This window comes from Bos indicus, chromosome 7 (genome assembly GCF_029378745.1).
Source record: "Bos indicus isolate NIAB-ARS_2022 breed Sahiwal x Tharparkar chromosome 7, NIAB-ARS_B.indTharparkar_mat_pri_1.0, whole genome shotgun sequence".
In the NCBI taxonomy this organism is placed as follows: domain Eukaryota; kingdom Metazoa; phylum Chordata; class Mammalia; order Artiodactyla; family Bovidae; genus Bos; species Bos indicus.
In genome coordinates this window covers 7,619,299-7,690,685 of record NC_091766.1, presented here as the reverse complement: position 1 = coordinate 7,690,685, position 71,387 = coordinate 7,619,299, and the positions used below count along the sequence as shown (strand labels likewise).

Sequence of the window (71,387 nt, the reverse complement as noted above, 5' to 3'; positions counted from 1 at the left end):
CCATCAGGGAAACCCCTCTAGTTGTACCCACATCATTGCAAATGACATCATTTCATTCCTATTCACGACTGAGTAGTATTCCATTGTACATATGTATCACATCTTTATCCATTCGATGGTCATTTAAATTGTTTCTATGTTTTGTATAAGCCTACATTTTTAAGTTCAGCTCTGGGTTTTGTGAAGAGATGTTTTAAAGCAGGAGTGGCCACAGTCTGTGGATTGATCATCTGTTTTTGTAAACAGTTGTTTTTTGTTTTCAAGGTGAAATTCACCTAACATAAAGCAAACCACTTAAAAGTGTACAATTCTGTGGCATTATTACATTTATAATTTTGTTCAGCCATCACCTGTATCTGATCTACCAAAATTTTCATCATCCCAATATAAAACCCTGTACCCAATAAACAGTTACTTTTTCATCATTTACCAGCCCCTGACAATTGCCAATCTTTTGGTCTCTGGATTTACCTATTATGTATATTTCATATCAATGTAATCATACAATATGTGATTTTTGTGTCTGGCTTTTTCTTTTCATGGAGCATAATGTTTTCAAATTTCATTTATGTTGTAGCCTGAATCAATGCATTTTATTATGAATCACTCTTTATATGGCTGAGTAACATTCCATTCTATGGATGTAGCACAATTTGTTTATGTAAAAGGAAGATTTCTTGGAATACATTTTCTCCCACTTGTTTCCACATTAGCCTATGACTATTTCCATGCTCTAACAGCAGAGTGGTGTCCCTGCAATGGGGACCGTTTGCTGTGCAAAGTTGAAAATGCTTACAATGTGCATCCTCCACCTCCAGCTTTATTGAGATATAATTGACATAAAACACTGTGTAAGTTTAAGGCATGCAACGTGATGATTTCATGCAGGTATATATTGCAAAATGATTACCATAACAAGGTTAGTTAACACGTCCAACACCTCACCTCACAGAGTTATCATTTTATGTGTAGGTGGTGAGAGTGTTTAAGATCTACTCTTTCAGCAGGTTTCAAGAATACAAAATTGGTGACTGTAGTCGCCGTGCTGTCCATTAGGTTCTCAGAAGTTATTTATCTTATAGCTAAAAGTCTGTACCCTTTGACCAACATCATCCCGTTTCCCCAACTTGCTGCCCTTGGCAACCACCATTCTACTCTCTGTTTCTATGAGTTCATTTTTTCTTTTGTAGATTCCACATATAAGCAAGACCAAACAGTATTTGTCTTTCTGTCTGACTTGTTTTACTTACCATAATGCCATCAACTTCCATTCATGCCGTTGCAAATGGCAGGACTTTCTTATATTTTATGCCTGAATTGTACATATCACAATTTATATAAATACAAATAAATATATAATATATATCACATTTGTGATATATATATATATATATATATATATATATATATATATATATAATATGCATACATGCTTAGTCTCTCAGTCATGTTTGACTCTTTGCAACTCTTTAGACTGTAGCCTGCCAGGCTCCTCTGCCCATGGGATTCTCCAGGCAAGAATACTGGAGCGGGTTGCCATTTCCTTCTCCAGGGAATCTTCTCAACCTAGGGATCAAACCCAAATCTCTTGTGTCTCCTGCATTGCAGGCAGATTCTTTACCCACTGAGCCATCAGGGAAGCCCTTGTATATTATAAGCATATTACATTTTCTTTATCCAATGAGGGGCACTTAGCTTGTTTCCCTGTTTTGGCTATCATGAAAAAAAATGCATCAATGAACATGGGGTGCAGAAACCTTTCTTGCCGGGAGCCGGTGAGGCATTCCACTCGTGACAAAGGTCATGAGGAAGGAGGCTCGGCATACGCAAAGGCGGGATCGAGCCTCAGGAGTCCGCCCGGATATTCTCGAGCATTTTCCCCCAAAAAACCAGAGTCTGCCTACTTTATTGCTTTGTGCTCTCACCTCTGACTTTACTGGGGCTGTCCCCTACCACCATCTCTCTCTCTCTGTCAAAGAGTTAACTTACAGCTCCAATTAATAAAGTTCCTGGGCAATTAGGAGTGTTTAAATCCAAACCCCTCAGATGGCTCTCTAACTCGCCTGACAAGTTTACCCGGACTCCTGCAGCTATGCATACGATTGTTTACAGTCTCCTAGCCTCCAGAGGCACAGGAAGCTTAAGATATTCAAATAGCTTAGAGCCTCTCAGAGAGTTAAAAACTGTCAGAATAAACTAGTAAAGGATTTCATTGATGAGTCAATGCTTGTTGCCAAGTTTTCACATCCCCTAAATTGTATCCTTGAATGTGTATTAATTAATAGTTGGTATATAGAAAAAAAAAGTAGTGGCCTTGGTGTTAGTAACTTTAGACCCTTAAGGTAATAAATTCTTTTCTTTGTTGTAAGCCCATTACACATCCGCCCTATAGGAATGCAATTTTATCTTTGGAAGATGGCGCCAAACCTTAAAATAATTACTCTTAGAGAAAATAAGTCTTTGTTGATAAGTTCTTGTCAAGAGTCATAAAATGTTAGTAGGCCTTCTGGCCAGAAGATGATGTAAATCACCTAAACCATTTGTATACGATAAATTTGCAGGAAAGTAACCTTGGTTTTTGATAAGAATCAAAGACTGCTGACTTTGCATCCCCTATTATCCTCTATGTGTAACTTAGGGTATAAAAGCCCCTGTTAAAAATAAAGCTACGGGCCTTGCTCACCAACGCTTGGTCTCCCCATGTCATTCTTCCCTTTAACTTCCAGCTGAGTCTCCATCTGGAGCGCGGAACCCACCACGCTTACTAATTATGCCTGGGCTTCTAAGACCCACTCGAGAAGGTGTCTAGGGTGGGGCACCTTCCGCTATTCGAGAGGGCGCCTGCGGCCTACGTAAGTGGTGCAAACTTCTTGTCTTGAAGTTTTATTGGTCTCCCGCGTAAACCAAGCTACTCAGCCTCTTTTCTCCACTGAATTTTCCTACTGAGCTATCCTCATTCTATTACTCTTTATATCTTTGATAAATAAATAAATAGTCACCGACGCCGTCTCCCCTTCGAATACCCTGGATCAGCCGGGGCTGGTCCTCGGCACTTTCTGGGGAGTAATTTCATTTCATTCAGCTTCATGTGGCCTTTAGATAAAATTTGCTGACTCCTGCTGAGCCAGCCCACCCAGATTCCTATTCTCACTCTGTTCCTTACTAACTAGAGAAAGACTTAGTCTCGAGCCCCCATTTTGCCCATCTCTGAAGTGGAAGAGTAGTATCAACCTCATAGGGTTATTGTGAGAGTTAAATGGGCTTCCCTGGTGGCTCAGAGAGTTAAATGAGGAGATCCACGAAAAATAGATTGAAGGACCATGCCTTCAAACTGTGGTGCTGGAAAAGACGCTTGAGAGTCCCCTGGACTGCAAGATCAATCAATCCTAAAGGAAATCAACCTGAATATTCATTGGCAGGACTGATGGTGAAGCTAAAGCTCCAATACTTTGGCCACCTGACCCGAAGAGCCAACTCATTGGAAAAGATCCTGATGCTGGAAAAGATTGAGGGCAGGAGGAGAAGGGGGCGACAGAGGACGAGATGGTTTGATGGCATCATCGACTCAATGGACATGAGTTTGAGCAAATCCCTGGAGACAGTGAAGGACAGGGACGCCTAGCGTGCGTCCCTAGTCCATGGGGTCACAAAGAATCTGACATAACTGAACGACTGAACAATAACTGTGCCAGGGTGTGGAAAGTATTCAATAAGTAGAGTCATTTCTGCCCATCTACCTGATTGTCCCGGCCTCCCCAGCAGAGGGCCAGCCCACAGGACAATCTATTATGGCCAGACTCCCACATCCTGGATGAGTCCAGACTCACAGTCATTTACTATTTCTGCATCTGGGGCCCTTATCAAGCCAGGTCTTCCCCACTGGCCCCCTCCCAGCACCTCTAGCAGCCAGCTAGGCCTTAGACAGTCTGAAACCACAGCCAAATTGTTACATCCAGGGCAGACTGCTCCAAGAATGGATCAGATCTATTTTGCAAAGGGGAAAACAACTTGTGATGTGTAAGAGTGACCTCACAGCTTCCAGCTGGTGTTATTCTACACTCTCCAGTGGGCAAAGGTTGACTTCAGTTGCTTTTCTCTGGGGGACTAGAGGTGAGATTTAATCTCTCAACACCTGGAATTAGAGAGGAGGGGGTTTTGCAACTGAGCACTCTGGATATTGCAGCAAAATCGTGAGCTCAACCCTCGTCGGTATGCTAGAGGTCAAGAGTGAGTGTGAGGTAAACGGGTCAGATGTTGGCACTTCCTGAGAAATGTTTCCCCAGCACCAATGAGCTCCTAATCACCCTGCTTTGAGGAAATGATACAGGGCAAAATAATTTTTAACCTTTTTTCCTAAACAGAACATTTCAAGCATATTCAAAAATGTGGAGAATTGGGCTTCCCTGGTGGCTCAGTGGTAAAGAATCTTCCTGCCACAACAGGAGACATGGGTTCAATCCCTGGTCTGGGAAGATCCCACATGTTGCAGAGCAACTAAGCCCATGCACCATAACTACGGAGCCTGTGCTTTAGAGCCCCGGAGCTGCAACTATGGAGCCTGCGTGCAGCAACTACTGTGACTCTCTCTTCCTAGAGCCTGTGCTGTGCAACAAGAGAAGCCACTGCAATGAGAAGCCCGTGCAGCAAACTGCAGAAAAAGCCTGTAAAGCAGTGAAGACTCAACACAGCCAAAATAAATAAATAAATAAATAAAATTGTAAAAAAAGTTGCAAATGAAACAACCGACAAAGGATTAATCTTCAAAATATATAAGCAACTCATACAGCTCCACATCAGGAAAACAAACCGCCTAGTCAAAAAATGGGCAGAAGACCTAAGCAGACATTTCTCCAAAGAAGATGTATAGATGGCTAATAAGCACCGGAAAGGAGAAGGCAATGGCACCCCACTCCAGTACTCTTGCCTGGAAAACCCCATGGACGGAGGAGCCTGGTGGGCTGCAGTCCATGGGGTTGCTAAGAGTCAGACACGACTGAGTGACTTCACTTTCACTTTTTACTTTCATGCATTGGAGAAGGAAATGGCAACCCACTGCAGTGTTCTTGCCTGGAGAATCCCAGGGACGGGGGAGCCTGGTGGGCTGCCATCTATGGGGTCGCACAGAGTCGGACACGACTGAAGCGACTTAGCAGCAGCAAGCACCGGAAAAGATGCTCAAAGTTGCTCATTATTAGACAAATGCAAATGTAACTACAATGAGGTATCACCTCACACCAGTCAGAATGGCCATCATCAAAAAATCTATGAACAGTAATTGCTGGAGAGGGTGTGGAGAAAAGAGAACACTTTTGCACTGTTGGTGTAAATGTAAATGGATACAGTCGCTATGGAGAACAGTATGGAGATTCCTTAAAAAACTAGGAATAAAACTACCATATGACCCAGCAATCCCACTGTTGGGCATATATGGTGAGGAAACCAAAATTGAAAAAGATACCTGTACCCCAGTGTTCCTTGAAGCACTATTTATGATAGCCAGGACATGGAAGCAGCCTAGATGTCCATTGACAGATGAATGGATAAAGAAGTTGTAGTAATATATAAAATGGAATATTACTCAGCTATAAAAAAGAATGCATCTGAGTCAGTTCTAATGAGGTGGATGAACCTCGAGCCTATTATATACTGAAGTAAGTCAGAAAGAAAAACAAATATAATTTACTAACGTATATATATATGGAATCTAGAAAGATGGAACTGATGAACCTATTTGCAGGGCAGCAATGGAGGTGCAGATATAATGAACAGACTTGTGGACACAGAGGGTGAGATGAACTGGGAGAGTAGCCCTGAAACGTATACATTACCGTATGTGACACAGATAGCCGGTGGGAGTTTGCTGTGTGACTCAGGGACTGAAACTTGGTGCTCTGTGACGACCTAGAAGGGCGGGATGGGGTGGGATGTGGGGGGGAGGTTCAAGAGGGAGGGGACAGCAGAGACCAATGCAATATTGTGAAGCAATTATCGTCCAATTAAAAATAAACACATTTTTAAAAAGTAGAGAGAATTGGATTGGCCAAAAAGTTCCTTCAGTTATTAAGTTAAACATAAAAAGCACATTTTTCATTTCTACCAAGAACTTTATTGAACAGTGTATTCACCGTTTCGTCCGCTACCTGCTGCCATTTTCCAGGCAACTTCATAATTCCATCTTCCCCAAAATTTTTTATATTTTTGAGCAAGGAACTGTTCGAGGTGTCTTTTACAGTCTTCCAGGGAAGTGAAATTTTTTTCACTAAGAGTATTTTAAAGACTAAAATGAATGCAAATCCAAAGGTGCAATGTCAGGTGAATATGGCAGATGAGCAGACCTTCCCAGTCAATCGGTAGCAATTTTTGCCTTGTCATCAAAGAAATAAAAGGTCTTGCATTATGCTGATGGAAGATTATGTGTTTACTGTTGACTAATTCTGGACATTTTTTGTTAAGTGCTGCTTTCAGTTGGTCTAACTGGGAGCAGTACTTGCTGGAATTAATAGTTTGGTTTTCCAGAAAGAGCTTATCATAGAGGACTCCCTTCCAATCTCACCATATACACAACATCACCTTCTTTGGATGAAGACCAGCCTTTGGTGTGGTTGATTTCACTTGCCCCATGACCCCTTCTGTTCCACATTATTATATGGTATCTGCTTTTCACTGCCTGTCGCAATTTGTTTTAAAAAATGGAACATTTTTGTTATGCTTTTTAAAAAACAAGGTAGTTTTAATTTATTCGTGTATTTTTGGCTACTGTGCGTCTTTGTTGTTGCATGCAAGCTTTCTGTAGTTGTGGAGAGTGGAGGTTACTGTCTAGCTGTGGTTCATGGGCTGCTCATTGTGGTGATTTCTCTTGCTGTGGAGCACTGGCTCCAGGGCTCCCAGGCTTCAGTAGTCGCTACCCATGGGCTCAGTAGTTGTGGCTCATGGGCTTAGTTGCTTCGCAGCATGTGGAATCTTCCCTAACCAGGGATGGAACCGGTGTCGCCAGCAATGGCAGGTGGATTCTTAACCCCTGAAGCAACAGGAAAGCCCTGTTCATTATGTTTAAGTAAAGAATCGCATGTGGAAATAGGATCAAGAAGGTTTTTTTCACTTAAATTGTGTGGAGCCCAAACATCAAAGTGATTATCATAACCATGCTGGTGCAAATGATTTTCAATGCTTGATTTGGGTATTTTGAGTATGTCGGCTATCTCCCACATGGTGCAATATTGGCTGTTCTCAATGAATGTCTCGATTTGAATGCTATCAGCTTCGATTAGTCTGCCTGACCATGGAGCATCATCCAGAGAGAAATCTCCAGCACAAAACTTCGCGAACTGCTTTTGACATGCTTCGTCAGTCACAGCACCCTCTCCATGCTTCTCTGGTGGCTCAGATGGTAAAGAATCCACCTGCAATGCTGGAAACCTGGGTTCAATCCCTGGGTTGGGTAGATCCCCTGGAGAAGGCCATGGCAACCCACTCCAGTATTCTTGCCTAGAGAATCCCATGGGCAGAGTAGCCTGGCGGGCTACAGTCTGTGGGGCTGAAAAAGAGTCGGATGCAACTAAGCATACACACACACCACTTTCTCCATACACTGCACAGGTCGTTTTTTTGTTTTGTTTTGTTTCAGTTGCATTTTTGCCTTTCTTGAAATAATAAAGTATAATATTCCAAAATGTTGCTTTTTTCTTTCCCATTTTCAGTATTAAAATAGCTACATGAACTTCACCAATTTTGATGTTAAAATTTAAATGCAGGCTGATACAACAGCTGTCACAATACAATAAAAAATTGTTCCAAATAAAGTTAAAGAAAATAAAGTGCTGCTGCTGCTGCTGCTAAGTTGCTTCAGTCGTGTCCGACTCTGTGCGACCCCATAGACGGCAGCCCACCAGGCTCCCCCGTCCCTGGGATTCTCCAGGCAAGAACATTGGAGTGGGTTGCCATTTCCTTCTCCAATGCATGAAAGTGAAAAGTGAAAGTGAAGTCGCTCAGTCGTGTCTGACTCTTCGAGACCCCATGGACTGCAGCCTACTAGGCTCCTCCGCCCATGGGATTTTCCAGGCAAGAGTACTGGAGTGGGTTGCCATTGCCTTCTCCAATAAAGTGCTAGTAGAGCCATCTTATGGAAAAAACTGAACACACCTTTTGGCCAACCCAATATAATGAACCTCCATGAATATCCATCACCCAGGTGATATATGTCGACTCATGAGGCATCTTATACTTCCGTAACCTCCACTCACTGTCTCTTGTCTGCAATGCTATCTGCTATTGATGATTATTGCCTAGATCTATTAGTTCATTGGTTTCCCAAATGGCTGAGTGGTAAAGAATCTGCCTGAAATGCAGGAAACCTGGATTTGATCCCTGACTCAGGAAGATCATCTGGAGGAGGGAATGACAATCCACTCCAGTATTCTTGCCTGGAGAATTCCACAGACAAAGGAGCCTGGCGGGCTACAGTCCATAGAGTTGCGAAGAGTTGGATGCAACTGAGCCACCGACAAACACACATATTGCAGTCTTTATCATGCAGTTGCAGTTTCAGTTTAGTTGCTCAGTCGTGTCCGACTTTTTGCGACCCCATGGAGTGCAGCACGATAGGCTTCCCCGTCCAGCACCAACTCCCAGAGCTTGCTCAAACTCATGTCCATTGAGTCGGTGATGCCATCCAACGATCTCATCCTCTGTCATCCCCTTCTCCTCCTGCCCTCAATCTTTTCCAGCATCAGGGTCTTTTCCAGTGAGTCGGTTCTTTGCATCAGGTGGCCAAAGTATTGGAGTTTCAGCTTCAGCATCAGTCCTTCCAATGAACACCTAGGACTGATTTCTTTTAGGATGGACTGGTTGGATCTCCTTGCAGTCCAAGGGACTCTCAGGAGTCTTCTCCAACACCACAGTTCAAACGCATCAATTCTTTGGTGCTCAGCTTTCTATATAGTCCAACTCTCACATCCATACATGACTACTGGAAAAAACACAGCTTTGACTAATCAAATTATTTTCCCTTCTCTGGCCAATGGGAGGCTGTTCACATTGACTCCTGAGCTCTTTTGGACAGGACTCTTAGGTAGCTTCCTTGTTATATGATGTAACAAGATAAGGGACATCTTGTACATTTCTTGCCTCAAGCATGGAATCAGCCATTTCTCCAAGGAGATCTTGTTCCTTTGATTGAAAGTGGTCTACACACCACAGCCAAGGGTGCTCATGGCTAATGGGTTTTTAGTTGTTTCTAGTGTTTTCATTGGACAGAAATAGGAAATTCCTCAGTATTTAAAAAAATAAAAAAAAATACATCATGAACTTATGTCAATACTTCCAATTCATATTTAGGGTTATATGACTTACTTCATCCAATAAATCTTATACCTATATTCCCCATGCTGAAAATTCAAAGTCTCAATGACACTGGCATTTCCTTTATTCCACAAGGCACATGTGTCATCTCAGAATAACAAAACAGTGCCTGAAACAGTATGATTATTGAAAATCCATTGAAGTGTTTTTTTTTCTCCTTTTTGTCCTTTGGGTATATCCCATTGGGAATGTGCTGTCAAATTACTGTCCTGCATATTCACTTGAGGGTCTTCCCTAGTAGCTCAGTAGTAAAGAATCTGCCTGCCAATGCAGGAGACACAGGAGACAATGGTTCAATCCCTGGGTCAGAAAGATCCCTTGGAGGAGGAAATGGCTACTCACTCCAGTATTCTTGCCTGGAAAATCCCATGGACAGAGGAGCCTGGGCGGCTAGAGTCCACAGGGTCCCAAAGTGTCGGCCATGACTGAGGGGCTGAGCATGCATGCAATGTCACTTGAAGTAGCTTCATTTTGTACTGTTACATCTCTAACCTGAAGCTTTCAATTTTTAGGAAATTTCTTTCTAACGACAGAAAGTTTTTATTTTTTTTAAACCATAAAACAAAAACAGCATAAGATTGTGCAATTGGAAACAATGTGTGATTAGAAAATATCTCAAGTAATAGGGTTTATGTTATAATAATAATTATTAGCCTGCTATTATTATTGAAACATTCACATCACTATTTCACCACCCCATTTAAAGCTATCTCTGAGTACTGTGGATCACAACAAGCTGTGGAAAATTCTTCAAGAGCTGGGAGTACCAGACCACCTTACCTGCCTCCTGAGAAATCTGTATGCAGGTCAGGAAGCAACAGTGAGGACTGGACATGGAACAACAGACTGGTTCCAAATAGGAAAAGGAGTACGTCAAGGCTGTATATTGTCACCCTGCTTATTTAACTTACATGCAGAGTACATCATGAGAAACGCTGGGCTGGAAGAAGCACAAGCTGGAATCAAGATTGCTGGGAGAAATATCAATAACAGATATGGAGATGACACTATTCTTATGGCAGAAAGCGAAGAGGAACTGAAGAGCCTCTTGATGAAGGTGAAGGAGGAAAGTGAAAAAGCTGGTTTAAAACTCAACATTCAAAAAACTAAGATCATGGTATCCAGTCCCATCACTTCATGGCAAATAGATGGGGAAACAATGGAAACAGTGACAGACTTTATATTCTTGGGCTCCAAAATCACTACAGCCATGAAATTAGAAGACACTTGCTCCTTGGAAGAAAAGCTACGACAAAACTAGGTAGTAAGAAAAAAAAAAAAAGAAGCGATCCCCTTGCCAACAAATTTCCGTATATTCTTAGCTATGGTTTTCCAGTAATTGTGTATGGATGTGACAGTTGGGTCATAAAGAAGAATGAGTGCTGAAGGATTGATGCTTTTGAACTGTGCTGTTGAAGAAGACTCTTGAGAGTCGCTTGGACTGTAAGGAGATCAAACCAGTCAATCCTAAAGGAAATCAACCCTGAATATGCATTGGAAGGACTGATGCTGAAGCTGAAACTCCAACACTTTGGCCACCTGATGTGAAGAGCTGACTTATTGGAAATGACCCTGATGATGGGAAAGATTGAGGGTAGGAAGAGAAGGGGATGACAGAAGATGAGATGGTTGGATGGCATCACTGATTCAATGGACATGATCTTGAACAAGCTCCAGGAGATAGTGAAGGACAGGGAAGCCTGGCATGCTGCAATCCATGGGGTCGCAAAGAGTCCAACACCACTGAATGACTGAACAAAAACTGAATATTGTGCTATAAAAAATGCAGCTTAGTTCTGCTATGAATATGCATGTACAACATCTATTTAGGTTCCTGCTTTGACTTCTTTCGGGTGTATATCCAGGAGTGAAATTGCTGGATCATGTGGTAATTGTATGTTTACTTCTTTGAGGAACATCATTCTCTTCTCCAGAGTGGCTGCACCTTATTACCAACCATGTACATGGTTCTGATTTCTCCACATCTTCACCAACACTTGTTATTTTCTTTTTTTTTTATATTAGCTATCTTAATGGGTATGAAGTGAGGGGACTGATTTTTAAATCTAATATGATTTTGTTGTTGTTCAGTTGCTCAGTCATGTCCAACTCATTGCGACCCCATGGACAGCAGCACACCAGGCTCGCATGTCCTTCACAATCTCCCAGAGTCTGCTCAAACTCATGTCCATTGAGTCAGTGATGCCATCCAATCACCTCATCCTCTGTCACCCACTTCTCCTCTTGCCCTCAAAATACTTGTATGGTTCCAAAATCAGATCTACAGCATAAGATATATAGAGAGACATCTAGCTTCTATTCTTGGATGGAGAACCCTCCATCATGTTCTTTCCCGTCCTTTCAGTAACAATTTACAATTTTTCATGTTTTTTTCTCTCTCTTTCTCTCCCTTTCTTGTATACAGAGCACTTCCTCTTTCTTTTTTACAGCTGCGTAGTGCTCCACCATGTGATCATGCCACAGTTTATTCAACTGCTCCCTACCATTGGACATATGGAACTTTCCAATATTTTGGCAATTTAAATGGTGCTGCTATGAAAAACTTTTTTCACTCATCCTTTCTTTTTTATTTAAAAAATTTATTTATTTTAGTTGGAGGTTAACTACTTTACAGTATGGTATTGATTTTGCCATACATTGATATGAATCAGCCATGGGTGTACATGTGTTCCCCATCCTAAACCCCCCCTCCCACCTCCTTCCCCATCCCATCCCTCTGGGTCATCCCAGTGCACCAGCCCCGAGCACCTGTCTCATGCATCGAACCTGGACTGGTGATCTGTTTCACATATGGTAATATACATGTTTCAGTGCTATTCTCTCGGATCATCCCACCCTTGCCCTCTCCCACAGAGTCCATAAGACTGTTCTATACATCTGTGTCACTTTTGCTGTCTCACATATAGGGTTATCGTTACTATCTATCTAAATTCCATATATATGTGTTAGTATACAGTATTGGTGTTTTTCTTTCTGACTTAACTTCACTCTGTATAATAGGCTCCAGTTTCATCCACCTCATTAGAACTGATTCAAGTGTATTCTTTTTAACAGCTGAGTAATGTTCCATTGTGTATATGTACCACAGATTTCTTATCCATTTATCTGCCGATGGACATCTAGGTTACTTCCATGTCCTGGCTATTGTAAACAGTGCTGTGATGAACATTGGGGTACACATGTCTCTTTCAATTCTGGTTTTCTCGGTGTGTATGCCCAGTAGTGGGATCGATGGGTCATAAGGCAGTTCTATTTCCAGTTTTTTAAGGAATCTCCACACTGTTCTCCATAGTGGTTGTACTAGTTTGCATTTCCACCAACAGTGTAAGAGGGTTCCCTTTTCTCCACACCCTCTCCAGCATTTATTGCTTGTAGACTTTTGGATCACAGCCATTCTGACTGGTGTGAAATGGTACCTCATAGTGGTTTTGATTTGCATTTCTCTGATAATGAATAATGTTGAGCATCTTTTCATGTGTTTGTTAGCCATCTGTATGTCTTCTTTGGAGAAATGTCTGTTTAGTTATTTGGCCCATTTTTTGATTGGGTCATTTATTTTTCTGGAATTGAGCTGCAGGAATTGCTTGTATATTTTTGAGATTAATTCTTTGTCAGTTGCTTTGTTTGCTATTATTTTCTCCCATTCTGAAGACTGTCTTTTCACCCTGCTTATAGTTTCCTTTGTTGTGAAAAAGCTTTTATTGGGGTATATTCCTCTAAGTGGATAAATACATGTATAATTTTGCCAGATATTTACTAATTTCCCCCCTCCAGGACGCATATCACTTTGCATTCTCCCTAGTAAAGTATGTGAGTGTGTAAAATACTCACAAGCTTTTTCATTTGACCTGATGGACTCCTATGCATGCGTGTGTGCTAAGTCGCCTCTGTCGTGTCTGACTCTCTGTGACCCTATGGACCACAGCCTGCCAGATTCCTCTGTTCATGGGATTCTCCAGGCAAGAATACTGGAGTGGGTTGCCATTTCCTTCTCCAAGGGATTTTCTCAACCCAAGGATTGAACCCATGTCTTCTGTGTCTCCTGCATTGGCAGGGGGGTTCTTTACCACTAGTGCCACCTGGGATCCCTGATGGACTCCTATACATACTTCAAAACCCACCCCCAACATCCAGGAAGGCTTCCCTTCTCCTCAGGCTTCCCCTTCTTGCCTTTCCCAGCTCCAGAGTCCTTCCTCTGGTTCAGTCCTGACATCGAGAGGCTGAGAGTGTCTCAAGCTCCATATTTTCCAGACTGGGAGCTCCTTGATTGCTGGCTCCAGAATTGAGTCTTAACTCAACCCCGTACTCTTGCCTGGAAAACCCCATGGACGGAGGAGCCTGGTGGGCTGCAGTCCATGGGGTCGCTAAGAGTCAGACACGACTGAGTGACTTCACTTTGACTTTTCACTTTCATGCATTGGAGAAGAAAATGGCAACCCACTCCAGTGTTCTTGCCTGGAGAATCCCAGGGACGGGGGAGCCTTGGTGGGCTGCCATCTATGGGGTCGCACAGAGTCGGACACGACTGAAGCGACTTAGCAGCAGCAGGGGCATTCAGCACAGGACTGAGAACAGAAAGGTGACAATAACAGAAGGTTTTCTGCCTGAACACAGGACAGTCCCTTAGCTCTGGGCCTCCCCAGCTGGTCCTCCTGGGCCAGAGGAAAAGAACCAGGCCAAGCTAGCCAGTATTCTGGATTCTCCTGTTTGCCCTCTTGCTAAATCACCTGTGCTCTAAGGCTGATGTGTTCACTGTGAGTCACCCGTTTGGCTTCCAGGCAGAGGAGTGGAGCATGATTGAGGGCAGAGAGACCCCAGGTCCAATTCGGGCCTCCCTACTCCCTGGGTGGAGCCCCTCCTTTCTCTGTGCCTTAATTTTTCCATCTCTAAATGTGAATAATAATGTATCTATCTTATGCTTGGAGCAAAGGTATGAATGATATGAAATAACATCAACCTACTTATGAATTATATCTAATTTATTTATTAATGAGGTGAAATCCATGTACCATAAAGTTAATCATTTCGAAGTGAACAATCCAGTATCATTTAGTACATTCACAATGTTGGGCAGCTATTATCTCTATCTAGTTCCAAAACATTTCATCACCCTAGATGGAAACCTCATACTGATTAAGTAATCACTCCCCATTTCCTCCTTCCCCTCTCCCTCCCCAGCCTCTGGCAACCACTAATCTGCTTCCTGTCTCTAAGAATTACCTATTCTGGGCATTTCATAAAAATGGAATCATACATTATGGGACATTCTGTGTTTGGCTTCTTTCACTCAACATAATGCTTTTGAGGTTCATCTACATGTAGCTTATGTCAGAGCTTCCTTCTATTTTATGGATGAATAATTTTCTTTTCTGTAGATATTTGACTTTCTGTTTCTCCAGTCATCATTTGATGGGCATCTGGGTTGCTTCCACTTTTGGCTACTTTGAACAGTGCTGCTATGAACGTGCCCCACTCCAGTACTCTTGCCTGGAAAATCCCATGGATGGAGGAGCCTGGTGGGCTGTAGTCTATGGGGTCGCTAAGAGTTGGACACGACTGAAGTGACTCAGCAGCAGCAGCAGCAGCTATGAACGTGGGTGTGTGCTTGCACTGTTTGAGTACAGTTTTCAGTGCTTTTGGGTTTCCATCTAGGAGTGGAATTACTAGGATGTTTAATCTTTTGAGAGATCATGAAACTCCACCATTTATTTTTACACACTTGGTATCTCTGATGCCTCCCAAAGCCAGTGAGGAGAGAATTCTAAGTCTCCATTTGGCAGCCAAAAAAACTGAGGCTGGGAGAGGTACCACACCACCCTGAGTTTAATGACCATAGAATAGCTCCCATCTGCTTAGTGACCATTGGGTGCCAGACACTTGCTAAGGAGGGTCTTAGGATTGTACCCCCATAGCCTCACCATCCCTGGAATCTGATAGATCTGGGTTTAACTCCCAACTTGGGCAAGGTATACTCTGAATCTCCATCTCCCTCTTTCATCTGCATGCATGCTCAGTAGCTTTAGCTGTGTTCAACTCTGTGCAACCCTGCAGGCTGTAGCCAGCCAGGCTCCTCTGTCTGTGGAATTCTCCAAGCAAGAATACTGGAATGGGTTGCTGTGCCCTCCTTGAGGGGATCTTTCCTGGCCCAGAGATCGAACCAGCATCTCTCATGTGCACCTGCGTTGGCAGGCGGGTTCTTTACCACTAACGCCACTTGGGAAGCCCCTCTATCATCTGAGTCCCTATCTTAACGTGGAGAATGAATGTGGAGAATGTAGGCAGATGATGGGGCTTGTGTTAAATAAACCTTTGAGGGAATTCCCTGGCGGTCCAGTGGTTAGGAGTCTACACTTTCACTGCTGAGGGCCTGGGTTCGATCACTGGTCAGGGAACTGAGACCCCACAAGCCATGCAGCATGGCCAAAAAATAAAGCAGGCCTTTGATTTAAAGATGAATCAAACAAAAAGTGATCAACTCAGGCTCAAAAGAGTGAGTATATTGCCAAAATCACATAGCAATTGGTGGCTAGATCCAGCCTGCAAGCATTTTTGAGGTTTCCTGAATTCCTGTTAGTGAGGTGAGATCCTTAAGGCAGGTTCTCTTGGGTGGGGGGTAGGGATTTGCTGCTGTGTTGCTTTGTTCTTTGGGGAGCTGATAACTTTGATAACAGAGAATCTTGCTGAATCAGCCTGGGGTGGCTTGTGGTCATGAACGACAATCGGTTCCCCAGAGGAGGTTACCTTTGCCCCTAACTGTTCACTCCTCTTTCCTGTTCTACACTTTATATCAGCACAGCCGAAGGCAGGATGACTTCTGGTGCCCCAAATAGGCCTGGCCCAGGCACTTCCTTGCCTCTAGGCATTGGAACCCGCTGGTCCCTCTGCCTTGAGGCACCCATCACCCTTGTCTTTCATTTTTGCCCCGCACACTCTACAATCTTTGCAATCGATTTCCTCCCCCACCTCTGGTCTCCTCTCCCCGTGGGTTCCCCACTCCAGCCCACTGACCTCTTGTTCCTTGAGGATCCTCCCCTCATTCAGCCCCAGGGCCTTTGCACTTGTTCCCTTTGCTCAGAATGCTCTTCTTTCTGTCTTCCTATCGTTCTGGGATCATTCAAACATCACTTCCCCTTAGAGGGCTGCTCTGACCACCTTATCTAAACTAGGTTCCTTGTCCTTCCTGTGAGCACATCCTACTTACTAAGATCCTTACCAGACATTATCGTATTCATTTATTTAAAATTTTTTTTAAATTTATTTTTTGGTAGCATTGCACAGCATGTGGGATCTTTAGCTCATGACCAGGAATGGGACTCATGTCCCCTGAAGTGGAAGCACAGTCTTAACCACTGGACCACCAGGGAAGCCCCTCATTTGTTCACTTACTGCTGCCTCCACAACTTGAATATAAATTCCAGCAGGGCAGGAACCCGTTGTGCTCAGCACTGTATTTCCAGGCTGAGACCAGTGCCTTGCACATAGTATTCAGATGTTCAAAAATGTCTGTCAACTGAGTGACCACAAGGTTCCTTATCATAAATATGAATTCTTTTTCCTCCCAAATTGGATGACAAATGTGAAGACCTTTTCATGCTTGGCATTCAAGTTCCAGAACTCTCAACAGGGTCTCAGGAATTAAAATCCTGAGCTGTTCTCACCACCAGATGTGTCACCTTGGGCAAGTCACTGGCCCTCTGTGGGCCTCCAATTTGTCAAATAAAGTCCTTAACTCTTAACTACTCCCCCGCGCTTTTTTTTTTTCAAAAGCTGGTGAAAGCTGTGGCTCCCAGTCTCCCCTGGTAAACTAAACTCATGATTTTGTACATGATTTTAAGGGATTTACTAATGCCCTGCCCAGAGTTCAATTCTGAGTTTTCCCTCTCCAGATAATCTATATCAAAATTGATTTGTTTGTGGACTCATTGGTCAGTAGCTAGTCAAATGATACCAATGGTCTGTGCCTAGCCTCATGCTGGGAGATTCTGGGGTCCCAAAAGACCTAGTCATGAGCTAGCTGGGAGAGCCCACAGGGGGAGCTTGCGTACAGCCTAGGAATTAAGCATAGAAAGGTTCGTGGAGGAGGGGCTGCTGCAGCTGGGCTTTGAAGGATGAATAGGAGTTAGTTCAAGCCATGAAATTAAAAGACGCTTACTCCTTGGAAGGAAAGTTATGACCAACCTAGATAGCATATTCAAAAGCAGAGACATTACTTTGCCAACAAAGGTTCATCTAGTCAAGGCTATGGTTTTTCCTGTGGTCATGTATGGATGTGAGAGTTGGACTGTGAAGAAAGCTGAGCGCCGAAGAATTGATGCTTTTGAACTGTGGTGTTGGAGAAGACTCTTGAGAGTCCCTTGGACTGCAAGGAGATCCAACTAGTCCATTCTGAAGGAGATCAGCCCTGGGATTTCTTTGGAAGGAATGATGCTAAAGCTGAAATTCCAGGACTTTGGCCACCTCATGCGAAGAGTTGACTCATTGGAAAAGACTCTGATGCTGGGAGGGATTGAGGGCAGGAGGAGAAGGGGACGACAGAGGATGAGATGGCTGGATGGCATCACTGACTCCATGGACGTGAGGCTGGGTGAACTCCAGGAGTTAGTGATGGACAGGGAGGCCTGGCATGCTGTGATTCATGGGGTCGCAAAGAGTCGGACACGACTGAGCGACTGAACTGAACTGAGGAGTGAGGGGGGGGGCGGGGGAGGGGGTGGAGTCTAATTGGATAAGAAACAGGAGATTGGAATTTGTTCAGCTGAAGGACAGGAGAGCATTTAATTGGCTAAGGTGTAGAAGGATAGAGTCTGATTGGCTTGCTGCTAAGCTAAGTCACTTCAGTTGTGTCCGACTCTGTGCGACCCCATAGACAGCAGCCCACCAGGCTCCGCCATCCCTGGGATTCTCCAGGCAAGAACACTGGAGTGGGTTGCCATTTCCTTCTCCAATGCATGAAAGTGAAAAGTGAAAATGAAGTTGCTCAGTTGTGTCCGACTCTTAGCAACCCCATGGACTGCAGCCTACCAGGCTCCTCTGTCCATGGGATTTTCCAGGCAAGAGTACTGGAGTGGGTTGCCATTGCCTTCTTCACTGATTGGCTTAGGGGAGATCAAAATGAAGTATCAGCAGTGTCATTTATCCTCTATTTCATAAGTCCTTTATCCCTAAGCCCTGGTATGGGGAGGTGGAGATTAACCCCTGCCCCAAATTATGGGGAAATGGAGACAGGTGTGTGTGGAGGAAGGGATGGGGCTGGGTCACTCTAGGCAAAGGCCAGAGAAGACACCTTGTTCCCTATTGCTCATTTTGCCGTCCCCAGAGTGACTGGATTACTAGGATTCTGTCCAGGCAGGAGAGGAGTGAAGCTAACCCTCTACACACAGAAGGTGAAGTCCTTGATCCTCTGAGCTTCCCACACTCCCTGGCAGCACCCCTAGTTTTAGGGAAACATGCTGTTCACCTCTCTAGTTTCTGAGGACCAAGGCTTGTCCTCCCTCCACCCACCTCAAAGCAACTGTTGTTGTTCAGTCACTAAGCTGTGTCTGACTCTTTGTGGCCTTGTGGACTGCAGCCAGGGTCCTCTGTCCTCCACTATCTCCTGGGGTTTGCTCAAATTCATGTCCATTGAGTTAGTGATGTTATCTAACCATCTCATCCTCTGCCACCTCCTTCTCCTTTTGCCTGCAATCTTTCCCAGCATCAGGGTCTTTTCCAATGAGTTGGCTGTTCAAATCAGGTGGCCAAAGTATTGGAGCTTCAGCTTCAGCATCAGTCCTTCCAATGAATATTCAAGGTTGATTTCCATCAGGATGGACTGGTTTGATCTCCTTGCAGTCTAAGAGATGCTTAAGAGTCTTCTCCAGAACCACAATTTGAAGGCATCAATTCTCTGGCACCCGCTCATCCTTCTTCATGGTCTAACTCTCACATCCAGACATGACTACTGGAAAAACCATAGCTTTGACTAGACGGACCTTTGTTGGCAAACATCTCCACCTGGGTCTATATTGGTATAGTCCTTGTCTTCTCTGAAGTTCTCTCCTTTTCATTCATCCTGCTCTTTCTGAAACATACACTTTATCAAGACTGAATCAAAAGGAAACAGACAATTTGAACAGATTGAGCACCAGAAATGAAATTGAACCTGAAATTAAAAAAAAAAAGTCCCAGAAAACAACAGTCTAGGACTAGACAACCCCACAGGGGAATTCTACCAAATATATAAAGAAGAACTAATACCTATCCTTCTCAAACTACTGCAAAAAATTGAAGAGGAGGGTACACTCCCAAACTCATTCTCTGAGAACACCATTACCCTGATACCAAAAACCAGACAAAGACAACAAAAAAAGACACAAAACAGAAAATTACAGGCCAGTGTCTGTTTTGCTATTGTTTTTATCAATATTTTAAAATTGAAGTATAGTTGATTTACAATGTTGTGTTAATTTCTACTGTACAGTGAACTGATTTAGTTATGCATACATATACATTCTTCTTAAAAAGTGTTCTTTTCTATTATGTTTTATAATAGGATATTGAATATAGTTCTCTGGGCTATACAGTAGAGCTTGTTTATCCAATCTATATATAAAAGCTGATGCAACTTTAAATTGGATTTTTTTTTTTACTTTCTATTTCTGATATTTCATTATTAGTGTATAGAAACACAGCAGATTTCTGTTTATTAATCATGCACCCTGCAACCTTGATGAATTTATTAGTTCTAAAAGTTTTGGAGTGAAGACTTTAGGGTTCTCTATATAGAGTATCATGCCATCTGCAAATAGTGACAGTTTTACCTCTTCCCTTTCAACTCAAATACGGTTTATTTCTTTTTCTTGTTTCTGATTGCCATGGCTAGGACTTCCAGTACTATGTTAAACAGAAGAAAAAGTGGACATCCTTGTCTTACTCCTGAATTTAGTATGTAGGCTTTCAATTTTCACCATTGAGCATTATGTTGGCTGTGATTTTATCATAAATAGACCTTATTATGTTGATGTATGTCTTCATACATTATTACATTGATGTAAACTTCAATGAGAGTTTTCATCATGAATGAATGCAAAATTCTGTCAAATGCTTTTTCTTCAGTTGTTGAGATGATTGTATAATTTTTATCTTTCCTTTTTAAAATATGGTATATCACATTGACTGAATTCCATATGTGGAACCGTTCTTGTGACCCTGGAATAAATCCAACTTGATCATGCTGTATGATCCTTTTTATGAATTGTTGGACTCAGTTTGCTAATATTTTGTTGAGGATTTTTGCATCTTATATTCAGCAAAGATATTGGCCTATAACTATTAGAGAAAAGCAAATAAAAACTATAGTGAGGTACCACCTCACACGGGTCACACAGGTTAGAATCGCCATCATTAAAAAGTCTACAAACAAAAAATGCTAGAGAGGATATGGAGAAAAGGGAATACGCCTACACCATTGGCAGGAATGTTAGTTGGTGTAGGCACTGTGGAAAACAGCATGGAGGTTCCTCAGAAAAGTAAAAGTAGAATTATCATATGATCCAGCAATCATATGGGCATGAGTATATGGCATACGTGCCCATATACTCCTGGGCATGTATATGGACAAAAAGGTGCATACATCCCTATGGTAATAGCAGCACTATTCACAACAGTGTAAAAGCTTCACGATGGTGAAGACACAGAAACAGTGTGAACAAAATAATGCCACTTGCAGCAACATGGATGCAACTAGACATTATCATCCTGAGTGAAATAAGTCAGGAAGAGAAAGACAAATACCGTATGGTATCACTTATATGTGAAATCTAAAATATGACACAAAGGAACCCATGTATGAAACAGAAACAGAGTCACAGACACAGAGAACTGACTAGTTAGTGGTTGCCAAGAGGATTGAATCAATATTGTTAAAATGGCCATACTACTGAAAGCAGTCTATAGATTCAGGGCATGTGTGCGCTCAGCCACTGTCCAACTCTTTGTGACCCCATGTAGCCTGCCAGGTTCCTCTGTTTGTGGGATTCGTCAGGCAAGAATACTGGAGTGGGTTACCATTTCATCTTCCAGAGGATATTCCCAATCCAGGGATTGAACCCATGTCTCTTATGCCTCCAGCACTGCAGACAGATTCTTTACCACTGAGTCATTGGGGAAGCCCAAAACTCCTATAAAAATACCCATGACATTTTTCACAGAGCTAGAACAAATAATCCTAAAATTTGTATGGGACCACAAAAGACATGGAATTGCCAAAGCAATCCTGAGAATAAAAGAGAAAAGAACAAAGCTGGAGGTATAACCCTCCCAGACTTCAGGGTATACCACAAAGCTACAGTAATCAAAACAGCATGGTAGAACAGACACATAGATCAATGGAACAGAATAAAAAGCCCAGAAATAAACTGACATACCAATGGCCAATTAGTCTAAAACAAAGGAGGCAAAAATACACAATGGAGAAGACAATCTCTTCAACAAGTGGTGCTGGGAAAACTGGACAGCTATATGTAAGAGAATGAGGTTACAACATTCTCTCATACCATATACAAAAATAAACTCAATGTTGTTTAAAGATCTAAATGCAAGACCTAAAACTGTAAAAACCATCTTTCTCATTCTCCATTGAAAATTCCAGTCTAAATGGGCCCAGGCCAAAAACTCTGGAGTTACCCATGACTTTTCTTTCTCTCACACTGCATTCAATCTGTCAGCAAATCTTTTCAGTGGCCCACCAGGATGCACACGATCTGTGCTCTCACCTCCCAACCCTCTTCTCCTCCAACTCTCCTCCATGCTCAACTTGCTGTAGACTCATGGGTCTCTTGGATGTTCCTTAAGACACAGTCCACCCTCAGGACCTTTGCACAGACTGTGCCCTCTGCCTGGTAAGCTCTTTCTCCAAATATCTGCCTTCTTCCCTTCTGAATGAACATTCATGCACATCACTCGTGTCTGAATCTTTGCAACCCCATGGATTGTAGCCCGCCAGTCTCCTCTGCCCATGGGATTTTCCCAGGAAGAATACTAGAGTGGGTTGCCATTTCCTTCTCCAGGGAATCTTTCTGACCCGGGGGTTGAACCCATGTCTTTGGCGTCTCCTGCATGGGTGGGCAGATTCTTTACCACCCGGGATTACCCCTTTCCTTCTGGTCTCTGCTTAAATGTCACTTCCTCAGAGAAGCCTGATGGCTCAAATGCTAAAGGATCTACCTGCAATGCGAGAGATCTTGGTTTGATCCCTGGGTCGGGAAGATCCCCCAGAGAAGGAAATGGCAACCTACTCCAGTATTCTTGACTGGAAAATCTATGGACAGAGGAGCCTGGGGGACTATAGTCCATGGGATCGCAAAGAATCGGACACAACCAAGCAACTAACACTTTCACTTTCAGAGAGGCCTTTCTCTTTTCCTTATCTCACTAGATTGTTCCTCCATAGGAAACATATATCACATAAAATACCCACTTAAATTATGTGTTGCAGGCTTCCCTGTTAGCTCAGTAGTGAAGAATCCCACCTGCCAAGGCAGGAGACATGAGTTTGACCTCTGTTCTAGAAGATCCGACATGCCATGGCGTGGCTAAGCCCTTGCACCACAACTATTGAGCCTGTGCTCTAGAGCCCGGGAACTGCAACCACAGAAGCCTATGTGCCCTAGAGTCTGTGCTCTGCAACAAGAGAAGCCACTGCGATGGTAAGCTCATGCTCTGGAGAGTAGCCCCCACTCCCTGCAACTAGAGAAAAGCCTGCACAGCAATGAAGACCCTGCACAGACAAAATAAATAAAAAGTAAAATTATATAAAAAATTATGTGCTGCTAATCACATGCTTTTTTAAAAAAAAATAATATCCAGAGATCAGGAATGTGCTCTGTTTTATTCACTGTAGAACAACATCTGGTAGTCTCTGGGGACTTTTAAAAGTATTTCTTTACTTTTTAAAATTTACTGTATTTATTCTTATTGTTATTTTATTTATTTTTATGTTTTGGCTGTGCTGCAAAGGATATGGGATCTTAGTTCCCTGACCGTCGATCAAACCTGCTCCCCTTGCATTGGAAGTGCAGAGTCTTAACCACTGCACTGCTAGGGAAATCCCAAACTTGTTTGTTGAATAACCATGTGCTCTCTGCCAGCTGGGGCTGGGAAAGAGGCATGGAATGAAAAAGAATGTCTCCTTGCATGGAGTTCAGTCCTGTCCAGAGGGAGACAGTCACTAAACAGACCATTTCAAGAATAATTTTTCTGTGACTGAAGATGCATGGGAGCTATGGCTGCCTTGAGTATGATTTTTGAACTGAAGACAGAAGCTGGGGAAGCCCTCAGAGCTGAGACCTAAAGGATAAATAGAAGTTAGCTGAGCAGGTGAGAAGGAACAGAATTCTAGGCAGAAGGAACAGCATGTACACAGGCTTTGAAATGGGAGATGGCCTTGGTGAGTTTGATGAAAAATGGTCTCAAGTGACTGGTGTGTGGACTATGAGCAAGAAAGTGGTGAGTGATGAGTTGGAAAGGGCGGTTTGCTCCCTTATTCACCCAGAACTCCTGAACTGCTCTCATCTTGGCTCCAGAGCTCCCCAGGTCTTTGTCCCCTATTTTGTGTCCTAGGAGAGACTGCTAAGGACCACTCAAGCAGCGCTTTTGCCTTGTGACTTACAGGTGGGTTCAACCAATGGGGAGCCACAGCAGGCATGGGAGGGAGGGAGGAGAGTGAGATCAGTGTATTTCTACCTCACCCCCTTTCCCGTGTAGTTTGTGCAGGCAGGCTGAGGCTCTTGGCCAAAGGTTCATGACCCCTGCCAGGCAGTCCTTTCCACATAGCCTGATCTGGTCCAAGTTGTAGTAACCACTTACTCCTTGGTTCCAGTCTCAGAATGGTTCCTGGTGACAACTGTATTATCCATTTGAAAATAGTGCTTTTATTAAACCCTTTTCAAATTACCCCATTTGATTACTCTGTTTCAGAACTCTTTTTTAAGACTGAGGTTAAATTCACATAATATAAAGTTATCCCTTATGATTATACAGTGGCAGTGATGAATAGATTCAAGGGATTAGATCTGGTAGTCAGAATGCCTGAAGAACTATGGACAGAGATTTGTAACACTCTACAGGAGACAGTGGCCAAAGCCATCCCCAAAAAAGAGAAACGCAAGAAGGCAAAGTGGTTGTCTGAGGAGGCCTTACAAACTGCTGAGAAAAGAAGAGAACTGAAAGTCAAGGGAGAAAGGGAAGATATAGCCAACTGAACAGAGTTCGAGAGGACAGCAAAGAGAGATTAAGAAGGCCTTCTTAAGTGAACAATGCAAATAAATAGAAGAAAATAAGAGAGTCGGAAGGCCTAGAGATCTCTTCAAGAAAACTGGAGTTAGCAAGGGAACATATCATGCAAGGATGGGCACGATAAAGGACTGAAATGGTAAGGACCTAACAGAAGCAGATAAGATTAAGAAGAGGTGGCAAGAATGCCCAGAAGAATTGTACAAAAAAGATTTTAATGACCCGGATAACCAGGATGGTGTGGTGACTCACCTAGAGCTGGACGTCATGGAGTGCGAAGTCAAGTGGGTCACAAGAAGCACTACTACAAAGAAAGCAAATATCAACAACCTCAGATATGTGGATGATACCACTCTAATAGCAGAAAGCGAAGAGGAACTAAAGATCCTCTTAATGAGGGTGAAAGATGAGGGTGAAGAAGCTGGCTTAAAACTAAACATTCAAAAAACTAAGATCATGGCATCCAGTCCCATCACTTCATGGCAAATAGAAGGGGAAAAAGTGGAAACAGTGACAGATTTTATTTTCTTGGGCTCCAAAACCACTGCAAGTGGTTACTGCAACCATGAAATTAAAAGACACTTCCTCCTTGGAAGAAAAGCTCTGACAAAGCTAGACAGTATATTAAAAAGCAGAGATATCACTTTGCCAACAAAGGTCTGTCTAGTCAAAGCAATGGTTTTCCAATAGTCATGTACAGATGTGAGAGTTGGACCATAAAGAAAGCTGAGTGTCAAAGAACTGATGCTTTCAAATTGTGTTGCTGGAGAAGGCTCTTGAGAGTCTCTTGAACTGCAAGGAGATCAAACCAGTCAATCCTAAAGGAAATCAACCCTGAATATTCATTGGAAGGACTGATGCTGAAGCTGCAGCTCCAATACTTTGGCCACCTGATGCGAAGAGCTGACTCACGGGAAAAGACCCTGATGCTGGGAAAGACTGAGGGCAGGAGGAGAAGGGGGAGGAGGAGGATGAGATGGTTGGATGGCATCACTGACTCAATGAACATGAATTTGAGCAAACTCCAGGACATAATGCAGGACAGGAAAGCCTGGCATGCTGCAGCCTGTGGGTTCACAAGGAGCTGGACATGATTTAGCTAGTGAACAATAACAATAAAAATTAATCATTTAAAAATGTACAATTCAGTGGCCATAGTATATTCACAAATATTGTGTCACCCTCACTTCACTCTAGTTCCAAAATTTTTCATCACCCCAAAAAGGAGATCTTATATCCATCCCCTGCTTGGTATTGGCTCCTTATTGCCCCTCCATCAAGCCCCCGGTAACCACTAATCAGCTTTCTGTCTCTATGTATTTACCTATTCTTGGACATTTCATATAAGTGGAATCACACAGTGTATGGCCTTTCCTGTCTGGCTCCTTTCATTTGGCATAATTGTTTCAAGGTTCATCACACTGTCAATGAATCAATGCTTCTTTATTCTTTTTTAAAAAATTTATTTATTTTTAATTGAAGGATAATCATAATATTGTGTTGGTTTCTGCCATACATCAACATAGGTCTACATATGTCCCCTCCCTCTGGAGCCTCCTTCCTTCTTCCCACCGCATCCCACCCATCTTGGTTGTCACAGAGCCCTCGTTTGTGTTCCCTGAGTCATACAGCAAGTTCCCAGTGGCTATCTATTTTACATATGTTAGTGTATATGTTCCATGCTGCTCTCTCCATTTGTCCCACGCTCTCCTTCCTAGCTGAGTGATGCTCCATTGTACAGATACTGCATAATTGTTTATCCATTCATCCACTGATGGACACGTGGATTGTTGCCACCTCCCGACTACCGTAAATAATGCTGCTATAAACATATATATTCATATGTCTGTGTGAGTCCCTGTTTTCAGTTCTTTTGGGCATATACTTAGGAGTGGAATTTGGTTCATATGGTAATTTTATTCCTCTAAAAAGGAACAACCAAACTTTTCCCATGGTAGTTGCACCATCTTCAGTCCATGAGGAAAGCTCTCTTCTTTTCATCTCTGCCCCTTAAAGCCTGCTGTGGGCTTCTGGAGCCCTTCCCCATACTGAGCCACTCTCCACCTTTACTCACTTCCAGGTGTCTTTCAGGTACCATCTCCCTAGTCCAATCACCGCCTCCACTTCCTCCCCTCCTACTCTGACCTCAATCTGTTGAGCCTGGCTGAGGACTCTGGTGACTTGGTAATCACACAGTCCTGACTCTTGTTAGTGTCTGGGCCTCTTGACCTCTGGCACAGGTGATGCTGCTTCTTACCTGGCTTCCTCCACCTTCCCGACATGACCTATCTCCACCTCCAGCTCCATGCCTCTGCCTGTCCTCTTTCTAAATGCAGCTGTGATCAACACTTCTTCTTCCCATCCTCTTCTCAGTCCAACTTCTGGAATAATATCACTGACACATTACGTTGGCATCTACTGTCTTCCCAGTACAGGTGAGTCACAGACACACTGCTCGTGATAGTTCTAGCTGCCTCCTGGGTGTCTGCATGCATGGCCAAGAGGTCTTTTTCAGACTCAAGGTAAGTCAGGGTGTCTCAGCCTTGGCACTGCTGACATTTGGGGCCAGATTGTTCTCTGCTGTGGGGGACATCCTTTGCATCATAGGATGCTGAACAGCGTCCCTGGTCTCCACCCACTAGATTGTAGCACCTGTAGCACCTCCCAATCTGCAGTCTGACAACCCAAAGTGTCTTCAGACGTTGCCAAATGTTCTCTGGGTGAACAATCTGTCCCAGTTGAGAACTGCTAGGATAGCCCAAATCAAACCTGAAACTTGTGCTGACACTTGTCCAGCCCATGCTCTGTACCAAGCATGGGGCACTGCAAACGCCGTCTCATCTCCTGGTCATCACCTGCATTTTATCTGTCCAGGGATGGAGTCCCACAGGGATCATGTAACTTGCCTGAGGTCGCACAGCCAGGAAGCCTACTCTCAGTGATTCCACATCCCCAGGCCTCTCAGCTTGCTCCTCCTTCCTTGTCTCCATCTCTCAGGGCAGAAAAGCTGGGCTGAAACCCTCTCCTCTCCTCCTCAGTCCCCTAGAAACCCACATCCCGCGAGGCACCAATGAGGACACCCACCAGTGACAGCCTGGAGGGGTGGGATGGGATGGGAATTGGGAGGGAGGCTCAGGAGGGAGGGACATACATGTACCTATGGTTGATTCATGCTGATTTATGGTGGAAACCAACACAATACTGTAAAGTGATTATCCTCCAATTAAAAGTAAAATTAAATTTAAAAAATTAAGCTCCAGTGTGCTTTAGAACAAACCAACTGGGAATTTCCTAGTGGTCCAGTGGTTAGGACTCCACACTGTCGCTGCCAAGGGCTGAGGTTCAATCCCTGGTCAGGGAGCTAATATCTCACAAGCCACACAGCACAGCCAAAAAAAAAAATTAAGATTAAAAACAACAGCACCAATAACCAGGGCTTCCCTGGTGGCTCCCTGGCAAAGAATCTGCCTGCCAGTGCAGTAGACAAGTGTTTGATTCCTGATCCGGGAACATCCCACACACCACGGAGCAACTAAGCCTGTGCCACACGACTACTGGGCCATACTCTGGAGCCCGGGAGCCAGAACTGCTGAAGCTGGAGCGCCTACAGCCTGTGCTCCACAACGGAGAAGACACCGCAATGAGAAGCCTGTATCAAACAGAGAGGAACCCCCGGACTGCAACTAGAGAAATACCTGTGAACCCAGCACAGCCAAAATAAATAAATAAACATTAAACAAAACAGAACAATCAATGGGGGCTTCTTCCCTGTTCCAGTACCATCTACGGCTCCCCACTGCTCACCAGGTCAACCCTCAGGCACTCAGACTGGACGACTCCAGCCTGCCTGTCTCTCACACCCCAAGGCCAGGGGAACCCACCTGCTCAGCCACCTCCTCGGCTGTCTCTGTGCTGGAGCCCCACGCCCTCTCCCGCACCTGTTGAAATCCAACCTCTCCCTGAAGTCCTGGCTCAGATGTCACATCCCTCACGTTGCCTCCTCTGGCCTCCCTTCTGCCTCCTCCTAGCAGCAAAGCTTCAATTATTTGTATATCCTCTCCTTCACCTCTAAACACTACTCCCTCCCACTCTCACCACCTACTGAGAACTTCATGAAAATGACAGAGAAAGAAATCACCCAGTGCTCGCTTCGGCAGCACATATACTAAAAATTGGAACGATACAGAGAAGATTAGCATGGCCCCTGTGCAAGGATGACACGCAAATTCGTGAAGCATTCCATATTTTTAAATGTGTTTCTTATCCATTCCAAAAAAAAAAAAAAAAATCACCCACATTTACCACCTGCTGGGGCAAGTGGGGCATCTTACATTTGTTCTAGAATTCTCTCCTTCAAGTTTTGAGCCCTCTGCCTCTTTCTGGAATTTGGGAAAGACCAGTGCCCTGATTTTTCCAAAACTCAAATTCAGGGATTTTCAGCCTCCTCCTCTGTCTTTATCTTAATCCAGACAGATGGTTTTGGATTCTGAAATTTCAGCCATTCACAATCACCTGTCACCATTTTTGCCCTGACTAGGTCTTACCTTTCTATTACTTAATAGTTTTCTCTCAGTGCTTTTCCTTTCAAGCCTTATTTATTTCAAGCAAAATTCATATTGCTGTTATTACACTCACGAGACTGGGGATTTAATGTTCAGGCCAAGTGTATTTTTTCTTCTACATATGAAGACAAATCTCTCATTTAATATAAATATATAAAATAGAAAATGAATAGAAAATGTTCCTCTGTGTGACATATAAAATTACCAGGCTTGAGTTCAGGTTCTTTTTCAGCATGAGCCACCTGTTCTCCTTGCTTGGCCCTGCAACAAACCTTTCTCTGCCTAAAATAAAATAAAATAAAATAAAAATAAGACTAGTAGACTGAATAGCTAAGGATACTTGTATCATGCTTTGGAAACCAGAGTATTTTCTGTAAGGTTCAGACTTGTAAAAATTCATTCATTCATTCATTCATTCACTGAAAGTGTATCCTTTTCCTAGTTTGATTTAAGTATATTGACAAAGAAAACTTGTGTATATTCAGGATATTCAATGTGATTTGATATTTATTCTCATTATTCAGATTTTAGCTGGAAAACTGATACCTAACCTCATATAGTACAACCTTTTCTACCTCATGGCAAAACCCTGTGTTATATCCCTTTACTGGTGGAAATATCTGTATCTATTTTCCCCACTTGAATCTTAGTTCCATGAGGACAGATATTTGGTCTGTTTTTATTTTCTGCCATATTCCCAGCTCTAAAACAATGCTTAGAACACAGTGGGTACTTCACCGTTGTATGGACTAATTCTGAGCCAATGGCTGCTCAGCTCAGCACTGGCTAGTCTTGAGGGGGGAGGCGCACTCTTAGGAAGACCCTATTCTCAAGGAGAGACAGAGCCAAGCTAAAGCGGGACTTGCACATGGACTGGGTAGGGAAGTCTTAGCTATCTCTGAACCAGGACATGGAATTAGCAAACAGGATTTGCTGGTGAGGGAGAAGGCTGGAAGCTTCCCGGTGGTTAATAATAGCAGTCAGCCCTTACATAGTACTTCAGTTCAGTTCAGTTCAGTCACTCAGTCATGTCCAACTCTTTGCGACCCCATGAACTGCAGCATGCTAGGCCTCCCTGTCCATCACCAACTCCCAGAGTTCACTCAAATTCATGTCCATCAAGTTGGTGATGCGATCCAGCCATCTCATCTTCTGTCATCCCCTTCTCCTCCTGCCCCCAATCCCTCCCAGCATCAGAGTCTTTTCCAATGAGTCAACTCTTCACATGAGGTGGCCAAAGTATTGGAGTTTCAGCTTTAGCATCAGTCCTTCCAAAGAACACCCAGGACTGATCTCCTTTAGAATGGACTGGTTGGATCGCCTTGCAGTCCAAAGGAAAAACCAAAGTGCTCCTTACACCTTGAAACAGGGTTTCTCAACCCGGGCCTTGTTGACTTTCTCTGCTGTGAGAGGCTCTCCGGTGTGGGCATCATAGGGTGTTTAGCAGCATCCCTGGCCTCTACCCACAAGATGCCAGTAGTACCCTAGCTCCCAGATGTGATGATCAAACGTATCTCCAGACATTGCCAAAGGTGTCTAGGGAGCAGGGATGGGGGGTGGGGGTGGGCGGCAGAATTGCCTTAGGTGAGAACAGCTTCCCTAAAGCATTCTGACAACCTTCTGAGGTGGACATATAGTAAGTGAAGAAGCATTTGAACTCTCTACCTTCAGAGTTCACAGTCTACCACTGTGCTATACAGCTTTGCATTTGACCTTGATCCCTGGCTCTGTCTTCTGAGAGTCCAGCACTGCTCTGGGCCTGCTCCATCTCTTGGCCCTTCCATCAGGCTAACCAGACCTCCTGCCTCATCAGCCCCCTGAGCCGGGACTGGCTCACCTGCCCCTCATTAAGTCTGTAACTGCATCCAGAACTTATTTTTTTTGATAAATCAAAAGGCTTCGGAATGGTGGTCCTCCGGGGAGGAAATCTGGACATCTTTGCCCTTTCTTCAATTTCTTTATGGTTTACTATAGTTTTAACTCTGGAGCTCATTAAGAGGGGACCATTATTTTCTCATAGCTTCAGGCTTCTCTGTTTGACCTGGCCCTTGCCTGAATCTGGACAGTCTTGAGGGGAGATGTCTCCCCTCAAGCCTGCAGCCTGTACTTCAGGTTCCCTAGATGGCCTTGAAATAAGAGCTTGGACCTTTGCTCTCCGGGGTTTTTTCTCCCCCCTTTGACAGATAGTTTTGGGGATCCAGTATGTGCAAGGTCATTTGCTTTGCTCTGGGGAGACCATGGGGAGCTGGAGGCCAGCTGTGAGTCCTCCTACCTGCCTGCCCTCTTTCCCAAATCAGACCAGGCAATGGTATGTGCCTCATGTCTGGAGGCTGGCTGACTCTATCCAGGCTCTTCTGGAGCAGGTGAGCTGGCCAAGGACAATATCCTAGCTGGAGGAATCAAGGTGGCTAGCAGGAGATGGGTGGAGTGGGAGGAGTAGAAAAAGAGTCTGTGGTGCCTGTTGAATCTGGAAATCTTCCTGGTTGCAGAGCCCCAGGCGGGTGGGTTGGACCCGAGATCCAGAGGGAGCAGGAGAGCTAGCTCCCAAGGGCTGTTGGAGTTTGAGGATTTCTGGGGATCCCAGAGGAGGCTCCTGGGGGCCTGCTGGTGCTGGCTTACGGACCCCTGTTCCAGCTTGGGAGCAGGCCCTGGATTAGGGGCCATGAGGGGTGCTGGTATGGGAGGTGGGTCCTAGAGAGTGGTCCAGAGGGGGATAAAGGCGCCAAAGGCAGTCAGGACAGCAGGAAGCCTGATGGTTTGGGGCCTCTGGGTATCTTAAGTCTGTCTCTTCACCTGTCTCTATCTCAGCATCTTGTTCTCCATCTTTCCACCTGTCACTCTCTCTCACTGAGGCCTCCGGTGTCTTTCCCTTTCTGCTCCTGTCCACACCTCCATGTCTCCACGTCTCTCATTTTCTCCCGTCTCTGGGGGCCGCGCCTCAGTCCCCGCCCAGAGGCTGTTGAGATCGGGGGCGTGCCCGGGGCGGGCCACCCGTCCCGGCCGGCCGGCGGGGCGGCTTAAAGGGCTGGGTTGTCTGACTGTGCGGTCAGAGCCGAGGTTGCGGTTCAGGCAGATCTGGATCGAGGGCGGGAGGCCGAGACCCGCAGGGTGAGTGCGTGTGGGGAAGGGCGGGCTGTAACCTAAGAGGGGCGGCAGCCCAGCGCGGTAACCCGAGGTGCACCAGCTCTCGGGCTGGTACCACGGGTGCGAGCGGCTGAGCGCGGCGGCTGACGTGGGCACCGCGGGCCCCAGGGATCCCCAGGACCCAAGAGGGGACTGCCTGTAAGGGACTCTGGGGTGTGTGTGTGTGTGTGTGTGTGTGTGTGTGTGTGTGTGTGTGTGTGTGTATTCCCGACCGTATCTCCGACCGTCTGTGCATCTGTGTGAAGTTTCTCCTGTTGTAAGCCTAGGAGTCCTGGATACATGCTTCTCTCCGGGTTTCCATGCAGACCCAGATCTTAAGAAGGCACAGGCTCCTCATCAGGTCATTGTAGACGCATCCAAGCCCAGCCCTATGACGCCTCCTTAAGACTGATCGGGGTCACTGGGATTTCACTTCACCTTGTCTTAAAGGGAAGCCTGCATGCCGCTGGTGAACTTTTAGGCTTGTGGTTCCGCCTGGGTCACACACCTCGCAGGCATAGAGCCTCCAAGAGCCCCTCTATGAAAAGAGGATGCCTGCCTAGGTCCCCACAGTTGGCTGTGAGGATTGTGTGAGGTCCTGCTGTTGTTCCCAGCTGATGTCTGTCGTATAATAAGGAAATTATGTTGCCTTGTGTCCCAGGGGTCAGAACTGGCCCGCTTGGACCACGGGGTGGCTAGCCAGCTGGGAGCACCACAAGGCAACTGAGGCCCATCAGCTGATAAGTCTCAGGCTGGAGGTAGGAGGGAAACAGTTGGGGAGCTGGGATTTGAACAAACCAGCCCTGGCTGACCCCAAAATCCTGGGTACTTTCCGATGGCTGCCGCCTCTCGGTATAGCCCAGCTTGGGTTTCGGAGCAGTAACATTAGATCCAGACTAGTGTCCCGCCGTGACCTGAGTTTGTATCTGCAGAGGTGCTTGGATGACTCTGGGGACATTCAGAGACTGGGACCTCATTTCTCCTCCCTGGTAAGACATGGGCATGATTCTTTAAATCCTCGAATGGCAGGGCAACAATAATGAATGTGATGGCAGTACCAACCTCCATGAGAGAGACCTTAGATCAAGGACTTCTTGTCCTTGATCAAGCACTGAGCTGAGCCGATTAAAAATCGTGGAAATGTCATCTCAGCCCCAGGAAGTGGGTAATACGGTCCCTGTCTTTTGGATGAGGAAACAGGCTCCAGGAGGTGTACAGACACTCCCCTGAGGCAGAGCTTCATGGAGTCCTTTTCGAGGTGCACATCCAAGTGTGGTTACTCTGGATGGACAGAGACAACTGCAGCCCGGGAATGAGCTAGATTACTGGTGTCTTTTAAGCTTCTTTTTCTGTCAGGATTTCCTTTGGGCCAAAGTAACTGCAAGCAAATGCCTACAATATGCCCAAAGCTGTGTTGAGACTCCCCGACTTCACACCCTGAACTGCCAACTTGGCCCTGCCCTTGAAACTGCTCCCCTGAATCTCTTTCTCAGAAGCCCAGAAATTTGGGGGTAGGCCCCCTTCTGGCTCATACCATCTGGGGCTTGGCACTTTAGAAAAGTAAGAGTTGCACCTGGGACAGCCCTTTGGCATAGATGGGGGTCACAGGGGCAGACTGTCTTGAATACAGGCTGCGAGACGGGATGGAGAGCAGGGCTGGGATGTGAGGTATTGGGGCCAGTCAGTGTTGGGTACTTGTTTGTCAGGCCACTTTGTGGGTGGGGGCAGAGGTAGGATGCGTAGTACCTGTGGCTCAAGGAGAGGTAGACATATGGTTTCTGGTGGGTCAGTGTTCACATTGCTGCATTCCTTCTCAGGAGGCCACACGCCTTGAATGATGAGTCCACGTTTGCAGGCTGGGCTAACCTGACAAACCAGTGCTCCATGGGTGTGGGCTGGCTTTGGAGCCAGTCGCTGGCATCTCCATCTTCAGATAATGACCGCCCAAGTAGGGTGGGCGGGGTCACCTCTGCCACGGCAGGTCTGCCGAAGGCCTTTCTTGGCTTCTGGAATGAGATTGGGGGCTGGTGCAGAGAGGAACCGGCGTGCCAGCATCCCACATGGTCTTGAGAGTGCCAGCTTTGAATTTCTCTCACTTCCATAAAATGCTAATAGAAATAGGAATAATGGCTGAAATTTTGCATGCTATGTGCCAAGCCTTATCTCACTGAAGTGTTCCAAACATCCTTAAGGGGGAGGTCCTGTTATTATTAACCCATTTTACAGATTGGAAAATGGAAGCTGAGGATGGGGACTGGGCCCACTCCAGGCTGCTTACTTGGGGAGGGGCAGATCTGTGATTTGAATCCAAAATGCATTTTGAAGGATAATGCAACCCCCTAACACCTCTTCGTTTTATTTTTAATTTTTTTTAATTGAAGTACAATATATATACCGGAAAGTGCACATTCTAGAACTGGTGTTTCCTCACAGTGAAACATGTCACCAGCACCATATTAAGAAAAGGAATAGCTGCCTGCATCCCCAAATATGCTTCTCTGCTTTTTTTGTATTCTTTTTGATTATGGTTTATCATAGGATATTGAATATAGTTCACTGTGCTATCAATTAATTAGTTTTTCTTAAAAAAGAGAATTATTATTTTTTTTTTAATTTAACTTTATTTCTTTTTAAATGGAGGATAATTGCTTTACAATGTTGTGTTGCTTTCTGTGATACATCATCATGAATCAGCCAGAGGTATACATATGTCCCTTCCATCTTGAACCTCCCTCCCACCTCGCACCCCATCCCTACCATCTAGGTTGTCACAGAGCACCAGGCTGAACACCCTGTTATACAGCAATTTCCCATTAGCTCTCTGTTTTACATTTGGTAATGTATGTATTTCAATGCTCCCCTCCCAATTCTAGACTTTACCTTTTAGAGCAGTGTTAGGTTTAAAGAAAAATTACCCAGAAAGTACAGAGCTCCAACACCTGCCCCCCACAACTCCCTTGTTATTAACACCTCTCATCAGCATGGTGCATTTGTTACAATTTATGAACCAATATAGAACATTATAACTAATCAAAGTCCACAGTTTAAAGTAGAGTTCATTATTTGGGTTGTACAATTCACTAATTTTCACAGTTAAAACAATTTTGAGTGGTCAATATGTGCTCAGTTCAGTTCAGTTGCTCAGTCATGTCTGACTCTTTGCGACACCATGGACTGCAGCACACCAGGCCTCCCTGTCCATCACCAAATCCTGGAGTTTACCCAAATTCATGTTCATTGAGTTCATTGAGTCGGTGATGCCACCCAACCATCTCATCCTCTGTCGTCCCCTTTTCCTTCCACCTTCAATCTTTCCCAGCATCAGGGTCTTTTCAAATGAGTCAGTTTTTCGCATCAGGTGACCAAAGTATTGGTGTTTCAGCTTCAGCATCAGTCCTTCCAATAAATATTCAGGACTGATCTCCTTTAGGATGAACTGGTTGGATCTCCTTGAAGTCCAAGGGACTCTCAAGAGTCTTCTCCAACACCACAGTTCAAAAGTGTCAATTCTTTAGTGCTCAGCTTTCTTTATAGTCCAACTCTCACATCTGTACATGACTACTGGAAAAATCATAGCTTTGACTAGAAGTACCTTTTTTGGTAAATTTATTTCTCTGCTTTTTAATATGCTGTCTAGGTTGGTCACAACTTTTCTTCCAAGGAACAAGCATCTTTTAATTTCATGGCTGCAGTCACCATCTGCAGTGATTTTGAAGCCCAAAAAGATAAAGTCTGTCATTGTTTCCATTGTTTTCCCATCTATTTGCCATGAAGTGATGGGACCGGATGCCATGATCTTAGTTTTCTGAAAGCTGAGTTTTAATCCAACTTTTTCACTCTCCTCTTTCACTTTCATCAAGAGGTTCTTAAGTTCTTCACGTTCGGCCATAAGGGTGGCGTCATCTGCATATCTGAGGTTATTGATATTTCTCCCAGCAATCTTGATTCCAGCTTGTGCTTCCTCCAGCCCAGCGTTTCTCATGATGTACTCTGCATATAAGTTAAATAAGCAGGGTGACAATATACAGCCTTGACGTACCCCTTTCACGATTTGGAACCAGTCTGTTGTTCCATGTCCAGTTCTAACTGTTGCTTCCTGACCTGCATACAGGTTTCTCAAGAGGCAGGTCAGGTGGTCTGGTGTTCCCATCTCTTTTAGAATTTTCCACAGTTTGTTGTGATCCACACAGTCAAAGGCTTTGGCATAAAGCCTCTGAATAAAGCAGAAGTAGATGTTGGCTTCTATTACTGCTACTTCGGAGAAGGCAATGGCAACCCACTCAGGTACTCTTGCCTGGCAAATCCCATGGACGGAGGGGCCTGGTGGGCTGCATGCAGTCCATGGGGTCACATGGAGTCGCATGGAGTCGGACATGACTGAGCGACTTCACTTTCACTTTTCACTTTTATGCATTGGAGAAGGAAATGGCAACCCACTCCAGTGTTCTTGCCTGGAGAATCCCAGGGATGGGGGAGCCTGATGGGCTGTCGTCTGTGGGGTTGCACAGAGTCGGACACAACTGAAGTGACTTAGCAACTGCTACTTCAATATGTGCTCATATTGAAGCACATGTTGTATATAGTGTATATAATAGTGTAGGGTATAGAAAGTCAGAAAGTCCCCCAAGGTTGGAGAGGGAAAGGTGAGTCTCTCTTCTAGTCCTGCTCCAAGTTTCTCCAGTTTCCTTCCAGAGGCAGCCACCAGGATAAATTTCCCATGGGTCCTCAAACTTTGTATTGCACTTAAAAAATTGAGGCAAAATTAATCTAATATAAAATAACTAAAAATACTTTTGTGTTTAGTTATGCATTTATTTGGCTGTGCTGGGTCTTAGTTGCTGGACACAGGATCTTCGAGCTTCATTGCAACATGCAGGATGTTTTAGCTGCAGCATATGGAATCTAGTTTCCAAACTGGGGATCGAACCTGGGGCCCCTAGCATTGGGACCTGGGAATCTTAGCCATTGGACCACCAGGGATGTCCCTAAAATAACTATTTTAAAGGGAACAATCCAGTGACATTTAGTATCAGTACATTCACAATGTTGTGCAATCATTACATGTATCTATTTCCAAAACATTTTCATCAGCCTGAAAGGAGATCCCATACCTATTAGCAGTCACTTCCCCTTCCCCACCCTCAGCCCCTGGCAACCACGAATCTGCTTTCTGTCTCTATGGATTTACCTACTCTGAATATCTCATATAAATCGGATTATACAATACACGGGCTTTTGTGTCTTGCTTCTTTCACTCAGCATGATATTTCTGAGGTTCATCCATGTTGTAGCATGTGTCAATGCTTCATTCCTTTATGTGGCTGAATAATATTCCACTGCAATGGCACCCCACTCCAGTACTCTTGCCTGGAAAATCCCATGGATGGAGGAGCCTGGTGGACTGCAGTCCATGGGGTCTCTAAGAGTCGGACACGACTGAGCGACTTCACTTTCCCTTTTCACTTTCATGCATTGGAGAAGGAAATGGCAAACCACTCTAGTGTTCTTGCCTGGAGAATCCCAGGGACGGGGGAGCCTGGTGGGCTGCCGTCCGTGGGGTCGCACAGAGTCGGACATGATTGAAGTGACTTAGCAGCAGTAGTATAGATACACCATGTGATATTTATCCACCATCAATTGATGGACATTTGGGTTGCTCCCATCTTTTGGTGGTTGTCAACAGTGTTGCTATGAATATTTGTACACAAGTATCTAAGTCACTGTTTTCAATTCTTTTGGCTATACACCTCAGGCTTCCCTGATAGCTCAGTTGGTAAAGAATCTGCCTGCAATGCCGGAGACCCTGGTTCGATTCCTGGGTTGGGAAGCTCTGCTGGAGAAGGGATTGGCTACCCACTCCAGTATTCTTGGGCTTCCCCTGTGGCTCAGCTGGTAAAGAATCTACCTGCAGTGCAGGAGACCTGGGTTCAAATCCTGGGTTGGGAAGATCCCCTGAAGAAGGGAAAGGCTACCCACTTCAGTATTCTGGCCTGGAGAATTCCATGGATTCTATAGTCCATGGGGTCACAAAGAGTCAGACACAACTGAATGACTTTCACTTCACTAGGAGTGGAGGGTCATCGGGTGATTCTGTATTTAACTTTTTGTGAGACCACCGAACTGTTTCCTACAGCAGTTGCAGCACCTCAAAACTTTTTGTAGCACCTTCTTTTGGGGGAGGGGCATTAGACTGAAGTGCTCTTGTTTGAGGAACCCAGCTGAAAAAAGTAAAGGAACTCCTCACTGCACCCATTTATTGAGCTCTTCCCATTAGCATCAGATGGACCTCTTTCTTTTATTCCCATTATGTGGATGAGAAAATTGAGGCTCCCAGGGTGAGAACCAGTTAGGGACCCACAGCATGTGTGTTTTCTTCTGCAAGGAGTAGAGCTGATGTCTGCTCTGGGAAAGACTGCAGCCTGTTCCTGGCCTGGGGGATGATGAGGTGGGGAACAGGGTTTCTCTGGTCCTCCCTTTCCAGCAACCCACCTGGAGCAGGGACCTCTTTCCCAGAGATCATGCTTTATCTTGTTCCAATTTCTTCCCATTTCAATTCAGGAAGACATTTCGTTGGTTGGGATATCAGCTGGGATTTTCCTGGGTGGAGGAGGGGGCTTTTGCTGCAACTCCACTAAAGAACCCCTCAATTACCTCTGAGGGTTACTAGAAAAATGAAAGACATGCCTGACTGTGAAAGCCGCCGCATACAGCAGGTACTCAACAATTCTGTCAAGAACAAAGGAGGGGAGGTAGATGATTGCAGTAAAATGAACCGTTAGGGGCAGGGCTGGGCCTGGAGGATGAGGGGAAGTCAGCATGGGCAGAGCTGGGGGAAAGACATGCCAGGTGGAGACAATAGCATGTGCAAAGGCTCAGAGGTAGGAATGAACTTGGCCTGTGGCTGCAGTGGCCAGAGTTGAGTGAGTCACGGGGGAAGTGGTGGGAGACACAATTGGAGGGGGTCAGTAGGGACAGGCTATACAGGGCATTGGGATCCATGGAATTAGCCTGAATTGTTTTCAGAGTAAAATAGGGGGACCATAGGAGGAAGGGGAAAGTCATGTCTGATTTAATTTTAGAAAGAGCCTTCTGGCTGCTGTGTGGAGAATAGACTGCTGGCAGACAAGGATGGAGCTCAGGGGACCAATGGGAGGAGGCTACCACAGTGGTGACATAGGTTGGAAAGATGCTGACGGAGAAAAATGAACGGAAGTGAAGGATGTTTAGGATGGAGCTGACAACAGATTGGATGGAGGAAGAAGGAGGGAGGTAGGAGGTGAGGTGAATCTGAGGGTCTGGGGGGTACCTTTGGGGGAATATCCAGGAGTTGGCTGGCCCTACTGCGGGGCACTGAGACAAGGGAGGGACCTCAGAGATGGGTCTTGGCAGCCAGGGGAGGGGTTGAGTCTCAGGAGGCATGCAGAGAAGGTGAGGAGAGGACCACCCAGGCCCAAGCTCTAAGGAGCACCAGCATTTACAAACCGAGTGAGGAAAGCAGGGGCCAGGTCCAAAACAGACTGACAAAGGGGATCTTTGTGGCTGAGGTGGAGAATGGGCAGGGTTCACCTCCCAAAGGGCTTTGGATGCCAGGGTTGGGGAGTGGGGAGCCATGGACAGAGTTAGACCAAAGGCATGACAAGCCTTTAGAACGGTTGTGTGTATGGTGGCTGGGATGGGAGGCAGACTGTTGGATGTGGCCCAGGTGGCCTGTTTATATATATATATATATATATATATATATATATATATATATATAACATTTTATTGAAATATAGTTACTTTAAGGCTTCCCATGTGGCACAGTGGTAAAGAATCTGCATGCCAAGCAGAAGATGCAAGAGATGAGGGTTTGATCCCTGGGTGGCGAAGATTCCCCTGGAGAAGGAACTGGCAACCCACCCCAGTATTCTTGCCTGGAAAATCCTATGGACAGAGGAGTCTGGTGGGCTACAGTCCACGGTGTTGCAGAGAGTTGGACATGACTTAGTGACTAAACCACCACCATAGTTACTTTACAATGTTGCATTTGCTTCTGCTGTACAGCAAAGTGAATCAGCTATATTGATACATATATGTAGATCCACTCTTTTTAAAATTCTTTTCCCATATAGGTCATTATAGAGCACTGAGTAGAGTTCCCTGTGATATACAGTAGGTCCTTCTAAGTTATCGATTTTATATGTAATAGTGTGTATGCTGCTGCTGCTAAGTCGCTTCAGTTGTGTCTGACTCTATGCGACCCCATAGACCGGCAGCCCAACAGGCTCGGCCGTCCCTGGGATTCTCCAGGCAAGAATACTGGAGTGGGTTGCCATTTCCTTCTCCAATGCATGAAAGTGAAAAGTGAAAGTGAAGTCACTCAGTCGTGTCCGACTCTTAGCGACCCCATGGACTGCAGCCTACCAGGCTCCTCCATCCATGGGATTTTCCAGGCAAGAGTACTGGAGTGGGGTGCCATCGCCTTCTCCGAATAGTGTGTATATGTCAATTCTAATCTTTCAATTTATCCCATCCCCCTTCCCTCTGGTGTCCATCATTGTTCTTGTTCAATCATGATGTCGTATCTGACTCTTTGTGACCTCATAGACAGTAGCATGCTAGGCTTCCCTGTCTTTCACTATCTCCTGGAATTTGCTCGGACTCATGTCCATTGAGTCGGTGATGCCATCCAACCATCTCATCCACTGTCACTCCCTGCTCTTCCTGCCCTCAATCTTTCTCAGCATCAGAGTTTTTTCCTAATGAGTTGGCTCTTCACACCAAGTTGCCAAAGTATTGGAGTATAGTACTGGAGCTTCAGCTGATGTCCATAGGTGAATATATTGAATCCACACCCCACCCCCAGGAGTCTTGGACCTGCCAGTATGGTGACCTTGACCCCAGCATTCCACTCAAGACTACACACAGGAGTGGTCAAACCTGATGGACTCAGAGATCATCTCTTACAGCCACCCCCATTTCCAGATGGGGGAACTTGGGGTGACAGTTAAAGCCAGGCAGTGGAAGAGTCAGGATTAGAACCCAGCTGCTTACAGTGTGTGTGTGTGAGTGTGTATGTGAGTGTGTATGTGAGTATATGTATGAGTGTGTGTGTGTGAGTGTGTGTGTGTGTGTGTGTGTGTGCGTGCACACACTTGTTTAGTAAGAAAGCCCCCTTTGTCCCCCTAGGTTCCACTTTTCAATCTGGCCTTTGTGACAGCCTCTCAGATATTCCTCCTCTGAAAGGCCTTCCTGGACCACTGCTGGACATGACTGAAGCAACTTAGCATGCATGTACTCAACCACTAGCTGGCTTCCTGGTATCGCTGGGAAAAATCATTAGCCAGTGAAATCAGTAAAGAAATAAATACCCATGGCTACTTCCTGCAGAGCAAGTCATGGGAGTCGTCCATGGGAGAGGTGGCCCACAGTAGTGGCCCTAATTTAGAGCTTGTGCCTGGGACTTGTGATTTGGAGCTCTCTGTGTTTCATTAGTGAGGGTTGCTTACTCCCCACCCTTTCCTCTTTCCCTTCTTCTCTACCTCCTCAGCCTTCCAGAGGACATATTGCCTACATCAGTCTGTCTGTATTTTTAAAAGAAAAAATTTTTGATGCTGACCATTTTTAAAGTCTTTATTGAATTTGTTACAAAATTGCATGCATGTGTGCATGCTCAATTGTGTCTGACTCTTTGCGACCCTTTGGACTGTAGCCCACCAGGCTCCTCTGTCCATGGGATTTTCCAGGCAAAAATATTTGAGCAGGTTGCCATGCCCTCCTCCAGGGGATCTTCCCAACACAGGGATCAAACCCGCATCTCCTGTGTCTTCTGCATTACAGGCAGATTCTTTACCTGCCGAGCCATTGGGGAAGCCCCTGTTACAACATTGCTTCTGTTTCAAGTTTTGGCTTTTTGACTATGAGGCATGTGAGATCTTAGGCCCCTGACCAGGGATTGAACCCGCACCCCCTGTGATGGAAGACAAAGTCTTAACCACTGGACTGCCAGGGAAGTCCTTGTCTGTATTTTTGAAAGGAATTTTAATTGTGGTAAAATACACAAAACATTTACCATCTTAATCATTTTAAGTGTATAGTTCAGTGGTATTAAGTACATTCACATCGTGGTGAAATCGTCATCACCAACCATCTCCTGAATTTTACATCTTCCCTAGTTAAAACCCTGGATTTGTTAAACACTAAATTCCTGTTCCCTCCCCCAGGCTCTGGTAACTATCATCCTACTTTCTGTGTCTATGAATTTGACCCCTCCAGGGACCTCATTTGAGGATATCATACATTATTTGCCCTCCTGTGTCTTGCTTATTTCCTTTAGCATAATGTCATCAAGGTTCATTGATGTTATAGCATGTGTGACAATTTCCTTCCTTTTAAAGGCTGCATAATATTCTACTGTGAGGTTTCCAGGTGGTGCTAGAGGTAAAGAACCTGCCTGCTAATGCAGGAGACATAAATGATTAAGGTTTGATCCCTGGGTTGGGAAGATCCTCTGGAGAAGGGCATGGCAACCCACTCCAGTATTCTTGCCTGGAGAATTCCATGGACAGAGGAGCCTGGCAGGCTACGGTCCATGGAGTCACAAAGAGTGGGACATGACTAAAGAGACAGCACACACACATGCAATATTCCACTGTATGAATGGATCACATTAAAAAACAGTTTATTTTGTGTTTGGGTGTAGCCAATTAACAATGTTGTGACAGTTTTAGGTGAACAGGGAAGGGATTCAGTCATACATACAGTGTAGCCCTTCTCTCCCAACTCCCCTCCTATCCAGGGTGCCACATAACATTATGAGCAGAGTTCCATGTACTACCCAGTAGGTCCCTGTTGGTTGTCCGTTTTAAATACAGCAGAGTGTACATGCGAATGGATCACATTTTATTTATCCATTCTTTAATCGACAGATGGTTGGGTTGCTTCCACTTTTTGCCTATTGTGAGTAGTTCTTTCATGAACATGAGTGTACATATATCTATCTGAGTCTCTGCTTTCACTTCTTTTGAGGATCTACCCAGAAGTGGGATTGCTAGAACATATGGTAATTCTATGTTTAATTTTTTTTTGAGGAACAACCATAATGTTCTCCATTTTCCATTCTCTCCAGCAATGCATAGGTTTCCAGTTTCTTCACATCCTTGCAAACACTCTGGCTGGTGGAAGAGCCAGTCAGTCAGAGCCCCTAGTGGGGGGCACCCCTGGCAGAGGTGGGGGAGGTGGAGGACACAGGTGAGAACTTGCACTGCAAGGTTCCTTTAGCTGTGCTGTCCAAGGAGGTAGGGGCACAGAGGGAACCCTTGGCTCATAGGACAGAGTGGAAGAGACCGATGAGAGCAGGACTTGAGCATTTTGAGCAATTGCCTTGATGTTGTCTGACATCCATGGGCCCTCAAACGTGAGTGAAGCTGGCCTTGGTGGGGGATTCAGGGGGTCTCTGCCTGCTCCCTGTCCCCCTTGAATTAGAGGCACTGAGCTTGAATTGTCTTGACAATGGAAAGAATGGCAGGGCTTGCCTCCAAGGATTGCGTTAAGGTTCCAAGAAATGAGGTGCCACCCAGATGGCATGTAGTACGTGCTCCATACCGGCTCACTGTGTTACTAATATTACTGCTACCCACCCACGCTGCTTTGGTTTCTTCAGGGCAAGGATTTGAGTGCAAATAGTTTATTTGAGAAGTGATCACAGAAAAGACCAGTAAGTGGGGAGGAAGTGAACCCCAAAGAATTGCAAACGGGGACTCAAACAAATACATATACATCCATGGTCATAGCAGCACATATCACAGTAGCCAAAAAGGTGGAAACAGGGACTTCCCTGAAGGTCCAGTGGTTAAGACTCTGCTTCCAATGTAGGGGGCAAGTGTTCGATCCCTGGTGGGGGAACTAAGATGCTACATGTGTGGCCAAAATGAAACAAAATAAAACAAAAACCATCCTAAGTCTCCAACAGTTGAATGGATAAACAAAATGTGCTACATTCTTACAAAGAACTATTACTAGCAGTACAAGAAATGAACCACCGATACATGTTACAAGGTAATGAACTTTGAAAACGTGCTGAGTGAAGAAAGCTACAAAAGATGTAAAAGGTTGCAGCGTTTGATTCCGTTTGTATGAAATGTCCAGAACAGACAAAAAGATTAGTGATTGCCAGGGGTGGGCGGAGGGGAGAGTGGACTGCTGATGGGGACGGGGTCTCCTTTTGGGGTGATTTGAGTCTGAGTGAACTCCGGGAGTTGGTGATGGACAGGGAGGCCTGGAATGCTGCGATTCATGGGGTTGCAAAGAGTTGGACACGACTGAGCGACTGAACTGAACTGAACTGAACTGAAGTGTTTCGGAACTAGGTTAGAAGTGGTGGTTGCACAGCGCTGTGAATGCCAGTGACTTGCTCACTAAAAAAAAAAAAAAAAAAGGTTTTATATCATGTGGATTTCACCTCAATTAAAGGTTGAAGAGGGAAGTAAGACAGGGGAAAGGAGGTAACTTATAAAGAAAGTCTTTCTCGTGGGCAGCTGGAGTCCTGCTGGAGAACCTTAGTAACACATGTAGAACCACATATCGGTCATTGCACCAGAAAGAAAGAGCCGGAGCTCATCAGTCATTGGTTAAAACTCATCAGCAAAGCTCATCAGTCATTGGTTGAGACTCATCAGCAATGCTCATCAGTCATTGGTTGAGAGCTCCTTTCAGAAGGGAGGAGGGGAGGAAGTTTGTTTTAATTTTCTAACACTCTGGCCAGCTGTGCATTGGCAGGAAGGATGCTCTGCAAAGTCAAGGCTGAGGGCATATAGAGGGGCCAGCTGGGTGGAGCTCCTCCTCCTTGGGGGAGGAAGCGTCCTTGGCGCCTGGGACTTACATGTATTAGTATGCCAGGCATATCATGCTTCGGTCCACAGGTCATTGTGTGTATATGGCACACCCATGGCCGGAGGGTGGTTCCCACCTTCACTGACCCCCATCCCATGTGTCCCCCCCCCAGGATGCTGCCCATCACAGAGCAACTGCTGCACCTCCTGGGATTGGAGAAGACGGCGTTCCGTTTGTATGCTGTGTCCGGGCTCCTTCTCACCCTGCTCTTCTTCCTCTTCCGTCTGCTGCTGCAGTTCCTGAGGCTCTGCTGGGGTTTCTATATCACCTGCCGCCGACTACGCTGCTTCCCCCAGCCACCCCGGCGCAACTGGCTGCTGGGCCACCTGGGCATGGTGGGTGTGGCTGGGCAGGTTTGCCGGGTGGGCCAGGGCAGGTACAGGTATTCAGTAAGGATGATGGCCCTGCTGGCTTCCCTTATCCCCTCAAGAATCTGGTTGGAGCCATAAACAGACCCATTTTACAGGATCTGAGTGAGACTGAGGTTCAGAGAGGGCAAGCAGTTTACCCAAGGTCACACAGCTTGGACGAGGCAGAGCTGACTCTAAAGTTCTCTCTATAATTCCGGGCTATTGCTATAGCAACAGGCATCAGTGCTTATGAAATCCCAGGAAAGGAGAGTGGGAGGTATCCTTGTAGACTTCATTGCTTCACCTGAACCCAGTGTGGTTTCATGAACTTGCTCATTCTCTTTAATGCTGTGGTCCCAGGTGAGGATTTCAGCCCTTTTCTTTCATTTCTTTTCTTATTTCATATATATATTCCAAGTATTAGTTCAGGCACTTTATACATATTAACTCATTTAGTCCTCTTGACAGTCCTAGAAGGTAGGTCCAGCAACTATCTCCTTATTTTTTTTTTCTTCTGGAGAATACTGTGGCACAGAGAGGTTAGGTTAAGTAGCTGGCCCTCGGCCACACAGCTTGTAAGTGGCAGAGTCTGGGTTCAAACCCGTGCTGTCTAGTCCCAGTACGCCTGATCTTAGCTCTCTACTCTTGCCCATCTGGCTTCTGGATGAGAAAGGCTGGACTTTTCTAAATGCACTTCAGAGGTTGTAAGAGAGAAATTCAGACTCCCAAGGGTGCCAAGACTGGGGGGCCTCAGAGTCCAGCCCCTATTTCCCTGCTGGACTCACCTGGTTCCCCTTCCAGCCCTAAATGAAGCTGAGGGACAGCTTCATTGTGGAGACCTTCCGAATTAAAGCCTTATGCTGAACTTGGAGGACTTTGGGGAGGCAGTTTGGGGCGGTGGTCATCAGCATGGACTTGCCTCTCTCGACCATGAGCTGCCTGTGTGACCTTGAGAAGCTTCTTCACCTCCCTGTACTTCATCTGCATTGTGGAAATAGGATCATGCCTGATAACCCCGTGAGAGTGTTCCAACGATTCTTGAAGTCATTTCTGTGGCATGCTTGGTTCTGGGCCTGCTACACAGAGGTGGGTGTCTGCTCTTCACTCCGGGGTCCTGCAGAGACTGAAAGGAGCAAGTGATTCTAGATGTCTTTTAGATACTGCTTGGAGTAAGTGTCTCAGGAGAAGGAAGGAGGAAACACATGTCCATTCAATAGTGCAAAATACATTCATTTTACTTAGTTTTGGGAATTACCTTCCTGGAGCCAGCACTTACCAAGTTTTGCCTCTTTGTACCTGAATCATCTCCCTCTCTTCTGTTCTCCAAGCCCTGCTCAGGCCTCCTTTCTCCTCTTTTGCTGTTCCATGGTCTAGACTCCTTCCTGGGCTTCTGCCTTCCTTCTCACCCCTCTGGTTCATCCCTCATCCAGGCTCCAGAAAGATTCCTGAATCCCACCGTGTTCCTCCCCTGCTCACACACCCTCCAGGCTCCCCACTGCTGTCCTGAGAAACTCCTAACTCCTCAGCTGGAGTTCAAGTCCCTTTAGACTCTCACCCTCACCCTCCTCACCTGTTCCATGGTTTCCCTCTAGTCTAATAGAATGACTTCCTGTTCCATGAACAAGCTCTGCCTTTCCATCTCCATGACCTTTGCCAAAACTGCCCTCTGCCAAGAATATCTTTCCCTGTCAGATGAACTTCTGCTCATTTTCCATGCCCCATATCCAGCCTTACTCCAGGAAGCCCTCTGGCATGATGGTGGTCCTGAAAGTGATGGCCAGGCCCTGCTGCCACGGGTGGTAGGCCAGGGCCAGCTCTGAAGTTCAACCTCGATCCCATGGGCCCATCCTGGGGCTGAGAGATCTGGATAATGCCGTAGTCTCCCTTGGGTGTGGACAGGCTCAGGGCTGAACTTGACCCAGAAGGAGAGGCAGAAATCAGAGAAGAGTCATTCATTCATTCTAAAATTTCTGGGCCCTGCCATTCACCAGGCACTGGGTTAGGTCTTTTGTATTTGAGCTCTCCCAGTTCTCACAGCTTATGAGATAGGGATGGACCTGCCCTACATTTTGGATTTGATCTTTGGGGCTCAAAGAGGTCGAGTGACTTGCCCAAGGTCACACAGCTGCTGAGGATGGGTTTGAGCTCAGATCCACCTGATACTGAGCCTGAAGAGCTCTGCCTCATAGAGCATGTTGGTTAAGAGCAGGTGTTTTGGAGCCTGGGGGGCCTAGGTTCAAATCCTGCCTTCACCACTGTGGCAGGTGATGCCACTGTCTGTTCACATCCTCTCTGCCCATTTCTGGCTGCAAGGAGCTGACTTGCCTGTGTTCTAGGGCTTTCTCTAGCTGTAACCCACTCTGCCTGGGTGGACTGTTAGCTTGTGAATTAATGCCCCAGGATAGCCCTCAGTCAGTGACTATGGGCCTAAAGGAGCTGGTATAAAACATCCCTGCCCCCTCACCCTCAAATGGTTGGTGGGTTGATCCTGAGATGGATGTCCCCCAAGAGGTCCCCAGTGGGAATGAGCCCCAGTTGCCCATGGGGATAATTCCCTTGCTGATTCTTTACTGGCTGCCTTTCTGTCTATCTCACTCCCCCTCTCCTTACCCATGTTTTGGGGGATTACCCTCCCAAGTAAACTGCTTGCCCTAGAACCCTTGTCTTTCTGCTTCTAGGGGAGCCCAAATGAAGACAGTCCCTTACTCACCTGTAACTTAACACAAGTCATTTGACCCTACTGAGTAAAGTAAAATGGGGGAAATAGTAGCATCTACGTGATAGGGTTTTTGTGTGGGTTGAACATACGAGTATATGAAAAATGCCCATGGCAGTGCCCAACACTGCAAACATGTGTATGTGTTAGAACAATACCAGTGATATTTTATTACAAACAAAAATACTCAATAAATGCTAATCATTATCATTATTGTGTTTGCTGTTACTGGTTTTATTTCTTGAGCACCAGCTGTGTGTCAAGCCCTGTGCTAGGACTCATTCATGTTGCTGTTTCATAAATTGTCTCAATTGTCCTCAGAAGGGGAGTTGATTCCCTCCCCCCCGCCCACCACCCCAGTTTTAAGCTGAGGGAATGTAGGCTCATCGAGGTGCAGCAGACTGTCTACAATCACACAGCCCTTCCTGGTTTCTTTTGAGGGCTTTCTTTTGAGGAAGTGGTAGGAGGGAAGGGCCAGGGGAAACCAGGGCTGGGTACCATCTCACGACCTTTCTCTACCACCACCTACAGTATCTCCCAAATGAGAGAGGCCTCCAAGATGAGAAGAAGGTGCTGGACGACATGCACCACGTGATCCTCGTGTGGCTAGGGCCCGTCCTGCCACTGGTGGTTCTGGTGCACCCTGACTACATCAAGCCACTGGTGGGCGCCTCAGGTAGGCAGGCTGGGCCTCTGATTGATGAGTAAACCCTCAACTCCCACAGCCTACCAGGGTTTCTAAGTAGGTAGGCTATCCAGAGGAAAGGCTGTTTGAGTAGGGCTTTGAAGTATGAATAGGAGTTTACCAGAGCTGACTCACAGATAATGAGAACAGCAAGGGAAAAGAGGTGACAATATCTAAAAGTCCCAGGAACTTTGATAGGATGTTCACTCCTCAAAGTCAGAGCAAACATGTTCAGATAGGCAGTTGTTTTGCCTAAGCTTTTGTTAAATGGTTGTTGCTTAATTTTAAGCCACGGCACTCCCATCACTTGGGTTCTGACACTCCCACTGTGGCTATCCAAATCTGCAGCCTGTTCTGTTAACCTAGGCTGACTGGTGGAGAGGGAAAAGTAGAAAGATTGCCTCTCCCTTCTGCATTCCACATCTATCCCAGGGTTAGGATTCCCAAGTGCTCCTGGGGAGCACTTGCTCAGCCTTCATTATGCAGCTGGAATAACCCCCTCCTCCTGGAAACCTCCCTTGATTCCCTACACAGACCATAGCTCTTTCCTCTGAACTCTTCCATTCTCACTCCTAACCATTTAGGGCTGAGTTATCTGTGTCCAGCATTCTATCTTCCTCATAAGTGAGTCTCTAGGCACCCAGGGTGGCCTCAGATGTACCTGGGCATCTCCAGAGGTATCAGAGGATGTTTGAGAGAAGAGGGATGGGAAATAAAGAGCTCCAGGAATTTTAGGACCTCTGGCTTCAGCTTTGGCCTCTGCAAACACACTTCTGGAGACCACCTTCAGGGTGGCCCCTGGAGCCATGAAGGCGAAAGGGGCTGTCATTCTTCTCAGCTCTGCCCTTCTCCTGCTTCTGTATCCCCCACTGTTGCATGTGTAAGGGAATGTGCTCAGTCGCTCAGTTGTGTCTGACTCTTTGCAACTCCATGGACTGTAGCCCGCCAGGGTCCTCTGTCTATGGGGTTTCCCAGGCAAGGATACTGGAGTGGGTTGCCATTTCCTCTTCCAGGGGATTGAACCCACATCTCCTGCATTGGCAGGTGGATTATTCACCACTGTGCCACCTGAGAAGCCTCTTGCAGGGGAATAACCATCCCCATAGAACAAAGAGGGAAAATCAGACTCTGGGGGGAGGGGAGCAGTGACACTTCCAAGGGATGGACACCAAGTTGTGGAAAAGAGGCCTGGACCAGGACTTGGGTGGGCTGGGTTTGAATCCAGGCTGGAGCATGTGTGCTATGTGACCCAGTGATTTATTTAGCTTCGGGCTTCAGCTTCTGATCTATTAAATGGGGCAGCTGTGAAGACTCAGTAAGATAGTGTTGGGTAGGTGCTAAATAAGGCTTTCTTCTCTTCTGCCTTTAAAAATTTTTATTTTAATTGGAGGATAATTGCTGTACAATATTGTGTTGGTTTCTGCCATAAATCAACAAGACTCTGCCTTTTAAATCTTTTTTTTTCCTTTCTTTCCCACTCCCCCTCCCTATCACCTCAGAGCCTCTGTTTTCTGAATGTCATCCTGCATGATTGTGAGACCCCCTCTGCAAGTAGACCAGGCAGTAGGGCCCCCACCATAAGCTTAGCACTTGATGGGACTTTCCCAGAGGTCCAGCGGTTAAGACTCCACTCCCCAATGCAGGGGGCGTGGTTTCAATCCGTAGTCTGGGAACTAAGGTTCCGCATGCAGTGGAGAGCAGCCAAAAATAAACAAAGGAAAAATTAAGCTTAGCACTTTAGTCCGATGCTCAGGTCTCTTCCCTTCCTCTCCCTTCTGCCCTCTCAGGACTGGCAGGAAATCCTTTGCCTCACCCACAGGAGGAACCAGATGGGAGACTGCAGTTCAGGGAGGGTGGGGCTGTGAGTCAGGAGAAGCAGCCTGGAGTCGGGTCTCCTGGCCCCAGGAAGTCCAGGCCCCTCTGTACCTGCTTATCTCATATTAGACAGGCCTGGCCCCAAGTTTCAGATTCCAATGTCTAGGGACCACATCTGGGGGTGGGGGTGGAGAGGGGCTTGCTCTTCTGGGCTTAAACCCACACAGCTGATGAAAGCCATGGCTCCTCCTTGAACCTCTGTTTCTTTATCTTCCAAGAGATGTTTGTGATAGAGATAGAAGGTAGGTAAAAATGCTTTCTAGAATGACAAAGCAGGATATATAGCCATATAACTGTAGCTTTGTTTTTATATACTCATTTCTAAAATTGAGCTGTAATCACATACAGTATAATTACTTATCTTAAAGTGGAAGGTATTTAGTGCATCATAGTTGTGCAATCATTCACCCTCCCTAGTTTCAAAACCTTTTTAATCACCCCATAAAACACCCCATAGCTATGAAGTTGCCATCTCTCATTCCTTTCTCTTTTTGACACTGGTACATACTTTCTGTCCCCATGGACTTTCTTTTCTGGACATATCATAAGAAAGGAGTTATACAACATAGGGTCTTTTGCAACTGACTTCTTTTATGCTGAATAATGTTTTTGAGGTTCAGCCACACTGTAGCAATGACCAGGACTTCATTCCTTTTTTAAGGTTGAGTAATATTTCATTTATGGATATATGGATATACCACATTTGTTTATCCATTCATCTGCTGGTAAACATCTGGGTTGTTTCTGCCTTTCGACTGTTATGAATAAGAGTGCTAGGAACATGTGTGTACAAGTTTTGGACATATGTTTTCATTTCTCTTGGGCAGATACCTCGTTGTAGAATTGTGGGGTCATATGGGGCTTTCCAGGTGGCTCAGTGGAGAATCCACCTGCCAATGCAGGAGACACAGGAGACACGAGTTCAATCCCTGGGTCAGGAATGTCCCCTGGAGAAGGAAGTGGCAACCCACTCCAGTATTCTTGGCTGGAAATCCCAGGGACAGAGGAGCCTGGGGGGTTACAGACCACGAGGTCGCAAAGAGTCAGACACAAGGAAGCACACATGTACGCTGATGGGAATTTTATGTTTAACTTTTCAGGGAGCCGCCAAACTGTTTTCCATGGTTCCTATGCATTCATGTTTCCCTATTAGGCTCCTCCTGTGAGCTGGGGACTGAGATTTTTCATCTCACAAATTCTTGATACCACTGAGCAATAATTATAATCACAGTAGTATCCCAGGTGGCTCAGTGGTAAAGAATCCACCTGCCAATGTAGGAGACACAGGAGACACGGGTTCAAACCCTGGATCAGGAAAATACCCTGAGGAAGGAAATGGCAATCCAAATAGAGAAAATAGAGCAGTCCCGCCTGCCTCATGGCAACCCTACAAAAACTCAATGAATTCGTTCTCCTGGCACTCAGTAGGTGCTCATTAAATATTTCTGCATATAAATGAATTAACCAACTGTCGGCTACTTTTCATGGAGAAGGAAATGGCAACCCACTCCAGTATTCTTGCCTGGGAAATCTCAGGGACAGAGGAGCCTGGCGGGCTATGTCCATGGAGTTGCAAAGAGTCGGACATAACTGAGCAACTGAGCACACACACACACAGCAAAAACAGCCATGCATGCTAAGTTGCTTCAGTCGTGTCCGACTCTTTAAGACCCCATAGACTTTAGGAAATGAGACAGGAGCTGGACTCAGAGCACCAGTGTACAAAGTGAAGGAGCTTGTGTTTTATCCTGGGGGTGTTAGGAAGCCATGGGAGGTGTTTGAGCAGGACAGCCATTATACAGGTTCATGTGTCAGAAAGAGCCCTAAAGGGCCTAGCCTGGAGTCCAGAGCCCAGAGAGGAGAGACGAGACTTCCACCTCCCCATCCAAAGCTGCCTCTTCCCAGAAGTCTGCCTTGACTTATAGCAGCCCTTTCTTTGTGACTCCCTCTACTCCTGGCATACATTCTACCTGCTTGCATGGTGTGCCTCTGCTTCCCTTTTCTACCACACCCAGAGCTCCACCAGGCAGGGCGTGGAGCTGAGCCATCTCTGGGTCCTCAGCATCGCTCATCATGGGTTGGGCACAAAAGGGTGGTGGAAGAGGTTTGTTGAATGGGAGAATGAGTGGACAGGTGGTTGTGCATACAATTGGCCAATTCCTAGGGAGTGTGTGTGTAGGTGGCTGAGTAATATCTCAGGTAAAATTGACATCACTTGAGTTTCAGGTACTTCCTTCCTGCACCCTGCCCATTCTGTCCCAATTCTATTTAGCACATAGAAAGGGAATTCACTCACTCCATCCACCCATCCATCCACCCATCCATCTAATGATCCATCCATCTATCCACCCACCCATCCATCCACCCACCCATCCATCCACCCATCCATCCAATGATCCATCCATTCATCCATCCAACCATTGATAGTTTTCATTCATTCATCCTTTGATTGGCTAATTCATTCACACAATAAAAATTTATTTAGCACCAATACATTAGTGATCAACTAGGTCCCTCCCCTCAAGGAATTTGTAACTGATAGTGACTGATGGGAGAGGGAATGGCATGCAAGTGGAGACTGGAAGAATGAGGAAAGAGTTTTCGAGACAGAGAGGGTGCCTGGTGGAAAGACTCAGAACCGAGAGAGAACATAGCTTTTCAAGAAGCTGAGAAAAGTTCTGTGATGTTAGCAAGTTGAATGTATGTGGGGCAAGGGATGGTTGAGGTGGAGGGCAGAGGTATTTTGAGAGTGGTGTGGACTGGGATAGGTCACTCAGAGTGTTGAAAATGGGCTGAGCAGCTGTGTTTGAGACTGATGAGTGTGTGGGCAGGAAGGGACATGGTCAGATCTAGAGTCAGATAAGATCTCCCTGGATCTAGGGTGCAGAGCAGACTGGAAAGGGAGAGGCTGGAGACTGTGAGCACAGGAGGTATAATTCAGATGGCCTGAGTTGGCAGAAAAGAAGGGGTGAATTAGGGGAAGAATCAGGTGAAGAAAACCATTCTGGAGAGAGTGCATAGTCTGGGCAAAAGTTTGGAAGTGAGGGTCAGCATGTGGGGTTATTTGGCATTTGCTGAAGGATGAAAGGGAGAGGAATATGGCAGCCAGATGGGGCTGGGCTTTCAGTGCTAGCCTGAGCTTGAAATGTTTTACAAGGGCAATAGGGAGCCATGGGAGGTGTTTGAGCAGGGGAGGCTCATGTTCAGATCAGGTGTTATAAGAATCTCCCTGGGGCAGGTGTGGAGGATTGCACTGGAGGGGTGAGGTGGGAGGTGAGAGCCCAGAGTGGAGGCCCAAGGAGGTCATAAGCAGAGGTCAAGTGTCAGAACCTTGTTTTGAGGCATCGTCACCTCTTCTCTCCCCACAGCTGCCGTTGCCCCCAAGGATGACCTTTTCTATGGCTTCCTGAAACCTTGGCTGGGTGAGCTCGGGACTGGGTAGGCTGGAGCTGGGGCTTCAGGGAAGAGGGGGTGGGGCATGAGGTTTCCTGGAAAGGTCCTTAACCTCGATCTCCTGGGTGTAGGAGATGGGCTGCTGCTCAGCAGAGGTGACAAGTGGAGCCAGCACCGCCGCCTGCTGACGCCTGCCTTCCATTTCGACATCCTGAAGCCCTACATGAAGATCTTCAACCAGTGCGCTGATACCATGCATGTGAGTCCCAGGGTTTCTTGGGGAGAGGATATCTGGAAGTGGGGCTGGTCCAGACTCCAGCTTGTGGGCAAGTCATGCGACATCAGGAAGCCTATGTCAGGAAGCCTTACTTCCTTTTTTTTTTTTTTTAAAAACAAACTATTTACTAATTTTTGGCTGTACTGGGTCTTCATCGCTGCGTGGGCTTTTCTCTGTTTGTGGACACAGGGGCTGTTCTCTAGTTGCAGTGCGTGGGCTCCTCATCGCGGGGGCTTCTCTTGTTTCCGAAGGCAGGCTCTGTGGGCTTTGGTAATCGTGGCTCGTGGGTTCAGAAGTTGCATGTCCGACCTTTAGAGCACAGGCTCAATAGTTGTGGTGCACAGACTTACTTTCTCTGAGGCATGTGGGATCTTCCTGGGCCAGAGATTGAACCCGTATCTCTTGCGTCGGCAGGCGGATTCTTTACCACTGAACCACCAGGGAAGCCCTCACTTCCTTTACTTATGAAGTGGGCTTGTAGTGAGCTTGCAACAGGGTTATTATCAGCCTGGCTGAAAGTCTGTGGTCTCCATGCCCATTTGTCATGTGTCTTTGTCTTCCAGGCTAAATGGCGGGGCCTGGCAGAGGGCTCAGAGGTCTCCCTTGATATGTTTGAGCATGTCAGCCTCATGACCCTGGACTGTCTTCAGAAATGTGTCTTCAGCTACAACAGCAACTGTCAGGAGTGAGTATGGCCTCCCTAGGGAACACAGAGCCAGCTGCTGCAGGGGCAGGGTGACGAGAGGAGAAAGAAATCTCTTAGCTGTTAGGCACTCCTGGGCTGTTGGTGCTCTGCCACTGACAGGCTGTGTGGTTCTGGGAAACTGACATCACGTCTCTGAGCCTGCTTCCTTATCCCCAAAACGCACATCTCCATCTGGTCCTCATAGTCATCGTAGGGGAATTAAATGAGATAATATGAGTCAATGGATTGGCACACAGTAGATGCTCAGTGAGTGCTAAGTTTAATTCATTCTTCCATGAAAAGTATGTGGTCTTTGGAAAGAGTCCCTCCCCACACTTTCTGAGCCTCAGTTTTTTGTTTGTAAAATAAGAGTGTCAGTGCCTGGCCTGAGAGATGCTTGAAGGTTAAAATGATGTAGCACTGCCCTGGCACACAGTAGGTGATGAGTGGATGTTTGTTGAGTGAATAAATAAAATATCTATTGCCCTGGTTCACTGATTCATTCATCAAATCTCTGTTGTGCAACTACTGCGTGCCTGGCACTATGCTAGCTATGGGGGATATGGTGGTGAGCACTCAGTCCCAGTTCCTTGGAGCTTCTAGTATAAGTGGGGATATAAGGAATAAGGGACATAATGACTGTCAAGTTTATAGCACATAGTAGGTCCTCAGCAACGAGCTGCTGACTCTGTTACTCTGGGCGTTGTGGTGGTATTGTTTCAGTTAGGTAAGGTGGAGATGGCCTTCATAATTAATTCATTAGTTGATCCAAAAAATATATTTTGAGTGCCTGCTATGTCCCAGCTCTAGAGTAGAAAACGGTGGTCAACAACACAGACAAGGAACTTACATTTTAGTGGGAAGAGGGGCAGTAACCACGAGCAAATAAGCAAGAAAACGGCAGCTGGTGAGAAAGGCATGAAGACAACGAGCACACTTAAGGACAGCTCTTGGCAGCTCTGCCCCTTGCGATTTCGTTTTTCTTTTTTTCAAAATAACAGCTCTACCGAGATGTAGTTGATATACCATACAATTCACCCGTTTAAATTATACAACCAATGGCTTTTAGTCTGTTCACAAAATTGTGCACCCATCACCATAAATTGATTTTAGAATATTTTCACTGAGAAGAAACCCTGTATCATTGTATTATTCTTTCATCCCCCACTTCCCACTTGCCCTCCAGATCTAGGCAATTACTGATCTTCCTTATGTCTCTGTAGATTTGTCTTTTACGGAAATTTCATGTAGATTTCCATAAAATTCACATAGACACAGAATTTCATGTCTGGTTTCTTTCAGTCAATACATTGTTTCCAGATTCACCCATGTTGTAGATGAATTACCAATAATTAATTTTAAAACTTGTTGAATAACATTCCACTTACCATATAATGTGGTTCAGCAGTAAAGAATCCATCTTCAGTGCAGGAAATACAGGAGATGTGGGTTCAATTTCTGGGTCAGGAAGATCCTCTGGAGAAGTAAATGTCAACCCACTCTAACATTCTTGCCTGGGAAATCCCATGGACAGAGAAGCCTGGCGGAGTGTAGTCCATGGGGTCGCAAAGAGTCAGACACGACTGAGAAGTTAAATGGCAGTACCATATAATATCATGTTTTGCTTATCCAAGCATCTGTTGAAAGACATTAAGGTCTTTCAACATAAAATGTCTTTCAAAGACATAAAATATTTCAATTTTTGGGCTATTATGAACAATGCTGCTATAAATATTTTTGTACAAGTTTCTGTGTGAACATTTTAAATTCTGTTGGGTACATACCTAATCATAGAATTACTGGTCTTTATGATAATTCTTTGTTTAATCTTTTTTGGAACTGCCTAACTTTTTCCAAAAATTGGTTGCAGCATTGTACATTCCTACCAGCAGTATGTGAGACTCCAATCTCTCTACACCCTCAGCAACACTTGTTATTATCTATCTTTTTGATTATTGCCATCTTAGTTGAGGTTAAGTGGTATTTCATTGTAGTTTTTGTTTGCATTTCCCTAATAGATAATGGTTAATTTCCCTAATGTCCCTAGCGTCACCAACTCAATGGACATGAATTTGAGCAAACTCCAGGAGACAGGGAAGCCTGGCGTGCTGCAGTCCATAGGGTCACAAAGAGTCAGACACAACTTATCAACTGAAAGCAACAATAATGGCTAATACTGTGAAGCATCTTTTCAGGTGCTTATGGGCCAGGTGTATGTCTTCTTTGGAGAAATGTCTTTGCATATTCCTTGCCCATTTTAAAGTTGGGTTATTTGTCTTTCTTATTACTGAGTTTTTATCTGTCTGTTTGGCTGTGGCAGGTCTTAGTTGCAGCACACAGGACCTTTGGTCTTCGTTGTGGCATGCAGAACCTTTTAGTCGTCACGTGTGAGCTCTTAGTCATGGCATGTGGGGTCTAGGTCCCCAACCAGAAATCAAACCTGAGCCTCCTGCAGTGGGAGGGCAGAGTCTTAGCCATGGGACTCCAGGGAAGTCCTTATTATTGACTTATTTTAAGAGTGCTTTGCATATTTTAGATACAAGCTCCTCATCAGATACGCGATTTGCAAATATTTTCTCCCACACTGTGGATTGTAGTCATTTAATTTTAGTGATGCTTCATTTATATGGAAGTCCTCATCTCTCTTTGGGCCTGTTTTAAAATGTACCTAGAATTTAGTTTTATTCAGGTTATGGTGAGGACTACAGATGAGGAAGCAGTTGCGATAGTTTGTTACTTACCATTTCCAAGATGAGGCGAGGGCGGGGGGGTGGGGCGTGGTATGCCACAAGACACAAGGCTGCCTGGAGAAGCACCAGGACGGGGCATGGCAGGAACATTTTCAGGGGGTCTTCTATGGGAAGGAATGGGAAAGGCAGGGTATGCAGCCTTAGGACAGGGTAGTTTTTTTTTTTAAGTTTTTAAAAAAAGTTTGTTTATAGGTGAGATGAGTCTTTGATGTGGGCTCTTGGTTACTGCGTGTGGGCTTTCTCTAGCTGCCGTGAGCAGAAGCCACTCTCTAGCTGCTGCGGTGTGTGGGCTTCTCATTGAGGTGGGTTTTCTTGTGACAGTGTGTTTTCTTGTTGCAGCTCACAGGCTCTAGACAGCAGGCTTCAGTAGTTGTGGCACATGCCCATAGTTGTCCTGAGGCATGTAGGATCTTAGTTCCTGGACCGGGGATCCAACCTGTGTCCCCTGCATCGGCAGGCAAATTCTTAACCACTGAACAACCAGGGAACTCCTAGGCTTGGCTACTTTGTATGATTTCAGCTGGCTCTGGGGCAGAGAGGTGCCCCAAGTTATCCAGTGCTTGGCCCTGGGATAATTAAGGTAGGGGTATAGTGATTCAGCCCAGTAATGTTTGGAGTATGGACTCTGGATTGGTTAGTTTGCAAAAGAAAGGCATGCTCCTGGGTGAGTCATTTGCTGCCTCTAAGAAACAGCTAGTCCTGGGAGGGGTGGTGTCTGTCCAGTCAGTGAGGCTCCAGATGGACAAACATCTAGAATACAAGGAAATGGACTTCTGGTGGTCCAGAGGTTAAGAGTCCACCTGCCAATGCAGGGGTTCAATCTCTGGTCTGGAAATTAAGACCCCACAGGCCTTGGAGCAACAAGGCCTCTGTGCTACAACTACTGAGCCGGTGGGCCTAGAGCCTGTTCTCTGCAACAAGAGAAGCCACTACAGTGAGAAGCCCATGCACTTCAATGAAGAGTAGCTCCCTGCTTGTCACAATTAGAGAAAGTCTGCATGCAGCACTTAAGACCTAGTGCAGCCAAAACAAACAAACAAACAAGGAAATAAGAAAGTAGAGTTAATTCAGGGCTGCTCTTTGTGGTAAAGAACCCGCCTGCCCATGCAGGAGACATGGGTTCGATCCCTGAGTTGGGAAGATCCCCCAGAGAAGGAAATGGCAACCCACTCCAGTATTCTTGCCTGGAGAATCCCATGGACAGATGAGCCCACGGGGTCACAAAAAGTTGGACACAACTTAGCAATTAAACAACAACAACTCTGTCACCTGCCCATTGAGAGAGGAAGCTTGTCTTAGGGCCTATGCTCATGTCCTTTTTTCTCCCTGGCAGGAAGATGAGCGATTACATCTCAGCCATCATTGAACTGAGTGCCCTGGTGGTCCGGCGCCAGTATCGCCTGCATCACTACCTCGATTTCATCTACTACCGCACAGCTGATGGACGGCGCTTCCGGCAGGCCTGTGACACCGTGCATGGTTTCACCACAGAGGTCATTCAGGAGCGGCGGCGGGCGCTACGCCAACAGGGGGCTGAGGCCTGGTTTAAGGCCAAGCAGGGCAAGACCTTGGACTTCATTGATGTGCTGCTCCTGGCCAAGGTGAGACGGGACCCTGGACGGTGGAGTCCTGCCTGGGACAGCTTCCTCATGAGCTGGCACAACTGTGGAAAATCCAAACTCAGGTGGATCTCAGGTGGCATTAGTGGTAAACCACCTGCCTGCAGTGCACGAAATGCAAGCGACATGGGATCGATTCCTGAGTCAGGAAGATCCCCTGGAGAAGGAAATGGCAGCTCACTCCAGTATTCTTGCCTGGGACATCCCATGGACGGAGGAGCCTGGCAGGCTATAGTCCATGGGGTCGCAAAGAGTCAGGCGTGACTGAGTGCACACATATAGAATGTGGATCTAGAAGGCAAGCAGATGTAGAACATGTGAGACTATTCATTTGCTAGATCTGCAGTGGGGTTTCCCAGGTGGTGTGGATGTAAAGAATCCACCTGCCAGTGCAGGAGATGCAAGAGATGCAGGTTTGATCCCTGGATTGGGACGATCCCCTGGAGAAGGGAATAGCTCCTCTCTCCAGTATTCCTGCCTGGAAAATTCCATGGACAGAGGAGGCCGGTGGGCTACAGTCCATAGGGCTGCAAAGAGTTGGACATGACTGAGCAACTGAGCACAGATTTGCCATAAAAAAAGCTGCATGACACTGGGTGGTTTGTTTATTTACTTATAGTATTAAAAATTTTATTTTATTAATTTGTTTGGCCGATCTTTGTTGATGTGTGTGGGCTTTCTCTAGTTGTGGCGAGTAGGGGCTACTCTTCATTGCCATGCACAGGCTTCTCCTTGCAGTGGCTTCTCTTGCTGCAGAGCACGGGCTCTAAGGGGAGGGCTTCAGTAGTTGTAGCACGTGGGCTCAGTAGTTTTGGCGCACGGGCTTAGTTGATCCACAGCATGTGGGGTCTTCCAGGAACAGGGATTGAATTGCCCCCTGAACTGGCAGGTAGATTCGTATCCAATGAACCCCCAGGGAAGTCCCAGCACTGGGAGGTTCAAGGGCAGAAATCAGTCTTCTCAGTCTGGAGGTTAGAACTCTGAGATCACAGTGATGGCAGCACTGGTTTCTCCCGAGGCCGCTCTCCTTGGCTTGCAGCTGGCTGTCCTCACCTGTGTCTTCACATGGCCTCTCCTCTGTCCATGTCTGTCCTCTTCTCCTCTTCTCGTAAGGACACTGGTCACACTGGATTAAGGCCCACACTAATGACCTCACTGTAATTTAATTACCTCTGCAAAAGCCTTATCTCCAGATAAGGTCACATTTTGGGGTTAGGATTTTAACTCATGGGTTCTGGAGTGGGGGAGGGGAGGGACACATTTCAGCCCACGGCACTAACAAAGATGAAACACAAGATCTTGAAGAAATACGACACTTGCAGAGATAGGTGGTCACCTGTTTGTAATGCTTCTGTGGAGTTTCTGAGCAGCACCTGGGTTTTGGATTCAGACGGTCCTGGATGCTAGTTCTAGCTCTACCACTTCATGCATATTTGACCTTAGTCTTCCCTCTGACCCTCAGTTTCCTCATTTATAACATGACGATCATAAGATCTGATCATGAGATTTTGTCAGGCCTCCGGCAAGATGCTTGATGATACGAACTGCCGAAGAAATGTGAACTCCCTTCTTCCTCTCACCTTTGGCTCTCTTTCCCTCTTTCTTGGACAAGTTGCATACCTCTGTCTGCTTGGGCTTCCATGGTAGTCAGATGGTAAAGAATCTGCCTGCAATGCAGAAGACGTGGGTTTGATCCCTGGGTCAGGAAGATACCCTGGAGAAGGGAATGGCAACCCACTCCAGTATTTTTGCTTGGAGAATTCCATGGACAGAGGACCCTGGCAGACTGCAGTCCATGGGGTGGCAAAGAGTCAAGACATGACTGAGTGACTAACACACACACACACCTGCCTGGAATCCTTTCCCCTGCAGCTTGGCTTAAGAGAAAGAGGTGGGTGTCTTTAATAAATATATATTCATTTATTTGGCTGCTCTGGGTCTTAGGTGCAGCATGTGAGATCTTTTTAAAATTTTTATTTATTTGTTTTTGGCTGTGCTAGGTCTTTGTTGCTGCTCAGGCTTTCTCGAGTAGCAGTAACTGGGGGTTACTCTTCGTTTGGTGTATGGGCTTCTCATTGCGGTGGCATCTCTTATTGCAGAGCATGGGCTCTAGGTGTGTGGGCTCAGTAGTTGTGGTACATGGGCTGAGTTGCTCCCCAGCATGTGAGATCTTCCGGGACCAGGGATTGAACCCCTTGACACCTGCATTGGAAGGCAAATTGTTAATCACTGGGCCACAGGGACGTCTCCAAAGGGGGTGTCCTAGGAAGAACTCCTAGGTTGTGGCGGGTGAGACAAAATGAGCTGAGCAGTCTATTGCCCATTCTAGGATGAAGATGGAAAGGAACTCTCAGACGAGGACATCCGAGCTGAGGCAGACACATTCATGTTTGAGGGTGAGGATGTGGGGTGAGGCTAAGGAAGGATGGGAAAGGGACCCATTGTCTGAGGACAGCATCTCTGCTACCTTCAGCAGCCTCTATCTGGGCTCCTTATCTGCCTGCAGGTCATGACACAACTTCCAGTGGGCTGTCATGGGTACTGTTCAACTTGGCCAAGTATCCAGAGTACCAGGAGAAGTGCCGAGAAGAGATCCAGGAAGTCATGAAAGGCCGGGAGCTGGAGGAACTGGAGTGGTCAGTCTTGGGTCCTGGGGATATTGGGGGCAGGTTGAGTTTAGAGCCTTGAGTATTAATCTCTCTACCACTTACTGTCTAACTAACCTTAGACAAGTCACTTAAACTCCTTGAATTTAAGTTTCTTCAACTGTAAAATGGGATGACAGTAATGCATAGGCATTCTTCATAGTGCAGGAATTCTTAGTTGGGAATGTCTTAGTCAGAAAAGGTTGCAATAATGCTGTGTAACAAACAGTTCCTAAGCTCAGTGGTTTGCAGCAAGCATTTATTTATTGCTCTTGTCTGCACATACTTTTTGCTGTCATCTGCATATTTCTCTTATTGCTGCTGAGCTTCACTGAGTTGAATAGGTTTGTTTCCAAGCTGAGGTTTGAATTCAGATCTGTCCTACATGTCTCCTCATTCTCCTTGGACCAGCAGCCATACTGGACATGGTTCTCTCAAGGCAGACTCCAGAAGCACAAAGAATCACACAATTAAAAACCTCTGCTTGCACTGTAACATTCTATTAGCTAAAGCATTTCACCGGGCTGATCCCAACATGAGTCGGGTGGGACATAGACTCCATCCATCTGAGCTGAAGGTACTCAGAATCACATGGCAAAGGGCATGGTGCCTAATTCCAGTGTAGTGGGGAAGTGTAAGAATCAGGAATAATAATCTAGTTTACTTCAGATGTGTGCTGTGTAGAGCTGATTCTGGATGATGCAAAGAAAACACAGCATTATGCAGCATCAAACAACTAGAAAGTCCCTTTTGGTTCATTATCAGTCATTTGGATTATGAACTCAGGGAGACACTTTCAGCTGATGCCATCTTACACTGATGCCATCTTACATTGATGCCATTTTACACCTTGCTAATCTGCCTTGTTAAGGAAGGGAGAAGACGCCTCAGACTCTGAGAATTGGCAGGAGGTGGTGTCTAGCCAGAACTCAACACCTGTCTTCTCTTTTCCCAGTGGTGTTTACATTTATGGATCTCTTTATACCAGGCATGCCATTTGCCCTTTGTGGTAGCAGCATAAAATTTCTTTGAAAGACAGCCTGTTAGTGTAAAGAAAACAATCTAGATCATGAACAATTATAATTAATCTAATGTTGGGCACTGAAGTCCAAAGGAAAAAAAATTAATACAGTATAAGGAGATAATGTGTGGGTTTATAAATACTGAAGTTGAACCATTCAGGCTGGTAAATCGGTGCTACTCTAGGTTGCTCTGTTTGTCCTGGCACATCCCCAGGGGTGCCCCCTGACCTCCACACAATTCATCAGTTAGAGAATTAATGCTGGGCTCAAAGACATCCAGCTAGCGCTGCTCTGATTGGTCAGGGGGCAGATATTTTTTCTGTTGAGGATTAGAGGTGTGTGCAGGGCATAACTGCAAATGCCTGAAGTTGGGGGAAGTCTGAAATCCTGGACTGGTTTCCTGTGGTTGCTCCTAATAGCCTATGCATATGTGTGTGTGTGTCTCTAGGGGAGGGGTGGCGTCACGGCCTGGCCTCTAGTCACCCACTGTTCCACATTCCCCAGGGACGACCTGACCCAACTGCCCTTCACCACCATGTGCATCAAGGAGAGCCTCCGCCAGTTCCCACCTGTGACCCTGGTCTCCCGCCGCTGCACGGAGGACATCAAGCTCCCAGACGGACGCATCATCCCCAAAGGTGCCCCCTTTGTGCTCCCTGTTGCCCGCTTGCTCTGTTGCCTATGGGGGTCTGGCCATGCCTGCCCCAGGTGCGTTATCCTTGTAGGCAATTTATAGCCTGTTGCTTCTGGGGGTGGTGAGGAGATCCTGTTGTGTGTTTGTATCGGGGAGATAGAGGTGGGTGGATCCAAGCAGAAAGAAAGGAGTAGGTATGATGGGGTGGGCTCTGTGAGAGTGCAGGTAGAGAAGGATTGGCTTCATTCTGTTGCCAGATATCCCCTGGAGGCCAGGTCCTATCCTGGGTGAGGCTGGGCATCTAGTGAAGCCTCATCCCCAGCTCCAAGCCTTGAGTACCAGCCAGTCTGGGGAAGATTCAGCAGGACATGGATGTTCCCAGTCACATGGGGTGAGGGATGGGCTACAGGGAGGGACAGGGACTGGAGCAGCCCCAGATAAGGAGTGATGACTGTATCTGGCATGGAATGCAGGGAGGGCTGCCTGGAAGAGGGAACATGAGAGGTGAGCCTTGGGAAATGAAAGAGAGAACATGCTTATGGAGCAGAGCCTCAGGGTACAGATAGTGAAAGAAGTGGAATGTACGGTTGAGGCACTTGAACTTAATCCTCGGGGTGGTAGGGAGCCATGCGAGGTATTTGAGCTGTGGAGGAGCAATGTCAGATGTGTGAGTAAGATCCCTGTGTGGCCAGGATGACAGCTTGGAAGAAGGCTATGGGGACCTCTAATGGAGAAGCAAGGCAGTAGATGGTGAAGCAGAAGATTTTAAGGAAGGATGGGCAGGAAACGGTGGCAGATGGCTTGTGGGAATTGTGTGGCTCTGGAGAGAGCTGGGGGAGGGGTAGGTCTCCAGAGGAGGTCCTGGTTTCCCTCATTTCTACTGACCCCACTGACCCTCCCCCTCCCCACAGGAATCATCTGCCTGGTTAGCATCTATGGGACCCACTATAACCCTGCAGTGTGGCCTGACTCCAAGGTGAGCTCCTGCCCCAACCCTCCCTTCTCTCGGCTTCTTCCTCCTAAGACCTTGGTCAGCAAGGCCACCCCTCTCCTCCTCCCCAGGGAGCCAGATGGTAGGGCTGAATGCAGGGCTTGAGGACTTCTTCTCACCGTCACCCCCATTCATTCACCCATTCACTGTTAATTCACTATATCTACAAATCTTTTTTTTTTTTTTTTAACTTTTTGACTGCACTGTGTGGCATGTGGGCTCTTAGTTTCCTGATCAGGGATTGAACCCATGCTCCCTGCAGTGGAATTGCAGGGTCCTAACCACTGGACTGCCAGGGTTCAGTTCAGTTCAGTCACTCAGTTGTGTCTGACTCTTTGTGACCCCATGGGCTGCAGCACACCAGGCTTCCCTGTCCATCACCAACTCCTGGAGCTTACTCAAACTCATGTCTATCCAGTCGGTGATGCCATCCAACCGTCTCATCCTCTGTCGTCCCCTTCTCCTCCTGCCTTCAATCTATCTCAGCATCGGAGTCTTTTCTTGCTCCTCCACAGCTCTTTGCATCAGGTGGCCAAAGTATTGGAGCTTCAGCATCAGTCCTTCCAATGAATATTCAGGATTGATTTCCTTTAGGATTGATTGGTTGGATCTCCTTGCAGTCCAAGGGACTCTCAAGAGTCTTCTCCAACACCACAGTTCAAAAGCATCAATTCTTCAGTGCTTAGCTTTCTTTATGGTCCAAGTCTCACTCATCCATACATGACTACTGGAAAAACCATAGCTTTGACTAGATGGGCCTTTGTTGGTGAAGTAATATCTCTGCTTTTTAATAGTCTAGGTTGGTCATAGCTTTTCTTCCAAGCAGCAAGCACCTTTTAATCTCAAGGCTGCAGTCACCATCTGCAGTAATTTTGGAGTCCAAGACTGCCAGGGAAACCCCAACACATCTTTCTTGAGCAACTACTGTGTATGGGACACTGAGGGCCCTCTGGGGCACTCTGTCTTTGCTCTCACAGAGCAGACAGTGAAGTGAGGAGGAAGAAAATAAGCAAATAAATAAGATCATTTTGAACTGTGATAAGTACACAAAGGAAACAAAAGCTGGCCTGGGTTGGGGGAGAGCAGTTTAGCTCACACAGTGAGGAAGGTCCTTACTAGAGAAGAGAGGGGTGAGCTAAAACTGAAAATGTTCACACTTTAAAAGTGTGAGGAGCAGGGAAAACTGTGTCCCATGTGGAGGCAACTGCCAGTGCAAAGGTCCTGTGGTAGAATGGAAAAGAGGCAGGTGTGGCTGGACCTCTTGGCCCAGCTGGTCTGGCCCCCAGAGGCTGAGGGAGGGAACCACGCTGGGACGGCCAGAATCAGGCCCCCTTAAACTCACCCACAATCTACTTCTGCCTAGGTGTACAACCCCTATCGCTTTGATCCGGACAACCCACAGCAGCGCTCCCCATTGGCTTACGTGCCCTTTTCTGCAGGACCCAGGTAACTTTTATTTCCCCCAATCCAAGTGAAGTGTAGGAGGAACATCAAGGCCAGTGGAAGGTCAGGGATGTGCCTGTTAGGAGCAGAAACCACTGGGGGTGTCCTGTCCACCAACCTGGTACCCTGTTCGTGCCCTCACTACATCAGGAAGCCCCCAAATCAGACCCTACGATATCATCCAGGGTATCAGATATCTACTCTATGCCAAGCCCTGAGTTCTGGGCTCATGTGCTCTTAATGGCTCTATGATGCCTTTGTCCGGGAGTTGAGGCTCCCAGTGTGTGTTAGCCGTTCAGTCATGTCCAACTCTCTGCGACCCCATGCACTGTAGCGCGCCAGGCTCCTCTGTTCATGGGATTCTCCAGGCAAGAGTACTGGAGTGGGTTGCTATGCCCTTCTCCAGGGGAACTTCCTAACCCAGGGATCGAACCCAGGTCTCCCTCATTGCAGGCAGATTCTTTACCGTCTGAGCTACCCGGGAAACCCTGAGGCTCCGAGGGGGAGGTCATTTCACTCCATCCCAGGGACCCCGCTCACACAGCGGCTTAGCCTGAGCCCCCCTGTCCTCCGTCCACCAGGAACTGCATCGGACAGAGCTTCGCCATGGCTGAGATGCGCGTGGCTGTGGCGCTGACGCTACTGCGTTTCCGCCTGAGCGTGGACCGAACACGCAAGGTGCGGCGGAAGCCCGAGCTCATTCTGCGCACGGAGAACGGCATCTGGCTCAAGGTGGAGCCGCTGCCTCCGCGGGCCTGAAGGTCGGCGCGCCCCTGAAGGTCGGCGCTCCTGCGGATCCCAGGGGCCCAAGCCCCGCCCCGAGAGGCCTAGGTTCCGCCCCCGAGGGCCCAGGCCCCGCCCCCAAGAGCCTGAGGGCATAGACCACGCCCCCTGGAAGGCTCAGCTCCTGGAGGACCGGACTCCCCCGTTAAGCAGCCTGATGGTGCAGGTCACAACCACTCAAGGCAAGGCTCCGCATCTGGAGGGTCTGATCCCGCCCCTCGAGGTCGAGAACCCGTCCCCCTAAGTGCCAGTTTCCGCCCTCTTATTTGAGGGACCAGGATTGGCCACGTTCCCTTGGGCTCAGGCCCCTCCCCAGCATCTCTCGGAGGACCAAGGATAGATACCTTAGGCCTCTAGGCTACAAGCCCAGTCTACCTCAGATCGCGGCTGGCTTTTAAATTGAAGACTTGAAAACTGGAGCCTGAGATCAGAACCCTGAACATCACCTTCCTGAAGCCCCCAGCTCACAGGGATGAACTCCCGAGGCTGCATCCCAGGGCCCAGGATGTTTGTTGTTGACTTGTAAGCCCAGACTCTCCCTCTCAAGCCCCTTCCTTCTTCCCTTGCTCATAACCCCTTTGGCGAGTGTCCTGAATTTTGTAGAATATAAGCAAAGCATGCAGACAGCTCCTATCACCCACTCCCTAGCCAGATCAGATCCTCACACCTGGATTCCAGCAAGGAAATGAGAGGTCCTGGACAGCTGGGAAGTTGTGGGCTAGGAGGCTGGGAAGCCGTTTGTCTTTGGACATAAACTTGGGCTTTTTGTGACAGTTTGTGCATTCGTTTATTTCAACATGTGCATGCTAAGTCTCTTCAGTGGTGTCCGACTCTTTGCGACCCTATGGACTGTAGCCCGCCAGGCTCCTCTGTCCATGGGGTTCTCTGCACAAGAATAACTGGAGTGGATTGCCATGCCCTCCTCTAGGGGATCTTCCCAACCCAGGGTTCAAATCCCTTTTGTCCCCTGCATTGGCAGATGGGTTCTTTACCGTTAGTGCCACCTGGGAAGCCCCTTAATTCAAAATACTGCTTAGTAAGTGTCCAATGGCACTGGGCTGTGAGCACAACAGCAGGTAAATCCCTGCCCTCAGGAGGATGGGGGACATGTCCTGGACAAATAATTCCATGGGTAAATGTATTTACAACCTGTGACAAGTGCTGCAAAAGAGAAGCTTTGGTGCTGGGCAAGCATAGCAGGGGTTGAAGGGTGGCTCAAGGAGAGCTACTCTGATGCTGAACCTGGAGTAGAAGTTGAGGGTTGAGAAGGGAGTGAAGTGCATTCCAGGAAGCAGGAACAGCATCTGCAAGTGTCCTGGGGTGAGAGAGTGTGGTGTGCTCATGGAACTCACAAAGGGACTAGGGTGGCTGGATCTGGGGAGTGGGGCTGGAATGGAGGAAGGGTGGGAGGAAGGGTGGGTCATGTCACAGTACAGGTTTTATGCAGAGGGTGTGTGTGTGTGTGTGTGCTAAGTCGCTTCAGTTGTGTCTGACTCTTTGGAACCCCATGGACTGGAGCTGACCAGACTCCTCTGTCCATGGGATTCTCCAGGCAAGAATACTGGAGCAGGTTGCCATTTTCTATTCCAGGGGATCTTTCTGACCCAGGGATTGAACCCAAGGCTCTTGTGCCTCCTGCACTGGCAGGCAGATTCTTTACTACTGCACCACCTCCTATAGAGGTGGGACGATGACAGTGACTACAATGATCATGTTAATTCATCACATATTTTTTTGAGCATCTGCTGTGAGCCAGGGAGTGTTTGAGTCCTTGCATCGCTGACATTCTGGTGCTGGTAGTAGTGGGGGAAACAGATGACAGATAATAAACAAGGAAATAAATAAGTAAATTCACACAGCCTTGGAGGTCACTGGATGGATTTTGAATTTCATTGTGACAGAAATTGAGAGCCATGGAGGGTTCTGAGCCAAAGAGGGACAAGATTTGTCTTACAGGGACTTCCATGGTGGTCTAGTGGCTAAGACTACTCCATGCTCCTAATGCAGGGACATGGGTTTGATCTCTGGTCAGGGAACTAGATAGCATGTGCCACAACTAAGAGTTCACAGGTTGCAACTGGTGATTCCGCATGCCACAAAACAGAATTTTGGATTCCATGTGCTGCAACTAAGACCTGGAGCAGCCAAATAAATAAACAAATATTAAAAAAATGTTATCTGACAGCTGTGGGTTGCTATGTTGAATAGAGACTGTGGCAAGGATGGGATGAAGGAAATCAGATTGGTTGGGGGTGGGGTGGGGTGGTGAGATGATGGTGGCTCTGCCCAAGCTGGGGGCTGTAGAAGAAACTAGTGGCGGTTGGATTATGATAAGAAATGATTGTTTCATGATTGTTATACTGGCAGGTCTGCAGATAAATGGAATGTGGGGTTTGGGAGAATGGGCCAACACCAGGTTTGGTTCTGTGGTGGTTTAGTCGCTAAGTTGTGTCCAACTCTTTGCGACCCCATGCACTGTAGCCCGCCAGGCTCCTCTGTCCATGGAATTTTTTCAGGCAAGAATACTGGAGTGGGTTGCCATTTATTTCTCCAGGGGATCTTCCAGACCCAGGAATCAAACCCAGGTCTCCTGCATTGAAGGTGTATTCCTGCATTGCAGTGGATTCTTTACCAACTGAGCTATGAGGGAAGACCAGGTCTGGGTCTGAGCACCTGGAAAGATGGACATGCTATCAATTGAGATGGAGAATCCCAAATGGAGTGTTTTTATTTTTTGGGGGGAGGGGGGAAGGGGGAGGTGGTTTGAGATCAGCATGTTTGTTTGGCCCAGGGTAGTTGGAGAAGTCAACCTGGCAGCTGGGTAGATGGGTTCTAAATTTGGCCGAGTCCAGGGCTGGTGAGGTACATCTGGGGAGGCTCAGTGTTTAGAGGTTTAAAAAGCCTCAGGGCTAGGAGGGATCCCTTGGTGTGTGTGTGTGCCTGTGTGTGCACGTCTACACACTGGGGAGCTTCTGAGTACACTAAGGAGGGGCTCAAGGACCAAGCCCCTGGTGTCTCCAAATGAATAATGAGGTATAAATCGATTGACTACTTCTTGTGTGCCCTTCCCAGATATTTTCATTTAATTTTCAAGGGTGCTGTTATTATCTCTTTTTGGGCTTTCTAGATGGCTCAGTGGTAAAGAATCTGCCTGCCAAGCAGGAGACGCGGGTTGGATCCCTGGGTCGGGAAAGATTCCCCTAGAGGAGGAAACGGCAACCCACTCCAGTATTCTTGCCTGGGAAATTCCATGGACAGAGGAGCCTGGCGGACTATAATCCATGGGGTCACAAAAGAGTCGCAGGCGACTTAGCAGCTGAGCACACACGCACTGTTTCGTTACACGGAGGTGGAAACTTGAGTTTCCCAGAATGAAACGACTCACCCCGAATCATACAACGATGTCCCTGGGACCTTAGAGGGGGCCCGGAGTCGTTTTCTACCCGATGCTTCGGGCTCCTTGTCCTGGCGGTGTCTCTAGCCCCTCTTCGCCCGGAAAGGAGTGGGCTAGGGAATGGGGTGGGGTTGGAGGCATGGAGGAGCGGAGGCAAACCTGGGAAGCCGGTCCTGGGGCGCCCTCAGGTGGCGTAAAGTGGGATCATCGCTCGGAATCCCGTGTCAGAGGCTACTGGCGGTCTAAGTGGGGAACTTGCGATTCCGGGCCCTACAGGCACTACTCGGCTTTGATGATGCTCCGTCTTCCACATCCTTGTTCAGGCTGAGGTCTCTAGGCGCACACCATTCCCTAAATATCGCAACGGCATCTTTCGCCCCACCCTTTCCCTTGCAACCTTGTCCTCCACCGGCAAAAATAACTTGTCCCTGGGAGGCAAGAGGTGTGGGTTCAAACCCCGGCTCTGCCCGCTCCTAGCGGTGGGCTTGGGCGCATGACTGCCCCTCTCTGCTGCTCCGTTTTCCCTTATCGTGTGGATTTTACAGGATCACCATCCTTGTAATTAATGCAGATTGACTTTCCGCTAAGGGCTGTGGGTGGTGAATGAAGGAGACAAGGAGGAGGGGAAAGAGACAAGGTCCCCGAGACGCAGGTGCACCCGTGTGTGTGATTCTTAAGGCCTGGTGCTGTCATTTATTGCTTTTAAATCTTCCCTCTCCTGAGTGTGTCGGAGGCTCCATCTGCTGGACGGTTCGGGAACAACAGGCTCTAAAGCGTCTGGTCTCCACTACTTTAATGTGTGAGCGTGAGTGCGCGCGAGGTCGTGTGACTTGGTACGTTAGGGTGCATTTGAGTGAATATGCGAGCATCCATGTGACTGTGTGCAAGTATGTGAGTGTGTGTAAGTGTGTTTAAGAGTCAA

At 46.5% G+C, this 71,387-nt stretch overlaps 1 protein-coding gene and 1 non-coding gene across 2 annotated transcripts; both read left to right on the top strand.

The window, feature by feature from the left end:
• Positions 1 to 28,789: 28,789 nt before the first annotated feature.
• LOC139184330 (U6 spliceosomal RNA) lies at positions 28,790 to 28,897 on the top strand. The gene has a single exon (XR_011567907.1). It is a non-coding gene; the product is annotated as a U6 spliceosomal RNA (small nuclear RNA).
• A 3,300-nt stretch (positions 28,898 to 32,197) lies between these two features.
• On the top strand, positions 32,198 to 67,844 carry CYP4F22 (cytochrome P450 family 4 subfamily F member 22). Its single transcript, XM_070792619.1, has 13 exons — positions 32,198 to 32,318; positions 45,316 to 45,538; positions 48,801 to 48,945; positions 54,198 to 54,251; positions 54,354 to 54,481; positions 55,063 to 55,184; positions 59,268 to 59,535; positions 61,883 to 61,949; positions 62,060 to 62,189; positions 63,725 to 63,858; positions 64,766 to 64,830; positions 66,209 to 66,291; positions 66,870 to 67,844. Exons 2-13 carry the CDS (start codon positions 45,317 to 45,319, stop codon positions 67,045 to 67,047), a joined length of 1,596 nt encoding a protein of 531 aa, XP_070648720.1. The 5' UTR covers positions 32,198 to 32,318; position 45,316; the 3' UTR covers positions 67,048 to 67,844.
• The last annotated feature ends 3,543 nt before the right edge of the window (positions 67,845 to 71,387 follow it).

Coding starts and splice junctions, on each gene's coding strand:
- CYP4F22 (XM_070792619.1), top strand. CDS start 45,317: ATGCTGCCCATCACAGAGCAACTGCTGCACCTCCTGGGATTGGAGAAG. Junction 54,252..54,353: donor CTTCCTGAAACCTTGGCTGG/GTGAGCTCGGGA, acceptor TCCTGGGTGTAG/GAGATGGGCTGCTGCTCAGC. Junction 64,831..66,208: donor CAGTGTGGCCTGACTCCAAG/GTGAGCTCCTGC, acceptor ACTTCTGCCTAG/GTGTACAACCCCTATCGCTT.